At 37.2% G+C, this 72,089-nt stretch overlaps 1 long non-coding RNA gene across 1 annotated transcript; it reads right to left on the bottom strand.

Moving 5' to 3' along the window:
* Positions 1-39,057: 39,057 nt before the first annotated feature.
* Positions 39,058-51,804, bottom strand: LOC119254755 (uncharacterized). Its single transcript, XR_005127346.2, has 3 exons — positions 51,622-51,804; positions 43,462-43,613; positions 39,058-39,742 (listed from the first exon to the last, which is right to left on the bottom strand). It is a non-coding gene; the product is annotated as an uncharacterized LOC119254755 (long non-coding RNA).
* Positions 51,805-72,089: the final 20,285 nt, after the last annotated feature.

Raw genomic sequence — 72,089 nt, 5'->3', positions numbered from 1 at the left:
GCGAAACTAGCAAACTGCCTCTGCTATGGACATCCAAGATTGCCATGCCAAGACCTGCACAAAGGGCATTACCACAGTCACCATCAAACTCTGTGATGCCTCTGCCAATCACAGGCACCAAAAATTTATGCAACACTCTCAAAACCTCAGTCACAACCCTCATACTGCATCCCTGCATCCCATCCTTAGTGTGAGTGCTTAGAGCAGGGCAGCAGGACATCAGGGTGACAGACACAGGGCTAGCAACAGTATGGACATGTCTTATTTTGCCTCCCTGAAATGTCTGTCTTTCCCATATATCCAAAACCTAAGACCGATTGAAAGTCACCCATCTTGTTTCCTAGTCACTTTTAGAAGGACCACTGAAATGATCCTACAATCCTAAGTGAAGATATTCTGTCCTTTAGTTATCCTTAAAACTTCCATTTTTCATTCTTTGGCAACATAAGCAAAAAGTTCAGAAATAATAGGGAAAAAAATTGTGTTTCTTAGGGTATTAAAGTGCAAATGCTTTTAAGGGGTTCTAGTGGAGCTGGTTAAATTGGTTATTTGAGATTCTGATCAATCTTACTTAACCTAATACTCAGCTTCACTCCCTCCAAACCCCTAGTTTCCAGTTCTCAAAGCCCTTCACCATCTGCCTGCCTCCACAGCCCAGACTTATTTCTCTGCTACAGACCAGTCGTGCATATAAACATTAAACAGCCTGTATTGATGACCTCTCAGTGTAATCAGGCACTGGACTCCTAGAGTGAATAAGACAGTTCCTGCTTTCAAGGAGCCTTTATAGCCAGTTCCCTTCTGTCACATGACTTGTTGGGGATTTACTGAGCACATTATGCAACTCTTCCTCTATACTTTTTTTTTTTATTCCCTTCTCTGAACATACACTGTCTTTGTTATTATAATTTAAACATTGCTTATAAAAAGTACAGCTAAAGCTGCCAGATCAAATTTACTAGTATCCAATTGGGACATAGTATTCAGAATATTGCATGGAACATACTTATGTAAAAGTGTAAGTATATATGGGAAGAGGGTATATATCCTTCTACTCTAAGAATTTATTATATGAGGAAACCAATCACAGAGATCAATGGAAAGATATTTGCAGAAATAAAATAATGGGTTCAAAACTGGGTTCTTTAACATATGTGTGCTACTATTTTTAACAACTCACATCTCTTCATTATGTTTCAGCTTTCTAATTTAAAAATTAGAAATGGTGTGTCCTGGAGGAATGGTGTATCCTTCCCTCTACTCCATGTTCAGTCACAAAGTTTAAGTTGGTAGCTTAAATTAAGCTGTAATGAAAATGAATGCTGAAAGTCAGGGGTTCTATTTTTCTCCAAAAACACACTGTTAAATATTTACTAATATACAACTGGTAGGTAGCAAAATGCTTCTTTTTGTGTCTGAGTTGTTGATATGAAAAAAATAGACTGAAGTGTGTGGTTCAGATCTCAATGTGCTAATTGCCACCTGGGTAGAGAAGTTTCACTTATGATTCAAACCAATCACATGTAATTACCATATCATTTATTTGGGTAATTCACATTTTAAGCATATAGCTCTGTTGGCAGTACAAGGGGGGAGTTATGAACCACTGAAATGAGATTTGGGAAAGCAGCACCATCTGTGGTGCAAAACTCAGCTCATGGGGTGGGGGTGCGGGGGGCTGACTAGAGTTGGAGAGGGTGCTTCTTCAGGAAGAGACTCAGATGGGGACCTCATGCTGAGACCCCATGGATGCAAACAGTCCATAGCACTTCAGATTGGTTAATTTCAGCTCCTGTATTTATACTACTTCAGAGTTGTTTATCAGAAGCCAACTGTTATGTTATAAATACATAAACATACACACATATTAGATAGTATTATGTCAGTTAAGTTGTGTGTCTGTCCCTCAGTTTTTTAAATGAAGGAAAACATTTATCTACTTAAGGTCAAATAGAAAGTGAGCAAAGATGACATTTATTGTCAGTCTAGCATGAAATAATGAGACTGATAATCCTACAAGAGCCAAAAACTGCACATATTTAAGGAGAGTAATTCCTTGTTTCTTCCCAAACAATTTTCCCAATTACAGTTGTTTCAGAGTCCCCATATTGGCACAACAGGCTTCACTGAGCAGCACTAAGTAGAAATTCATTTCCACAGACAGCTGACAGAATGCTGTAATTACATCTGCTATTGTCTCTGGTCTGATAAGAAGGGAAGGCTTTCCTAGTTGCCACTCAGTGCAGCTTCTGTGACAGGAGTTAGAGCATATGCTCATTAGCTGGGAAATCCAAAAGCATGGTTTTGCGGAATCTGGAGGGTTGTTTTTTTTTGTTTTAAACTCACCTCTTTTTTTTTTTTTTTTTTAGGTTCCTTGAACTTTGAATTGAAGCATCATTTGGGCTATTAAGGATCTAATGTGAGAACCCACCTGATCTTTTCAAATGATTTCTTCCCAATTTCCACTTACTGTTTACATTATTAATTATGGTTGTACTAAATGGAGTTAAAAGGGGTTACACCATGGTAATGTTGCCTTTCTTAATACCTTATTTCATACAAAATAGCCATTAATTTACCAAAGATGTTTTCTCATCCTATAGTCATAATTATTGAGAAAACTGTGCTACTTTCAACTTCTTTCACAATTATGTGATGCTCACTCCTAGTTACTCCTACAATTTTATTTTATTTTATATTTTTTACATCATTTTTAAACAATGTTTCCCCCCCCCCCAGGTGTAGTCCCCACAGAATTTCCTTCACCAATGCACCCGTGCACCATCACCTCAGTCCCCTATGCTCCTTCCTCCCTCTTCCTCCCCTGCAATGTCTCTGATTTTTAACTGTCTGTTTTTGTTTTTTTGTGTTTTGTATTGTTATTATTTTTCCCCTGATGTTTTATTTGGTTCCCCTATATCTCTCCTATAAGTAAAACCATCCAATATTTTTCTTTTTCCTTCTGACTTATTTCACTGTGCATAATTCCTTCTAGCTCCATCCATGTTGCTGCAAATTACTCCTACAACATTAACTCCAGAATTGCTGCATATTGAGTGGGAAAATACTAACAAAATAATGAATCAAGTGTTCAGTATCTATTAAACACCTACTGATAACATATGTTAAACTAAACATTAAAAGAAAACTAAGAAACAAGAACCTCTAACTTAGAGGTATTGACATATGACATAAGCAAAGAATATAAAACATTGAACATTATGCCAAATGTATCCATATCTTTGAATGGTACAGTAGTTCATATGAAGTAAAATAATAAAATATTCAAATTTTTTGTTTTTTAAACAGAAAAAAATAAACCCAACCAAACCATACAAATCTGACTACAGAATTGAGGATGCCAGAGGGGGAGACTAAGCGTAGGAGGCAAGAGAGGGAGAGAGTCCAGGGGTCTCTCTGTGAAGAATAATGTGTGCTTTAGTTATAGGCATGGTGTGTTAACATACATCAGAAGTGTGAATCTGTGCCCCTAAATGATATACATTATTATAAACCAAAGTTACCGTAATTAAAAAGTACAGAGAATTAAATTTCTTTAAAATTATTGCCCTTTACGCATAATTTCAATAATCCTTATAAAGTCTTTCTAAAATGTATTTGTCTGCCTTTACAAATAGAATGTACAATACCAAATCAACCTTTCTCTTAATGATTGTTTATGATAATACCAGTACTACAGACATTCATAACACTCAAATTCTAGAGTTCATTTAAGCTATGCATTAGCTTAAGCTCCTGCATGAATGAATGTGTAAGATTTTTCACCTGACAATCATGTTTCAATTTTGGAAGAACACTAAAGTGAAAGAAAGATCAGAATTCATACCAACCTTTTGACACTTAATAGCAATGGAATTTCAAATGCATCGTACTCAACTTATCAAAAACTTGTTTATAGCATGTTTAAATTGAACAATTTGAAAAGATCCTTTCTAAGTCTTCCAACTCTATAAGTCTACCCCGAAGATTCCAGGTAAAAATGTAAATTTCTATAACCATTCGAAAAAATCTTATTTTATCTAGTAAAGTAGAAATTATACATATACTAACATCAGAAATCCATTCTAGTCAAAACCACCCTGATGTGCAGGAATGTTTAAAATAGCATGACTTAAAATACCCGAATATTCAATATAATGGAAAATTATTGTGTATTCATTTTATAGAATAAAGATAATGAAAATGAATTAAAGTGACACTGGACAATATGGATGAATTTCACAATTGTAACATTAAGAAAAAGTCAGAAGACTACCTACTACATAGTTTTATTTCTGTAAATTCTTAAATAACAGAACTAAAATGTATATAGGAATGTATACTCAGGTGGTAGGACTATAAAATTAAGGCAGTAAATAGTTACCAAAATCACACGCTGGTGATTAAGAATGAATGCAATTAGGAATTCAGGTGTTTGCTTTGTTGAATTTATTAAGCTGAGAGTCAAGAATTTTATATCCCAATAAGCTGAACTTTAAGTACAAAGACAAGTTGTAATGAATAAGCTAAAGTTTAGGCAATACTATTCCCAAGAGCAATTCATGAAAGAGAAGAAAAACAAAATAACCATGCAAATGCAGACTGGTGGTGAGCATAAACATATCTGAAAGACTAAGAAGTAAAACTAAATGATGGCTATAAAGGAGACTGTACACTAAGTAATGGCTCTCCAACCTGCCAATATAAAGAGCATTCCACTACAAAAAATTAAGAGGGAGGTTATATGAAAAGCAGGATGAACTTATTAACTATCTGAAAGAAATTAGCTGGGAGTTAAAGTTTTTTGTAATACACCTAATTGTTAGCAGAATTTAAACCTTTATATAAGAAGAGAGATAAAGTGGAATATACCTAATAAAAGGAAAAACACCATATAGTAGAGTATTTCAGATATGTATATGTGAGTGTGCACAAGTGGAAAATAATATGGAATTGAGACTGTTTGTTCACCTGAATACTCTTAACACTTTATATGAGAAACATACCCAGAATTATAAAAGAGTGGGCAATGAATATCAGAAAAATGCAAGTAAAATGTAGTGGTCACAATGAGGCTATTTTCTTTTCAAGGGTGAAAATAACATTTATGAACATTGCCTTATCTTAGGCTATAAGAACAGATCAATAACTCCAAAATTATAACTGAGCATTCTATAACCAAAATGTTCATGAAAACGAAGGACTTTTCCCTTAAAATTAAAAACACGCTATTAAACAACTCTGATCAAAGGGGAAACATAAAAAGAAGTTACTGAATTGTCTAAATCACAATATGTCAAACTAAGAGAGAACAAAAGCAATTAGCAGAGGAAATTATAGCATAACTATACATTTATCAATACAATGGAAAATAAACATCCAACTCAAATAGCAAAAACAGAATGATGAATTACCCCCTGAGAGGACATAATAGGGATAAAATTTTAAATTAACTTTTTTATGTAAATTTTAAATTAACTTTTCAAGAAAAAGAAATAATGCAAGAACATAAAAACTGGCTCTTTGAAAAATAACAAACCAAAAAGATCAAATCTAAAAATACAAAGCTTAACTAATTCAACAAAAGGGGGTGGGGAAAAAAAATCAAAACAATGGACAATGACAAACACTGTTTTTTTTGGATTTTTTTTTAAGATTTATTTTTATACAAAACTGGGGTACAGGCCAGATGCACAGGAGGGTGAGAGGATTCACCAGAGACAGAGTGGGGAACAGAACAGGCAGACTGACAAAATATACTGCTGAGGGGAGCAGCGGGCGCAACAGGAGAGGTCTGCTGTGCCATGTGGGACCCTCACGGGTCAGCTGGATAGAACCGGCACTGCGGAGGCTGCGGACAGCTTCACAGCGCTGCGCGCCACCACCTGTGCCACCAGGGGAGGTCCACTCAAACACTATTATGCACAATTCTTTGCAAATGAATTTCAAAAGCCAGGTTAAACTTCTATTTCCACATATACAATTTATCATATGTATTAACCTTGTATTTTAATTACATTCTGATGCCTTGACTTTTAGGACCTTTCTAATCTTTTTTTCTAAAATGTTATTATTTAATATTTTAAAATTTTTAAAAGGCTAACAAAAGGTTTATTTACAATGGAGGGGGAACGCGCAAGTCAGGGAGAAAAGAAGGAGATAAATTCTTAAATGTGTCCTACCCATTCCACCGACCTGGAATCCCAAATGACCTGCCCAGACCAAACATGCCTGGCCAAGAGCACAAGCCAAGTGTGCCCGACCCCACTTACATGGCTGGTTTTATTTACAAACAGAGAAAATGGCTGCTTGACTCCACCCTTAGGTCCTCACCACTTCCCTCTGGGGATCCTGTCAACCCGGAAAAAGAAAAAACCCTGGTACCCTCAAGAAGAGGAAGCCCAGGTGGAGTCTGATGAGACCAACTTTGTTCTTGAAGCCTACGGGGACTGGATGCCAAGAGTTTGCTCTGATCCTTTATGGAGTATTCCAACAAAGCAGCTAAAGTTGCTGGTTAGTTATTCTGCCTGTGATTTTATGCAAAAATAGGTAATATGGTTTAAAGGTAGATTTGGCTGGTAAAGTTTTGCTACACTGTTGAAACAATTTGGGATCAAGGTTGAGAGAACATGTTTTTGCATAAATTGAATCAATTTTAATATTTTTCCTGTGATTTGATATCTTTGCTGTTTTGTTTTGGCTAATGCCTCCAGATGTTTTTGTTTGTTTGTTTGCTTGTTTTTTGGGGGGCTTGGACTGATAAACTATACCCCAGGAATGGAGGGAGGACTTTTGCTTTCCATAATGAACAATACACTGGAGAGACTGGTTTGCTTTCCAGTGGGAACCCTGAGAAAAATTTTCATCTGAGACTGTACCCCAGCATCCTATACCCCAGCATCTGAGACTGTACCCTGTACATTTGATCTTCAACACCATGGAACTGGCAAAAAGTGAAGCAAATTCCATACAGGCTTTGTGGATGCCACCCCCACTCCATCTAGACACTGGGAAATACAAATCCCAGGATCCCCAAAGGGACCTTTCTAATCCTAATGAGACTGCAGCTCCCAGAGTTAGCCAATTCTCCAGTAAATGCTTGTCCATGAGCACAATGTGCCTCTTAAATGCAAAGCAGACAATCTAGAACTCACACTCCAACCACCTCCTCTATATGGTTCTCATAGTCAGGACTACTACCCATCGACCCTCGTTACATGGCCACACACCAGGAATGGTCCCACTGACCTAAGTCTGAAATTATTTAAGCAAATGTAACGCTGTTTTGCCCAGTACTTCTGAAACCCAACAAAGACCATCATCACAGTTTCCCCCTCTACCTCCTGACCAACCCTGGCTTTTTCCTATGTAGCCTGCATGTTATGGTGTGCCCTGTCCTTTTGAGATCTGATAATACTTTTTCTTTTTAGCAGAGTATCTACTTTTAAGCACCATCATATTATTTATCTATGTTTTTTCTCATTTGTACTACAAATATGTGCTGTTTAACCTCTGTCATACCCTGCACTACACAAGGAATGTATATGCACAATGGAAAAATACACAGCTATTAAAAAAAGAAAAGAACTCTTGCCATTTGTGACAATGTGGGTAGAACTGAGGGAATAATGCTGAGGGAACAATGCTAAGTAAAATAAGGCAGAAGGAGAAAGAGAAATACCAGGTAGTTTCACTTACATGTGAAATAAATTAAAAAAAAAAAACATAGGGTCAGACAGAAATAAACTAATAACAAACCCTAGAAGTCTGACCATAGAATTGAGGCTGCCAGAGGGAGAGAGGGAGGATGGAGAGCTGGGTATAATGGTGGCCCAAAGGACAATGGCGAAGGACTCTGTGTGCCTTGGTGATGGGAGAGGTATAGAAACATCTGAAGCAGTGTGAACCTGTATCTCTGAAACATACACATTGTTGAAAACCAATGTTAATTCAAATTTAAAAATATAAACAAAATTAAAATACAGACAGACAAACTATTAGAATATTTGGTATTTTCTTATAAAGGAGGGGGGAAAAAGGGTGGAGGATACAGGGCTAGAAGCTAGATTTTCCATCTTGGTTTTACATAGTTGACATGGAATCACATAAAAATTGCATCTATAAGTAAAATCAATTTTATAATAAAAACAATTCCTTAAAATTTGAAACATGAATCTAACACTTGAGCTATATAACTCTTTTTTTTTCTTTTTTCTTTTTTTTAATAATAAATTTTATTTTTATATTCCCCATACAATTGCAGCCCCCCTATTCTGAACCCAATCCCTCCCCTCCCACCCCCGCCCCCCTAAAAGTGTCTCTGGTTCGTAGTTTTTTGTTGATTTTGATTTTCACTATCTTATAGTTATTCGTTTTCCTGGTCCCCTATTTAAGTTTTCTAGATTCCTGCTATGAGTGAGACCATCCGGTATTTTTCTTTTTCTTTTTGGCTTATTTCGCTGAGCATGATCCCTTCCAGTGCCATCCATGTTGCTGCAAATTGCATGTGTTTATCTTTTTTGAATGCTGAGTAATATTCCATGGTGTATATGTACCACATCTTCTTGATCCAGTCATGTATTTTTGGGCATTTGGGTTGTTTCCAAAGCTTAGCTATTGTAAACAGTGCTGCTATAAACATAGGGGTGCAGGTGTTCTTTGGAATTGATGTTTCTGTGTCCTTTGGGTAAATACCTAGGAGTGGAATTGCTGGATCATATGGAAGCTCTATGTTTAGTAGGTCCAGAAATCTCCACACAGCTCTCCACAGTGGTTGGACCAGTTTGCACTCCCACCAACAGTGCAGAAGAGTTCCTTTTTCTCCACACCCTCTCCAACATTTGTTGTTGCTAGTTTTTTTAATATGTGCCATTCTCACTGGTATAAGATGGTATCTCATGGTAGTTTTGATTTGCATTTCCCTGATGACAAGTGATGTTGAACATTTTTTCATATGCCTGTTGGCCATTTGCATTTCCTCTTCAGAGAAGTTTCTTTTTAGCTCTTCTGCCCATTTTTTGACTGGATTATTTTCTTTGTTGTTGTTGAGTCTCATCAGCTCTTTGCAGATTTTTGTGATCAGTCCTTTATCATTAGTGTTGGGTGCAAAGATGTTCTCCCAGTTGGTGGGGTTTCTATTTGTTTTTGTTATTGTCTCTTTTGCTGTGCAGAAGCTCTTTAATTTGATGTAGTCCAAGCTGTTTATCTTTGCCTTCACTATCACTGCTTTGGGTGATGTGTCTGTAAAGATGTCTTTGATGTGCAAATCACGTAGTGTTTCGCCTATATTTCCTTCTATATATTTTATGGTTTCAGGTCTTATGTCTAGTTCTTTAATCCATTTTGAGTTGATTTTTGTGTATGGTGTGAGGTAGTGGTCAAGCTTCATTCTTTTGCATGTAGCGACCCAGTTTTCCCAGCACCATTTATTGAACAAACTTTCTTTGCTCCAATGCATAGTCTTTGCTCCTTTGTCAAAGATTAGTTGACCATAAATCTGTGGGTTTATTTCTGGATTTTCTATTCGATTCCATTGGTCTGTATGTCTGTTCTTGTTCCAATACCATGCAGTTTTGATGATTATGGCTTTGTAGTAGAGTTTGAAGTCTGGGAGTGTGATGCCTCCATTCCCTTCCTTTTTTTTCAGGAGAGCTTTGGCTATTCGGGGTTTTTTGTGATTCCATATGAATTTCAACAATAATAGTTCTATTTCTTTGAAGAATGACATTGAAATTTTGATTGGAATAGCATAGAATCGGTATATTGCTCTTGGTAGGATGGCCATTTTAATAATGTTTATTCTTCCAATCCATAAGCAGGGGATGTCTTTCCATTTCTTTGTGTCTTCTTCTATTTCTTTTAACAGTGTTTTATAGTTTTCTTTGTATAGGTCCTTTACCTCTTTTGTTAGATTTATTCCCAAATATTTGATTTTTTTTGTTTCAATAAAAAAAGGGATGGTTTTTTTTATTTCTTCTTCTTCAGATTTATTGTTTGTGTATAGGAAGGCTACTGACTTTTGCGTGTTGATTTTGTATCCTGCCACTTTACTGAACTGATTGATGAGTTGAATTAGTTTTTCTGTGGAGTTTTTGGGGTTCTCAATGTATATTATCATATCATCTGCAAATAGTGATAGTTTGACTTCTTCTTTTCCTATTTGGATTCCTTGTATGTCTTTCTCTTGTCTTATTGCTCTGGCTAGGACTTCCAGTATTATATTGAAAAGCAGTGGTGAGAGTGGACATCCTCGTCTTGTTTCAGATCTTAATGGAATTGCTTTCAGCTTTTCACCATTGAGAATGATACTGGCTGTTGGCTTGTCATAGATGGCCTTTATGATGTTGAGCTATGTTTCTTGTATCGCAAGAATTTCAAGGGCTTTTATCATGAATGGGTGTTGCACTTTGTCGAAAGCTTTCTCAGCATCTATTGATATTATCATATGGTTTTTATATTTCTTTTTGTTGATGTGTTGGATAACATTGATTGATTTTTGGATGTTGAACCATCCTTGTGTCCCTGGAATGAATTCTACTTGGTCGTGGTGAATTATCTTATGGATGCATTGTTGGATTCTGATAGCTAAAATTTTATTGAGGATTTTTGCATCAGTGTTCATTAGGGAGATTGGCCTGTAGTTTTCTTTTTTGTGTTGTCCTTGTTCGGTTTTGGTATTAGTGTAATGTTGGCTTCATAGAACGTGTTTGGTATTCTCCCTTCCTTCTCAATTTTTTGGAAGAGTTTGTGAAGGATAGGCACTAAATCGTCTCTGAATGTTTGGTAGAATTCATTTGTAAATCCATCAGGTCCTGGGCTTTTGTTTTTAGGGAGGTTTTTGATTACCATTTCAATTTCGCTGCTTGTAATTGGTCTGTTTAGGTGTTCTATTTCTTCTTTATCTAGCTTTGGGTGATTGTAGAGTTGTAGGAATTTGTCCATCTCCTCTAGATTGTTGTACTTGTTTCCATATAACTGTTCATAGTAGTTACTGATTATTCTTTTGATTTCTGCTGTGTCCGTTGTGATTTCTCCTCTTTCATTGATGATCCTGTTTATTTGTGCTTTCTCCCTTTTTTCCTTTGTGAGCCTGGCTAGAGGTTTGTCTATTTTATTGATTTTTTCAAAGAACCAGCTCTTGGTTTCATTGATCTTTTGGATTGTTTTTTTAGTTTCAATTTCATTTATTTCTGCTTTGGTTTTTATTATTTCTTTTCTTCTACTGGTTTTGGGGTTTTTTTGTTGTTCTTTTTCTAGATCTTTGAGCTTCGAGATTAGGTTGTTTCTTTGAGTTCTTTTTTGTTTCTTGATGTGAGCTTCTATTGCTATATATTTTCCTCTTATTACTGCTTTTGCTGCATCCCATACATTTAGGATATTGGTGTCCTCCTTGTCGTTCAATTCAAAGAATTTTTTAATTTCTTCTTTGATCTCCTCATTAGTCCAGTGGTCTTCCAGTAGTGTGGTTTTTAATCTCCATGAGGTAGGAAACTTCCTTGCCTTCTTTTTATGGTTTAGTTCTAGTTTGATGCCTTCATGGTCAGAAAAGATGGTTGATATGATTTCAATCTTGGTGTATCTGTTGATGTTTGTCTTGTGCCCCAGTATGTGATCGATCCTGGAGAATGATCCGTGTGCGCTTGAGAAAAATGTGTACTCCGTTTTTTTGGGGTTTAGTGTTCTATAGATGTCTGTTAAGCCCAATTGCTCTAGGTCCTTATTTACAGCTTTGGTTTCTTTACTTATTTTTTGTCTTGTTGATCTATCCATTGTTGATAGTGGTGTGTTGAAGTCTCCCACTACGTATGTGTTTTCTCTGATGTCTGTTTTCAGAGAGGACAACAGTTGTCTGATATATTTTGGTGCTCCTTCGTTTGGTGAGTATATGTTAATGAGTGTTATTTCTTCTTGAAGTATTGTCCCCTTGATCATAATGTAGTGACCATTGGGGTCTCTTTTTATCTTTTTGAGTTTGAAATCTGTTTTATCTGATATAAGTATAGCTGTTCCTGCTTTCTTTTTTGGTCCATTTGCTTGTAGGATTGTTTTCCATCCTTTAACTTTGAGCCTATTTTTATCTTTTGTAGCTAAATGTGTTTCCTGGAGACAGCAAAAGGTTGGGTTTTGTTTCTTAATCCAGGCTGCAACTCTGTGTCTTTTTATTGAAGAGTTTAGTCCATTTACATTTAGAGTTAATATTGATATGTTAGCATCTGTATTTGCCATTGTGTTTGTCTTTCCTTTGATTTTATTTATTTATTCTTTTAATAACTTTTTTTTTTTTGGTCTTCTTTCGTTGTTATTCATCCCTCTGAGGTTCTGGCTTTAGGATTCCTTGTAGTATTTTTTGGAGTGGGGGTTTAGTTGTAATGAAATTCCGGAGTTTCTGTTTGTCTGGGAAGGTCCATATTCTCTCTTCAAAGAGGAAGGAGAGCTTTGCGGGATAGAGAATTCTTGGTTGGCATCTGTTTTCTTGGAGTCTGTTGACTATGTCCCTCCACTCTCTCCTTGCCCGTAGTGTTTCTTCGGAGAAGTCTGATGTCAGCCTGATTGGTTTTCCTTTGAATGTTATCTGTTTCTTCCCTCTTGCCAGCTTCATTATTTTTTCCTTGTCCTGGATTCTTGGGAGCTTTACTATTATGTGTCTTGATGTATTTTTCCTTTCGTCGTGGAAGTTTGGTGTTCTTCTTGCTTCTTGTGTATCAATTTTCAGCTCCTTCTTCACATTTGGGAAGTTCTCTTCAATTATCTCTTTGAATATTTTCTCTGTTCCTACATCTCTCTCCTCTCCTTCTGGTATTCCTATAACTCTTATATTTCCTTTCCTCATGGAGTCAGATAGTTCCCGAAGTCTTTCTTCGTTCTTTTTCCTTCGTACTTCTCTTTCCTTTTCTGTTTTGGTTCTTTTTATTTCTGTGTCTTCAAGAGTACTTATTCGTTCTTCCATTTCATCTATTCTGCTTTCATTGCTTTTCCCAGAATTCTTTAGTTCTTCCATTAATTCTTTGATCTCGGGCCTCCCCGGTGGCGCAGCGGTTGAGCGCTGGGTTGCGAAGCTGCCCGCGGCCTCTGAGGTGCCAGTTCGATCCCCGGCTGCTCCCCGGCCACCGGAGGAGGGTCCCACATGGCGCGCAGACCTCTCCTGCCGCCTGCTGCTCCCCTCAGCAGTGTACTTTGGTCCTTCTGCCTGCTCTGCTCCCCGCTCTGGCTCTGGTGAATTCTCTCACCCTCCCGCGCTTCTGACTGTACCAAGTGCTTGTATAAATAAATAAATAAATAAATAAATCTTAAAAAAAAAAGAGTAAATACGCTTAAAAAAAAAAAATTCTTTGATCTCCTGCATTTCTTTTACTTCCCTCTTTAGGGACTCAATTTCATTCTTCTGACCACTGTTTTCCCTCTTTAGGGACTCAGTTGCATTCTTCTGATCGTTGATTATTTTTCCCTTATCATTGTTTTCCTTTATGACTTCTGTCAGTTTTTTAATCACGGCAATTTTAAATTCTCTTTCTGGAAGGCTCAGAAGTTCTTCCAAGTTACTGTCGTTGCAATCTGGGGGCTGGTTTTCTTTTTGTGGTGTGCTTTTTCCCTGGGGAGTTGCTAGGTTGCGTGTGGTTCTTCTCCTCCCTACTGTCTGTTTTCTAATTTGCCGTATGCGTTGGGACACTGTGTAGTTGGGACTGGCCGGCATCTTGGGTGAACTTCTCTGCTCCCCTCTGGTTCCTCCAGGAGTCATCTGTCAGTTTCAAGCAGTCTTTACTGGAGAAAGGTCCCTGTTCTAAAATGCCGATGTGGGGACACACTCCCCTGTGCACCTGGTCTGCCCCGGCGGTGGGTTCCTGCTCCCCCTCTGGGCTTGGACTGCAGGCCAGAGGGGGTCTGGCGTGGGCGTACTTCCCCCGCTCACCTCTGGCTCCTGAGGAAGCCTTCTGCAGGTAGTCTTTACTGAAGAAATGTCCCTGTTCTAAAATGGTGATGTGGGACACACTCCCTGCGCGTCCGGTCTCAGGCACACTCTTCTGCGCACCTGGTCTGCCCCGGCTGTGGGTCCTCGCTCCCCCTGTGGGCTCAGACTACTGGTCGGAAGGGGCCCGGCGTGGGCTAACTCCCCAGCTGGCCACTGGCTCCTCTAGGAGCCTCTGCTGGCTTCAAGTTGTTAGGTGGCTCCAGAGATCTCTCCTAGAGCCCTTGGGGAGCTGATTTTCCACCCCGTGGGACAGGGAACAGAGCGGGAATGGTAGTGTAAACCTCAACGGCATTGGGGTGCTGTGTCTGCCTTGTGCCCCACCGTCGTGGGGAACCCACGCCCCTAATTTCGTGCCCTGGGTCTCAGTTCCAAAGCCCTCAGTTCCAGGACGCGGGCTGTAGCCCAGTTCAGTGGCGCAGGAATGGCACCTTTTGAATCCCGCTCCTGTGCCTGGGCGCCTGGTTCCTGCTCACTCAGTGAGGGCCTCCGCGCGTCTCCCCGCAAGCCTAGGTCGCAGGCGCAGGGACCTGGGCAGCTGCGATCTGGATCCGCGTTTGCTTTTCAACTGCACTGCTTTTCCACGCGTGATCCCGATCCGCACTTGGTTTTCCAGCGCGCTGCTTTTCCCTGCAATCCCGATCCCGATCCGTGTCTGCTTTTCCAGCGCGCCACTTTTCCGCAGGCTTACTGGGGCGGCCGGGGCTGTGTGCTGGTGCTGGTCTCCTCCCCGGGGGCGGGGTCTCTCTTTAATGGCGCCTGGAGCTCACCTCCGGGGCGGATCCTGCAGGGTTCTCCACAGCTCCCGTTCACGGGGTGTGGTGGCTGAAATAGTTCCTTTCCACTCACAGTCCCGCTTGCTACGTAGTTTGTTCTTGTTGGTCGTTTTAGTTTGTTGTTTTCCTCCTCTCTGCCGGTCGGAGAGTGCCGACTCTGTGGGCAGGGGAGGGGCGCAGGGTTCTGCGCTTCCCTCCCTTCTAGTCCTCTTTTATGGCAACTTTCTTCTTCGGGCAGTTTGCTGGCGTCACCCGTTTATCTTCCGTGTCCCAGTTCTCACTGGGACCTGCCGCTTTTCCTCGCTATTAACTTTTTTTAATCTTGAGCTATATAACTCTTGAGGCATAACTACACAGAAAGGAATTATTTATTTATATATTCCTAGAGAGATTTGCTTTAAGGACAAAAAATTGCTTTTAAAAAAACCAAAAACCTTAAATTGTCTACAGTAATCATAGTATAGGTGGTAGTGCTGATATTATTATAAAACTGCTGTGAATTGCTAAGAAATGAGTATGCTAGTGTTTTATAGAGTGAGGTTTTGGACATGGGTGATAAAGATTAAGTTCAATGAGGGGCCTCCCGGTGGCGCAGCGGTTGAGCGCCGGGTTGTGAAGCTGCCCGCAGCCTCTGCGGCTCCGGTTCGATCCCCGGCTGCTCCCCGGCCACCGGAGGAGGGTCCCACATGGCGCGCAGACCTCTCCTGCTGCCCGCTGCTCCCCTCAGCAGTGTACTTCGGTCCTTCTGCCTGCTCTGCTCCCCGCTCTGGCTCTGGTGGATTCTCTCACCCTCCGTGCTTCTGACTGTGCCCAGTGCTTGTATAAATAAATAAATAAAAATTAAAAAAAAAAAAAAAAAAGATTAAGTTCAATGAGGTAACATAAAACTCCAGTCCTGTGTTTGAATTGGAAGTTATCAGTACACCGAGAGACATTTTTTTAGCTTTCAAAAAAATAAATTTCCTAAGTTGACTATCTGAATAAGTCTACACACAATGATGGATCCTGTAGTAGTTAACATCTCAAGACATCATCTTCTCTTAATATTACTTTTCATGAAAAGTAAGTAGGGTTTTCGGATAGAAGACTGATTCCAGGTGTTGGCAAGAAAACACTCAAGATTAGTCTAGGATATCTTATTTTATTCTAGAAAGCAAGAAAGCTATCAAAATTGCTAAAAGGACTCAGGAAACAACTTGAAATTCCCATTAGCCAAAGATAGGAAAATTGCAACAAGCTGAGACATATTTAAATTTACAAGTTTATTATGATTCCCAAAAAATCTTGTTGGTTATATCTGAAGGATGTTAGAGAAGTGATTCATTATTTTTGAAAAATGGGATGCATTATTTACCTCAGAGTAGATAAATGCATTTCATTACAGTGCTATTTCTGTTTACAGAAGGATACCAGAAGTTAAATTAAGGAATGGTAAATTAGACTACCACCAGTTTACAATTTCTAATACATTAATGGATTTAGGCAATGATTCCAAATAGTTGCTGACATCACAAAAGTGGAACAAAAATTTTTAATAGAAGCACTTAGTACCAAAGTGTTATGAAATATTTGAAACTGAATCTTATTAAGTCTTATTATCAATTTACAGGAATACAAGGGACAATGAAACATGGGATGGCACTAGCAATGAAATCAGTCAAGTCCACACTATGACTCCAGCTCCTTTTAAAAAACAATTGCAAGGAAGTGGAGGAAGATAAGTAATCCCTTGGATCAAGAGATTTAAGCAACAAGTCAGCCGATTACACTGTACTGGCTTTAGACTCTGAACAACACTAACTTTAAAATAAATTTTGTGCAACTGGAGAAATTTGATCATTAATTGCTTATTTTATATGAGAGAATTATTGGTAAATTATTGGACAGTAATACAATTGTTACTTGTTTTTAAAATGAGTCCTTATCTTTCGCAAACATACTGAAAACAGCACAGAAACTAATGATGCCTGAAAATTTTCTTCAAAAATTCATCTGGAGTGTGTGGGATATAGATAAAATAAAATTGATCCTGAGTTGCTAATAGTTGAAGCTAATGGCAAATTATGAGGAATCATTTTAGTCTATATTTAGATATGTTTGATATGTTTGACATTTTGCATATTAACAAACTAAGAAGAAAAATCTACACAGTCACCACCGATTTTTTTTTTTACCACTGATTTTAAGTCTTTATTCCTTTCCTCTGCTACACCATTAACCTCCAGCTGGTTTGTAGACTGTATTAAAAATATTATTTTATTTTTATTCTGTTTATTATTAATTTTATGTTGAAGATATTCAATATATTTTACTTTTCTTCAAAGCTAGAGCTGAAACACAGTGGAGCCACTACCCCTCTCCTCGAGAATCTTGATATTTATTGTTGAAGAAAAATCTATATAAGCATCTTAGGAAACTGATCTTGACCTTGTTGGGAAAAAACAGTCCTTATTTTTACAAAGCATATTGTATTTTAAAATATGTGACATACTTGTAATCTATTTCACTGGGACTACTGTGAAGATTAAACGAGAGAATGTTTGAATAGCATTCACGATTGTTCCTCGAATACAAGTGTTCCAGAAACACTTATATTGATGGTTTAAAAACCATTAATCCTTAGTCCATATGTCTCATTACTAAAACATGCTATCAAATTAAGATGAAAATTTAAGATGTGAAAGTCTGCACAATAGTAAACAAAGGATAGGGCAGATTATAATGCAATAAAAATAGCCAAGAATCCTTGGAAGAAGTTAATTTTGAACTGAGTTATTTTGCAAAGGATGAATTGGATTATGGGATAAGACATAATTAAATGGGGATATTGCCAAAAGCCCACGTACAGAGACCAGCCCTAGGAAGTTTTAGTCATTACAGTTAAAAATTGAACTAAAGGAGAGAGATGAGAGGAGAAACTAGAGAGTGGCAGTAGGCGCATCTGGAAGAGAGAAAACCTGCCTTTGCAGGCCAAGACTGGAAGAGGAGGGCCTCCCCTGGTGGCGCAGCAGTTGAGTGCTGGGCTGTGAACCTGCCCGCAGCCTCTGCAGCACCTGTTAGATCCAGGCCACCGGCAAGGATCCCACATGGCCCGACAGACCTCTCCTGTCTCGCCTGCTGCTCCCCTCAGCAATGTATTTCATCAGTCTGCCTGTTCTGTTCCCCACTCTGGCTCTGGTGGATTCTCTCACCCTTCCGTGCTTCTGACTGTATCCAGTGCTTGTATAAATAAATTAATTAATTAAAAAAAAAAAAAAAGACTGTAAGAGGAATATTTTAAGTAAAAGTTTTTCCCTACTGCTGAGTTCTTCTTCAGAGTGAATCAAGCACAGATGGTATTTGACCCCTGGTTTTCCTTTAAACATATGCTTATATCCTCTTTTTGGAGCAAGATTGATATGTGTGGTCCCTAAATTTAAGAATTAAATCACAATGGTTGCTTCAACTTCACCTTTTTATTTTCCCTCCCTTAAAGAAGCTGCTGTCTAAGGGGTTGGGCCCCCACCATTTTGTACTTCTCACACAAGAGTCCTGCCCCAGCACCTCTGCTTAGGGGCACAATGGGTCCATTTTGGCTATCACAGCCTTTAGCAGTGAAGAAGCTAATGTTTGGCCTTCACTTACCGCCCCATCGTTTTTAATATTTTAGTGAAGACTTGGGTTGAGAAGAGGGAGCTAATTGTTGGACAATTCAAAGACTTCATTAATAATAAAGCAATAGGAACATACTAAAGCTTCGTCAATCGAGATTAAAACGCTTTAATTATGCCAGTTCTTCTTTTGTGGAAAAGGAAGAGATAAGAGTTAATTAAATTAATCTAGTTATAAGAAACAAGGTTTGAACTTACAAATTCAAAGAAAGAGGTTGGGAAACTTTTCTGGAAAGGCCCAGATAAAAAAAATTGTAGGCTTTCTGAGGCACAGATGGCCTTTGTTGCAGTTTTTAAAACTTTTTAAAAATGTAAAAAATATTGGGCCTCCCCAGTGGCGCTGCGGCTCAGGTGCCATCCCAGACCACTGGCGAGGGTCCCACATGGCACGCAGACCTCTCCTGCCATGCCCACTGCTTCCCTCAGCAGTGTACTTCGTCGGTCTGCCTGTTGTTTCCTGCTCTAGCTCTGGTGAATTCTCTCATCCTCCTGCGCTTCTGGCTGTACCCAGTGCTCATATAAATAAATAAATAAATCTTTTTTTAAAAAAAAGTAAAAAATATTAACTCGTAGGCCGAACAAAAAAGGGCAAAAGCTGAAAACAGGCTGTAGCCCAGAACTGGCCCATAAACTACAATTTGTTCAGCCTCTGACAAGGAATATTCCTTTGAACAAGGGATTATGTACCTGTAAAAATTACAAAACAAATTCTAATAAGGATTAGCCCATTTCTGTCAGTAAATGAAGTTGTTTACTTAAAACTACTATGGGGCTCTGGTTCTTGCTTGGTAATAGAGTCTGTCCCTCCAAAGCTAAGTCTCCACACTGGATACTAAGCAACATTAGCAGTCCTTTCAGAGGCTGCAAAGCCTTGCTAAGATCAAGTCACTCTTCTCATTGCTGATTAATGTTAACCATCACTTCATGTAGCTTTATGCTGCTGGAGAATTTCATTGTACTTGATGATTTAAATGCAAAGTAAAAAAGACTAAGTAGTACATAAGAAATTTATAGTATCGATCATTTTCTTGCTAACAATGTTCTGCTAACAGATAACATTTATATCAAGTTGGATATAAAACATTCCATTCCTTATACTTTCATTCACATAAATTTACTATTTAAGAAGTAGTCTTTTCATGCATAGCTATATTTACTACATCTGTAAGAAATTTTTAGAGACCAAAGAACTAAACAAAACCTGTCCCACAGGGAGAATTTTACTGCAGTCTTTCCAAAGGATTTGTACCCTGAAAAATAGGATGTTTAACTGCAGTTATTTGTGATTTATGAGTGATAAAATGCCTCTGGGCTAAATGCAAGAAAATAATTTCAGTGTTTTTATTTTCAGACTCATAATTCATAGTTGAAGAAATTGAATTTCACAATACTAGAGGTGTTTCAGATTGAAGAAAAGGAAACTATTCACAAGATTGAGAGGGATGAACAAAGATTTCTGACAAACTTTTGCAACCTTAATAAATATGTAGAGATGTATGTGTGTACTTTCTCTCTGCAAGGGATGCAAAGCCTTTGCAGAGACGCAACCCTTAGAATTTCTGGCATCTTCCTATGTATTATAGTGTACAAGGAACATGACTTATTTTTTAATTAATAAACTTATTTAGAGCAGTTTTAGGCTTATAGAAGACTGAGAAAGTACAAAGAATTCCCATATACCTCTTCTTCTCCCCCCACAAAGTTTCCTCTATTAACATTTTACTTTAATGTGGGATACTGATTATAATTGATGACCAATAGTGACATGTAATTATTAACCAAAATTCATAGTTTGTTCAGGCTAACTTTTTCTATTGTATATCCTATGTATTTTGAGGAAGCAATATTACTTATGCAACTATCATATAGAAAGTTTCACTGCCCTAAAAATGCCCTGCACACACCTATTCATCTCTCCTGTTCATTCCAATGAACACTTGGCCTTCTTGACATTTTTACTGTCTCTATACTTTGGCCTTTTCAGGCTGCTATATAGTTGTAATCATACAATAAGGAGCTTTTTCAAACTGACTTTTTTTTTTTTTTAGATTTCTGTATTTATTTATATATACAAGCACTGGGTACAGTCAGAAGCGCGGGAGGGTGAGAGAATTCACCAGAACCAGAGCGGGGAGCAGAGCAGGCAGAAGGACTGAAGTACACTGCCTAGGGGAGCAGCGGGCTGCAGGAGAGGTCTGCGCGCCATGTGGGACCCTCCTCCTGTGGCCGGGGAGAAGCTGGGGATGGAACCGGCACTGCAGAGACTGCGGGCAGCTTCACAACCCAGCGCTCAACCGCTGCGCCACCGGGGAGGCCCTCAAACTGACTTCTTTCACTAATATGCACTTAAGTTTCATCCATGTCTTTCCATGACTTGATAGCTCATTTCTTTTCATCACCAGCTCTTTAAGAGGGAAAAAGTAATTCCAAAAAAAAATTAAGATCTCATCAAAATGTATTTATTGAGGAATGTTAAATAATTCTGGGTGGACCTATAGGGTATTCACCTGCTAAAATTGTTTTCATAGGTTCTTCATGCAAAAAAATTGTCACACAATTTTGTTATACAGTATTTCCAAATACAGACATATTTTAACTTATTGTACTTCATTCTATTGCTCTTTGCAGAACCACTTTTTTTTTTTTTTAACTAATGGAAGGTTTGTGGCAACTGTGTGTTAAACAGGTATATAGACAACCATTTCCCCCATTTTCCAACAGCATGTGCTTACATTTTGTCTATCCTGGTTTAATAATTTTCACAATATTTCTAATATTATTTTTATAGGTTTATTTTTTTAAAGATTTTATTTATTTATACAAGAATTGGGGTACAGGCCAGATGTGCAGGGGGGTGAGCGGATTCGCCAGAGATAGAGTGGGGAACAGAACAGGCAGACTAACAGAAATACACTGCTGAGGGGAGCAGCGGGCGGGACCTCTCCTGTCCCGCACAGCCTCACAGTGCGGCGCTCAACGGCCTGCGCCACCAGGGAGGCCCTCAAATGTTATCATTATTATGCCTGTTAGGGTGATCTTTAATCAGTGATCTTTGGCGTTACTGTTGTTTTAGGGCACCACAAGCCGCACCCATGTAAAACTGCAAACTTAATTGACAAATATGTGTTCTGACTGCTCTCCTCCTTTCCCCTTCTCCCACCCCTGCTCCACCTCCCCGGATAAAACAATATTGAAAATAGGCCAGTTAATAACCCTATGATGGCCTCTAAACATTCAAGTGAAGGGGAAAGCCACATGTCTCTCACTTTAAGCTATAAATTATTAGGCTTAGTGAGTAAGGCACATTGAAAACAGATAGCTTTCAACCTAAGTCTCTTGCTTGTTAGCAAATCTGTGAAGGCAAATGATAAACTGATGGAAATGTGCCGAGGACATGAATGATAAGAAAACCAAACAGCCTTATAGCAGATATGGAAGTTCTAGTGCTTGGATAGATCAGACCAGTCACAACATTTCCTTATGCCAATCTAAGAGTATGGCCAAATTCTCCAATTCTAATAGAGCTGAGAAAGGTGAAGAAGGTGCAGAAGAAAAGTCTGATGTCAACAGAGGTTGGTTATGAGGTTTAAGGAAAGAAGTTCTCTAAAACATGAAAATAGAAGGTAAGGCTGTAAGTGCTAATATAAAATCTGCAAGTTATCCAGAAGATCCACCATGAAATAATTGATGAAGATGGCTACATTAAATGAAGAACAATGTAGATTTTCAATGTAGTTTAATATTGGATTTTCTAATACTGGAAGTCTAATAGCCTAATTTTAGAAGAAGATGCCATCTAGGATTTGCATATCTAGAGAGGAAAAGTCAATGCCTGACTTCAAAGCTTTAAAAGATAGGCTGACTCTCTTAATAGGGACTAATGCAGCAAGTGACCAATTTGAAGCCAATGCTCATTTGCCATTTCTAAAATCCTAGGGTACTTAAGAGCAGTACTAAATCCAATTTACTCTGTGCTCTCTAAATAGAACCACAAAGCCTGTTGAAAGCACACCTGTTTAAAACAGAGTTCACTCAATATTTAGAGTCCACTATTGATACCTACTGCCCAGAAAAAAAAAAATCCTTTCAATATATTGCTGTTTATAATGTAATGTATACATGTTAATATATGCCTATATACCTGTAGCCTACATAATAACCCAATGTTACTTTAATTAAAAAATATTACATATTTCACTGCTCATTGACAATGCATCTGGTCACCCAAGAGCTTTGATAGAGATGCGCCAGGATATTAATGTTGTTAATGTGTGCTAACAACACCTCATGTTGTGCTAACAACACCTATTTTGTAGCCTACAGATCAAGGAGTAATTTCAACTGCAAGTTGAAATTTATTACTTAAGAAATGCAATGCTAAAATTATAGCTGCTGTAGATATGGATTCCTCTGATAGGTCTGAACAAAGTGAACTGAAAACCTTCTGGAAAGAATTGTTCTACATGCCACTAAAATCATGTAGGATACATAAAAAGAAGTAACAAAAATTAGCATTAACAAGAGTTTGGAAGAAGCTGGTTCCAACCCTCAGGCATGACTTCCAAAAATTAAAGACTTCAATGGAGGAAGTAACTGCAAATATAGTGTAATTTGAATTAAGATTGGAGTCTGAAAATATGGTTGAATTACTACAATATCATGATAAAACTTGAATGGATAAGGAGATACAATCTACTCTTTGTGAGAATCTACTCCCTTTGAAAATACTGTGAACACTGTTGAAATGACAAGAAGGGATTTACAATATTCCATAAAACAGTGGCAGGGTTTGAGAGGGAAATTCTATGGGTAAAATGCTAACACACAGTATCATGCTGAAGAGAAAGTATCTGTGAAAGGAAGAGTCAATCAACACAGCAAATTTCATTGTTGTCTTATTTTAAGAAATTGTCACAGCTACCCCAATCATCAGCATCCACCATTCTCATCACTCAGAAGACATCAACATTGAGGCAAGACCTTCCACCAGTGAAAAGATTACTACTAGCTGAAGGATTATATGTGGATTAACAGTTTTTAGCAATAAAGTATTGTTAATTGATGCATGTATATTGCTTTAGACATAATGTAGTGTATACATAATAGACTACAGTATAGAAAATACATAACTTTTCTACATACAGGAAACTAAGGAGAATTGTGTGACTCATTTTCTTGTGATATTTGCTTTGCTGCCATGGTCTGGAACTAACTCACAATATCTCTGAGATGTGCCTGTAAAGTAACATCCAAAAAAATAATGAAAAGCAGCAGATGTATGCACATGGTCTCTTACTCCAGGTTATGGTTATGATCAAAGTCAAGCAGCACCAGAGCAGAGAAAAATCAGGGAGATAAATGCATCTGCCTATTTTCAGAGATACATCAATTTGCTAATAGTATTAATAAGTTCATGAAATGGGGAAATGACTCACTTTCAATTATGTCTGTGCTATTGTAGGACCCCACTTTCTTATAAAGGAGGTTCATACCATGTAGCTTACCTCTCAGCTAATGTTACTGAATGAGCACAGAACGCTAGCCTCTTCTCTGACACTTTATAGTCCTGTGATTTCAACAAGTTATTTTTCTCTGTGAGCTTCAAGCCTGTCATCTGTAGCCCAGTGAAAATACTGCTGCCTCTCCTGACTCAGGGCTATTGTGAGGATCCAAGGAGGTTAAGATGAACAGAGGAGATAAAGATGGTGTATGTGGAAGCACTGCCAAACCTCTAAAGGGTTTGCTCTGTTGCTGTTATAATAATATTAATGATGTCATTTGATGCCAGCCCCTTTATCATCCCTCTTTCACCCCACCCCTCATCTCAGACAAGAGTGGTGGCCTGGGAGACATCATAAAAGAACCTGCATAGATAGAACACAAGAGTCCCAATAACCCAAGAAGTAAATAAGCCCCAAAGGAAAAGTCAGTAAGTTATGCCTCAAAAAAAAAAAAAAAAAAGGTATAAAAATCTTCCTAAAAGAAAAAGTGTTGTGGTTGCAATGTGTAAATCAAGGGTGAATAATGAGGCTTATGAGATAGCAGACCAGTCTAAAGGCAGAGCAGACCTCCCAGGGGCTGAAGGTCAAAGTTGAAGCACAACCTAAATATCTTCTACTGGACACTGTTCTACAGCAGCAAGAAAAAGAAGGCATCCTGGCTGAATGCTGAGGGGCAGTTAAACATGATTTCTTCCTATCACTCTGGCTACAGGTTGTTGGACTCTAATTGGAGACACAAACAACCATTGGAAGAATAACTCACCCTAAATGAACATGACTCAGATAAACCAAGATGATCATGCTCACTAAACCAAAGCCACAAAGGAACAGAAAATTGTTCAAGTCCCCTCCACCTCTAAAATTTCACTGTTAGACCAGAAGGAAGATTTATTTTACTGGTCTACATCTATGATATTTAGGAGTGGACAAATCAAGATATTAATAAATCCAGGAGAGGGCCATGCAGACACCAAGAACACCAGGGTAAAGTAATACGCTAATCTTGCATGCTATGCCAGCATCAAAAATATTTCACTTTACTTTCAAATGCATATATAACTGGATACTGAGGGTAAACACCGGTAGTTTAAAAATGGATTCTAAAGCTAAGAGTTCTGGTCAAAATGATATGCATTCACACTTGAACAAGCTGTCTGTATTCTTAACACAGAAACAGAGTACTAAAACAAATAGGCAAAAAGACATAGACAAAAAACCTAGATAAACACCTCTTTTTAGGAAATAGAACAAAACACAAAGCCCTGAAGCTTAGGACCTGCTGAATGTTGGAAGGCAGTGGCTGCTACAAATCTAGCCCCTATCATTTAAGAGATTAAAAGTACTCCCTGTGAAAAGGGGGCACTCTAGCTTGATTCATTGTTTGAAGACAGGAGTTGGAGGTGCCATATAAACAGTCTTCTGAAATGTAGCTAAATGAAAATGGTTACCAGCTACCACATGTGGCTATAGTGTTGAGGAGGCTGTGAGGCTAAGAAGGAGAGAGGTCACAGACAGAATCTAAAGATCAAAAAATGAATCAAACCACCCACCAAGTCTGTGACTAGATCTGAAATATCATTTCACCATGGGACTGGAGTCCAAAAAGGACAATGAAACTGATTTTAGGCTAGAGACTCACAGAATAGAAAAACGAAGGGGTAGGACAAAACTTTCCACATAAAACCATACACAACATTAAAACACAAGAACATGAACTCACTATGCAATTGATGAAATATTCTTACAATGTCTTTAAACTTAATATCCTCAGGATGCTTGAAAAGATAAAAGAATAACTTCCATTCAGGAAAGAGCAAAACAATATGTTAAAATAGAGGAAAACAAAGCAAGTGCAGAAGAAAATAAAAACACAAAGATATTTTTGAAAAGTATGGTCAGTGAAAAAAATTTAATAGACATAGATAACGAAGGCTATAGTGAAAGATGAAACAGACATCCAGAGAATTAGAAGATAGGAGTAATTTACCAGAACACAGTATGAAAGCACTCAAAAGATACCAAAAGTGACTTCAAAAATAGAAGTTTCAGGAAAGGAAAATGAACACTATAGTAGAAAAATATTCAAAGAGAGAGGAAAGGATAAATTGCCAGAATCAGCATCTTCCATTCAAAATTGTGTTTCAAGAACCTACCAGGGAAGAGTAAAGTCACATCGAGACATACCATAATAGTAATGCAAAATGTCAAGGAAAAAGATACTTACAGTAAGTGCAGGGGAATACATTTTACCGATAAAAGAAGTACCCATGATTAAATAAGCCATTATAAACTACATGAAATACTGAAATTACCCTTCAGCCCTAGAATCCTAATGACTAACCTGAGGCCAGCTCCATGACAGAGGATCGATCTGAGACTATCCCATTAGCCCGAGGATATGGTAAACAGACTAAAGTCCTAGGTTGGTTGTGGCACTTGTATCCCAGCACGAGGAACACACAACCTCTCTTCAGAAAAGCATTCTCTAGACTCTCAAGATGCGCACATATAATGTTAAGCTAACATGAACTTGCAATTAAAGTTCATACCAACAAAAAGACACATCATGGGCACGTACCAACAAAATTAAGAAACAATTCCCAGAAACGTTATATATTACATGATTAGGATAAAAATCATGAAGTTATATGTATGAAATGCTTCTAAGACAAAACATGCAATCCCAAATGAGCTATCAGTGTTGCTAAGTGACAAAGCTGATTTTAAAAAGAACCCAGTGAAGTTTTTAGAAACTCATTTTACTTTCTTGTTTAAATCAAAAATAAATGAATGGTTTAAACATCCAAACTCATGAACTGACAGTAAATTAAAAGGTATTTTACTTCATGAAGTCAGACAAAAACAAACCATGACTTGACGCATATGTTGTAGATTAAAAAATGAACTAAGTATAATGAAAATAAGCTTTTGTTACTAAATGACCCAATTGGAGGGTACCAGAAAGGAAGGGGGAAGAAAGGCAGGCATATTGGGTCAAAGCAGTCAACAGTATGGCAGGTAGAAGTGGACTAATAGAGGCAAATTTAGTGTAGTATGTAAGATGTTGACTTTTAATGATGCACACTTAAAACTTGTAATTCAACTTTATGTCAATCAATCAATAAAATTACCCATATGTGGTTTAGAAATACAGTGGGTGATATAAAAGAAGGAAAGTTAAGATATAAGTTGGATAAATGAGAAGTTCTAATTGAAATTCAGAAGTATATTTCTTGATTCATTTGTGAAACTTTAAGCCACTTTCTACTGAGCCCTTCAATGAACAGCTTAAATTACTTCCCCTGATGAAGCCTTCATTGCCCACCCATCTCAGCTGTCTCTTATTAAACTAATTACAGAAACCCACTAATTACATTATTTGTTGCACATTCTCTGCTTTTCCATGTTACCTCTTAGATAGAAAATTGGCCCAAGACTATTTCTTGAATTCATCTTAATGGAAAATATTACAGCTGAATTGTTCTCTTGTTTTCAAGTTCCATGTAGGCAACAGGGAAAATAGAAGAGGAGTGGAGTTAATGGAAAAATGGCTCAAAAAAATGTGCAGCAACATCATTCTAATGAGTGAAAGAAATGCAAGCCTTTAACATGACTTACCAAAAGATCCAGAAAGAAAAAAGAGATTAAGTTGGGGGACAAGACTATGGAATAGAGGTTTTTAAGAAATGGTGCAGAATAAAGGATGAAATATGGACATCTTACAAAGAAATATAAAAATGTAACAGCTAAAAATAATTGGCTCCGTGGAAAATAAAAGTAGAAATGTGGAAGTCAATACTGAGAAACCCTCTTGGAATGTGGAAGATAAAAAGGGTAACAACAGAAAGATTTCAAAAATACCCAGACAGCAGAAATGAACATAGCTAAGTGAATGTAACTAAGTGAAGGGGCACTAATGATGGGAACAGAGGATCACGAAACACAAACTTTCTTGGTTGGAAAAAAATCAAATATGGAAATTAAAAGGACTCACCTCTTTCCAGACAAAATCAGTATGGGCAGTGACGAGGCGAAAATCATGGTGTTGGCAGGCAGGGTTCCACTCTGGAGGCTCTCCTCTGGAGGCTCTAGGGAGAACCTGTCTCCCCATGCTCTTCAGTTTCTAGGGGCCTTAACACTCCTTGGCCTGTGCCCTCCTCACTTGTTCTAGTGTCCAAGCCAACAGTAGGGACTGTCCTTCTCACTTCAGAGCCCATCACTCTGACTGCTCTCCTCCGTGGACTTCCGCTTATAAGAACGCTTGTGATGACATTGGGCCCACCTGGGTCTTCAGACTAACTCCCTATTTAAAAGTCAGCTAATGAGCACCCTCTTGCTGCAACCTACACTGCTTTTTGCCATGTAAGGAAACATATTCACAGGTTCCAGGGTCTAGAAAGAGAACCTCTTTGGGGAGAGGGTATTATTCTGCCTATCACAGTCGCCTAATAGAGTTTGCAAATTGTGTTTCAGAATCTATATTCATGTTGCCCCTGTGCTCTAATTTAATGATCCTCTCCTAAACATCTAAGCTATTTTTTACTCAGTCCTTCAACATCCAGTTTAAAATTTTTCTCCACTATGAATCCTTCCCCACTACCTACACAGTTTTATCTCCCCCTTAAACTAATGATCTAAACCAAATGTTCACATAATTTTAAACAATAACTCTTTTTATTTTATTTTTTAACTTCTTTATTGAAGTAACATTGTACTATAACATTATATAGGTTTCATGTGGGGATCATTATAAATGAATGTGTATATACTACATTAAGTTCACCACTAAAATTCTAATTCTATCCTTCACCATATAATTAAACACTTCTGCCCAATTTACTCATTCCCCAACCCACTTCCCTTCATGGTAATCACTAATTTGGCCTTAGAGTCTAAAAATTCATTTTGTTTTATTTAGTTCATTTGTTTGTTTTGTTATTTAATGTACCACCTATAAGTGAAAGCATACTGTTTTTAAGCAGTAGTTCTAGAATTTACTGTAACTTTTATAATTCTGCTTCATGCATATTTAACCCCAAATAAACTTTACCCCAATAGGAAAAAATTGTGCTCACAAGGACTTGTAATAATATGTGTAGGGTAAGGTAGAAAGTATCAGGCTTTTCTGCCCTCCCACCATTAGGACAAATGACGGAACCCTGGGGTCCAGAATGCATGCCTGATGGCAGGCACCTGGAGTAGGGTGTGGGCATAGGTAGATGGGATTCACCTGGGCTAAGACTGGGCTTTTAAGGGCAGCGTCATGGGGATGCCAGCAGAAGCAGAGCAGAGAGAAGAAGCGAGAAGCAGAAGCAGAAGCACAAGAGAAGATCGGAGAGCCCAGAAAGAGTGAAGACTTGCTGGGGGCTGGGAGGCCTGGCAGCCTCCAGGCCCCCTAGCACCCCTGCCTGCCGTGTACCTGGTAAATCCCAATAAAAGCCTGAAAAGCCACTGAGGGCTCCAGGACTCTCTCCTCCTTTACCCTGTCTGCATAGAAAACCTGCTCTGTGCCCTATTCCTGCCCCTACAATATGGATAAAAAATTATTAAATGGGGGCATCCCTGGTGGCGCGAGGGGTTAAGCATGCCACTATGAAGCAATCTGCAGCCTCTGCAGCACGAGTTCGATCCCTGGCCGGCCAGGGAGCAACCCACATGGCGCAGCAGACCTCTCCTGTCTCACCCGCCGCTCCCCTCAGCAGTGTATTTCAGTTGGTCTGCCTGTTCTGTTTCCCGCTCTGTCTCTGGTGGATCCTCTCACCCCCCACATCTCGGGCCTGTACTCCAGCTCTTGTATGCATAAATAAATAAATCTTTTAAAAAATTATTAAATAGGGTTAAAAAAACAGAAAGCATAACTAAATATATTGTATCATCTAATCACTGAAGAAAATGCAAAGAAATATGACTGGAATGTTTTAAAAATTAACACATCATAATAAAATTAAGGTGTTCATCTCTTATAATATTTGGTTTTACTTAGTTTTCTGCATCATGGCTTCCTTTCTGTTTTCCTCTGACTTATGCAGCTGCGAGGGCAGTTCCCAAACTCCTGGCAGTTCTCAACTGCAAAGTCAAGACAAGACTGTCTCTTGATTTCTCTGCCTAACGGTTTTCTGTCTTTGGAGTATGCTTTACCCACATGCACAAGTTCCTGGGATGGTCAAGGAATCAATGTTGGCAACTCACAAGCAACAAGGGATGAGCATCTTAGTCCCATAGCATACCTATACAATTCCTCGGAGGGCCACTACTAAGATTGAACGATAGTTGCAATCCATTAATTCACTCATACTTCATTGGTTTTTTTCATACTTCCCAGATTCTTTTTCCCTCTTTCATCACTTTGGTTTCCTAGGGCTACTTATACATAAACCACCTGCTGCAGGACAAAAAAAGTGACAACTTTTGATCTTATAAATATTCAAATGATTGAATTGCAACTTAGAGTCTTGGTAGAATGTTCTGTGTACCATGTGGAAAACAGAGGATGGGAGGTCTGTTAGGAGTAGAAATGAGAACATTTCCCATTTCCCTCCCATTATAGGACAACTTCTCATCACCTCCTATATTCTGATATTGTGTGGAATCTTCTCCCTAGTCACCTGAGAACAGAGCTGCAGAACAGAAGACTACTAGAAGCAGTGTAGATTTGATCTACAACTTGTGCTGTAATCTTCCTGGTCTTTCTGCTTCAGTGTGTGAAACAAAGATCAATGGGGCCTGGCCCCTTTGGTTTGTTCTTCATTTGGTGATCTACGGAAGGAATGAACTGTATAAATCAAAAGTGGCTCATTGTAGCTCAACCATTTGAATAGCCAGGGCTTCTTTGCCCTCTTTTGTTTGGGTAAGCCAGTCCTTGTCCTAGGGTCTACATTTGAAGGAAATGAAACTTATATAAGCAAATGCCATTTTCATAATTGGTTACAATAGAATCATTAAAAATTTGGATATAAATATATTTGAGTTTGTAAATAAAGAGTACTTGTGGATGTATGAAAGCAAAGAAAGGCCAGAAGGAAAAATTCCCAAAATATAAATAAAGATATTTCTAGATGAGGGATTATTGTTACTTTTATTTTGACCTATCTACTTTTCATCATTTCTAAACATTCCATCATGAGCATTATTACTTCTATTATTTAAAAAAATGATAAAACTTGAATTGGACAGAATAATATTGAAATATATAAGGCAAGAGTTTTTAGCCTTTACATAAAGATGTTTTTATATATCACCATGTAAAATGTAAACATTCTAAAATAAAAGTAGACAAAGAACATGAAAAAGTAATGACAAAAAATATGCTAATGAGCAGATGCATGGCAGTGCAACCTTTATCAAAGCATCAGTAATCAAATAGACAAAGGCAAATTGAAACAATGAAGTGCCATTGTTTGCTTTTAAATTTGCAAATTAAATAACAATATTCAATGTTAGCACAGGTACAGTGAAATAGGCACTCTCATATACAGTGGAATAGGCACTCTCATAATGTAAACTGGTCCAAATTCCTGGAGGCATTTTATAAAACCTTACAAATGTTAATGCTCTTAAAATGGTAATGTCAATCAAAAGAATTAAAAGTAGAAGATATTCACAAAAAGTGTTTCTCATGATGGGATCATAATGTATGGTTTTTAATATTCATTTTTATACTTTCTGTAATCTTCCAATATGTTTTTTAGATATGTAGAGCCATTAAACAGAGGAACAATATAAAGTAAAATTATTTTCTATTTTGAGAGAGAAAACAAGAACCAACAATTAAACTCCACACACACAAAAAATCACCACCCTTTTGCTTTTCCTGCTTTCATTCCATTAATGTGTACAAGGATGATATGAGTGAAATAATTTGCCACAGCACACCATGTGCAAAGAGAAAATAGAACTCCCTATTTGTTTCTCTGCCTTGACATGAAATTAACATGGTTTTTTTCTAAAATCAGAAGATGGAATGACTAGGCAACAGAATTGAACTGAAGGCAATTTTCTATCTCTCTGGGTCTTAATACTTGGTTATGTTTCAGATGTCACCTACAGGCTTTTTCTGCATTAACAACCCCTTATTTACCATCACTAAATGGATATAGTCAATTACTACAAGCAACAGATTAGTACATGTTTCATTCTTCACACAATGGATGTTAATGTTGAAGCTATGATGAAGAGAAAAATAATGATGTTTTCTTTTCAAAACATGATAGTTTTGACTTTAAGAATTAGAACATTTTAATGTCAACTCCCTTCATTTGATAGACTGGGCTTTTTATTCTTGCTAACACAGTTCTAAGATTTTTTGAATTAATCTTAAGAGACTCAACTCCTAGAAAATGAAGGAACTTTCTTACATTTGCCAATAAGGAAAAATAATCTGAAAATGTCTAGTCAAATCAACAATCATCTCATATTTTAAAATGTCACATTTCATTAAATGCGTCACATTTCATTAAAGTATCATAACTTGTTAAGATGCACTATTTTTTAGGAACCAGAGAAAAACATTACAAAGTAAACTTAGAAAGTGCATATTTCATAGTAACAAGATACATACCAATTTTAGAGATATTCTAATGTGGCATGGGGGGAAGGAAAGCATCTAAGAATCAAAGTATGCAGGGTTTGGGTGTTTCAGTCACAGACTTTGGCCAGCTCTTATTCATTTTCTTAATTATCTGCATTCTAATTTCTGAAAGGAACTAACAAGTTTACAATCATACTCAAAGCCAAACCACTGAAATGCTAGCAGTAGAAAATGACATTCAAACTCCATAGCATGTTTTCTTGCCTGCAATCAGCAGGCTCAGACCAGGTTATGCAAGGAGATTGCTAGATTGCCAGGACTCTTATGACCCAGTTGTTAACATCAACTATTGAAAATTAAATTTTGGAGTCAAGCAAGATAGTAGCAGATTGAAGATGAGTGTGAGAGGTGAAGATACTAGGCTACCTCCTCCAGGCACACACAACAAAAGTGATACAAAACAAAGTCAAAAATAAAAACAAAAACACTATATGATCCAGCAATCCCAGTGTTGGGCATATATCCACAGATTATGAAACCTCCTCTAGGCACCTCCTCCAGGCACCTCCTCCAGGCACACACAACAAAACTGATACAAAACAAAGTCAAAAATAAAAATAAAAACACTGTATGATCCAGCAATCCCATTCTTGGGCATATATCCACAGATTATGAAACCATCAACAACAACAAAAAAATCCATATGTTCCACTATATTCACAGCAGCATTATTAACCACAGCTAGGACATGGAAACTGCCTAAATCTTCAACAGGTGAGTGGATAAAAAAGATATGATGCATACACACCAAGGAATATTACATAGCCAACAAGAAGGATGAAATGCAGCCATTTTCAACAAAATGGAGGGAATTTGAAATAATTATGTGCAGCAAGCAAGTCAGAAAGATGAAAACAAATATTGGCCATTCATGTAACAGACAATTAATAGATATAAAACACCTTTAACAATTACTGGATATCACAGACATCCTGAGGGCTCTAAGATTAAGAGGGAGGAGGGGAGAAAAAGGGACAAAGGGGCATAGGAATGGTTGTGGGGAAAAATTAAAATAAAATTCAAAACAAAATTATTTGCTATTTAAAAATAATAGGAATGTGCTCTGAAGCACTGTAACATTTCTGATCTACTGAATTAATCAAATCTAAAAACACATACTTGGAACAATTTCATTAAAAAATTAAAGTACTTGAAATAAAATAAATTTCTGTTAAAAGCAAAAGTAATAAACATTCATATTTATTACACATATTACACATCCACTTATATGCATACAGATCATAGAAAGAATAAAGGAGGGAAGTTCAAAAAGAAAAAAAAAATCTAAACACTGACCTTAAAACTAACTGAAAAGTTTTATATTTTTTCCCATAAGATTAACATTATCCAATTTATCCAGGGAGAAAGGTTACTATGGTTTTTAGCATTCAAATTTTAGTATTCAAAGACTTGACTGAACTTACCTGGACTACTAAATAAAATGCAAAATGCTACATAATGTAATCTTTTACTATATGGAACCTCTAATTGAGTAGGATTACAATATATCTATCGTTTTCCACTAAATGAAAGACAATATTACTATCATTTTTCAATGACAACATCTTGGCAAGAATTTGACTATCTAATGTTACCTAAGAATGACCCTCCTCATCTACAAACCAGCAAAATTCAGCTAGTCAAATAAAATTTGTATGCTAAACACCAACGGCTGAAGCAAAAACCTTTTTAAGTTTTCAATCATTTTATGAATAATGATATTAAGGGACATCTGTATAAAATAATCCAAAAAAAACACTAACCATGATCTCATGAGATGTCAAAGACTGTAGTTCACAGTCCTTCACCTCTAATCTGAGGACTTGGATAACCTGAGGAGGTTTATTTATGAGAATTTGTGTAAATTCTATTAGGCTCCTCTTAACACCTGATGGCACTTTAGAGTGAATATATTTTATTTTATTTGCATTTACATAATACAACTTGATAGTCTCATATTGTATAATCTCATTTCACTCAGTTCATTTTTTAAGGAAAATGAATTGCTTGCAGCTTTCCACAAAAGAGACCCTATGTGAACTACACCAAAATAACTTGCAGAGAACTGGTTGCCATGGCTATAGAGAAAAAGTAATACAGTATTGCTAATAGGAAGGCTGAAAACTCTGATTTCCAACCTGGATTTATGAGATTAGTTTTTATATCACATGAATTAATGAAACCAATACAGCATCCAACTCTTATCCAAGGATCTGGGAGCAAATGCTCCTCTTTATAATTTAAAAAATAAAGAGCATGTGAACATTCCTAACTAAACTGCTAAAAAAAAAAAGAGAGAGAGATATTAATGTCACCTGTTAGATTCTGTGTTCATTTCCTAAAACAATTTTGCTTTCTCCTTCATGAACTCAGGTTTTCACTTGGTATTTTTTCTGACCCTACAATCTAATTAAACACTGGATTTGTCATTATGTGACTAGGGGAATACCAGTGAGCCCTTCATTCCTGGGACACAAGGTTTATGGCAATGTTGGAGGAGAGAATGATGCACAACAAGCCCAGAAAATTACATGAGGGCATCATGAGAGGCTGTGTATCGATAAGAAGTTCAGCATTCTCTTGTGATGCAACCAAGAGTCACCAAATGTTATTTTGAAATAGGGCACTATTTTTTCTTATGTTTTAGAATCATCAGCTTAGAAGCTGAGTGAAAATGCCTTAAAAAGAAAACCCTGCTTGAATAAAGGGTACCAACTTCTCAAGATATAACTTAAGAAGTAATAATCTAAGTGCGAGAAAAAAATCTGCACGGTTAAGTAGACTTCAAGAATCTTTGTATGAAAAATACTGTTTTCCATTTGCAAGTATAGTCATCCTAGTGACAAAGTAGGAGCTTAGTGGTTTTACTGAGGCTTGAAGAGTTAAAGGTCTACTAAAGGGGGCCGAGGGTGGAGGTGGGAACAAGGGAGATGGAGGCCCAAGTCTGTGTTAAAAGAATATGGGTGCTTTGGTGGTGGGTATGGTGTGGCTACATACATCTAAGGAGGTGTGACCTTATTCCCCTAAATCACATACGATGTATAATATTTAAAATAATATTACTTCAAGTAGAAAAGGATTGGAGAAGGGAGAGAGGGAGGGAGGGAGGGAGGAAGGAAGGGAAGAAGGGCTAAAGGTCTCTATTTCACTGCCTCCTCACCTCATGCTACTCTAGAAACTTCTCCCTGCAGAAGTAGATGCCAGTGTTCTCTGGCCCATCTTTTTCCTTCCTCCTTCCTTCCTTCCTTCCTTCCTTCCTTCCTTCCTTCCTTCCTTCCTTCCTTCCTTCCTTCCTTCCTTCCTTCCTTCCTTCCTTCCTTCCTCCATCCCTCTTTCAATTTATTTATGCATACAAGAACTGGGGTACAGGCCAGAGGTGCAGGGGGTGAGAGGATTCACCAGAGACAGAGTGGGGAACAGAACAGGCAGACTGACTGAAATGCACTGCTGAGTGGAGCAGCAGGTGAGACAGGAGAGGTCTGCTGCGCCATGTGGGTCACCTCCCCGGCCAGGATCGGCATCAGTGGCTACTGAGAGCTTCACAGTGCTGAAATCTTAACCCCTTTGCACCACCAGGGAGGCCCTGATTATTTATTTCTTGGCAAACAAGCCAGTCTATCATTTCTAGTATCTGGAATTCTGGAGACTAACACTTTTTTTTTCATCTTATTACACATACACCTGTATTTCTATTCTGTGAGTAGAATTTTTAAAATCCTATTTTGAATCTTTTATTCAGTTTCTGGCAATTTTTTTGCCTTAAAATAGTATACATTATATATGTACATATAAATGTGTGTGTACACACACACACATATACGTCACTTGCATATACATGAAATATATCTGTACTATCTGAGAAAATAATAAAAAAATTTCTCTTCACCTGGAGGAGGGACATGAAGAGGCGTCCCTCTGTAGAGAAGTTCTTCAGATTTATGGTTTTGAAGTTTTCTAAAGAACTATATATGAAATAATGAGGAAACCAAAACATTGACTCAAGGGAAAGTAAATGGTGTTTTTTTACAAAATGAGATTAGATTTCCTTCTGATTCTTTATTGAAACTAGATATTGGAGTTAGAGAGAAAAGACTACTGTAAAAGAGTCAAAATCTTATTGTAGTAGATGACCTTCAAAGGGAATGATTTTCAATCTTGTTTACATTCCCATCACATCAAAGTAATACCAAATATTATCAGCAGTGGTGACAGTAGCTCATTATACAAATAATTCTTATTTGGGAAATCTAGCTTTGATTCAAGTGGTTCACATCACAGTCTAGGAGTAGGAGGAAAAAGGAATGTGTATTTTGAAAAAGCTTCCAGATGAATGAAATAACTTTCTACCAACCCTCCCCACCCTACCTCACCCAATACCACCCCTAGCATAAGTAGCTTCACCCTCCCATGCCCTGAGTTAGTTTAAGTTTGGTTTTAAGTTTGTTTTAAGTTTGGTTCACCAGAAGTTGATTTGACACTTGTATTCATATTTTCATCTTACTTCTCTGAGATGAACTGAATTCTTTATTTCTTGATTTAATGGAAAACTAAATTCAGCTACACAGTTCGTTTAAGCTCTCACAGTGATTTTTTTAAAATTATGTGATTGCTTGTCTTTAGGCAGAACACAGATTTCTGCAGTTTTCCATAATTTTCTCTACTTTCTCTTACACCAGGTATGATCCATTTATTTGCTCCGTAAATGGCTCCTAGAGGCATTTAGTGTGTGACTTCCTAGTTAGGATAAGATACTTTTTTAAAATATAACACACTTTACTTGAAAAACAAAGGTTTCCTAACCAAAAGTGTGTGATAAGGAACACAGAGAAAAAGTAGAAAATTTCTCAAGACAAGAGTAATTATTCTATTTCACTGTCTCTTCATAAAATGTTTTGCTCTTCCCAGGTTCATAGTTAGACTTCAGAGCTGAGGCATAAGTCTCTAGACTTCAGAGCTGAGGCATAAAGTCTCTAGCACCTGGATAATTGATATAAAAAAAAAAAGACCTTTTTTCTGGGTCTCATGGATTCTTATAAAACCTTGCCACCAGTCTGTGTCCCTGTCACTTTCTTCCCACTACAGGTTAGGACACACTGTTCCCAGTAGTATGTCAACATGACATTCTTTGACTAGCAAATTGCTATAGAATAAATACTTGTCCATCAACCCCAAATTTATATGTTAAATCCTAATGCCCTATATGATGGTATTTGAAGGTGGGACATTTAGGTGGTGATTAGGTCATGAGCGTGGAGCTCCCTTGAGTGAAATTTGTGATCTTATAAAGAAGAGAGCTCCCTTTCCTCATCCTCCTTGTCAGGGCACAGCAAAAAGACAGTTGTTTATAAACCAGAAAGCGGGTATTCGCCAGACACCAAATGTGCTAGCACCTTGATCTTGGAATTTTTAGCCTACAGAACTGTGAGAAATAAATGTCTATTGTTTATATGTAATAGTCTATGGTATTTTTGTCATATCAGCCCTAATGGACTAAGATAGAAATAAAGAATTCTTTCCACTTGCCTCAGGTCAATATTTCTGGATTCTTAAGAATCTTGTTTCTAGATCTACCATGTTTTGGGTTTGTTTGGTTTGTTTGTTTTAAGTTATAGATCAGCAAGACCAAGTGATTTAATGTTATTGAATGCCTACAATCTAATTTTGTTGGCTGAATTTGACTCTGTCTGCCAAGGGGTTATTATCACTGAGAATAACAGACAAGAATATTATAAATATAAGGAAAGAACACAAAAATGTTAAGGGGAGGGCCTCCCTGGTGGCACAGCGGTTGAGCGCTGGGATGCGAAGCTGCCCACAGCCTCTGCAGCACTGGTTCAATCCCCGACTGCTCCCTGGCCACTGGAGGAGGGTCCCAAATGGTGCGCAGACCTCTCCTGCCGCCCGCTGCTCCCCTCAGCAGTGTATTTCGGTCCTTCTGCCTGCTCTGCTCCCCGCTCTGGCTCTGGTGAAGTCTCTCACCCTCCTGCACTTTTGACTGTACCCAGTGCTTGTATAAATAAATAAATGAATGAATGAATAAATAAATAAATAAATAAAAATCTTTAAAAAAAATGTTAAGGGGAAAGACTGATTAATATGATATAGAACTCTACTGTACAGGTGAATATATTCCAGGCCTTATGAATCCTGGCAAAACGTTTTCTCTCTTATCATACCTTCAATGTGCATGAGAAAAAACATATATCACTCTGATTTAAAAGAATTTTAAAACATCACCTGCTTTGTCCTTGAGAAATGCTCAGTGCTCCAGGACAGCTTTGAATTAGTAAAGTTGATACTCCAGGAGGTTGATAGTGGTGATCCAGGTTGATAGTAGTATAACCCAAATTAGGCCAAATTGTCCAAAGAGCACATTGCTTATGAAAAGCAAAATATTAGCATTCTTTCTTTCCACTCAGTTTTGATTTTCAAATGTACTTTATTAAGTATAAGCACTGAATACTATTGTGGATACAGATTTCTTTTCCATATACCCAGTTATTTATGAAACATGACCATATTTGTATAATTTGAATCTCCACTTGGTCTCAATATCAATCAATTTGGAGGTCTCCACCCCTTCGTTTTTCTTCCATGGGCGAGGAAGGGGGTTAGAAAGTACCAATGTTTTACAAATATTGATTTCATTCTATGATATCAGTTTTGTTGATCAAACCAGACGCTTTCAAATGAAAGAATAAGAAAGAAAAGAAAACATAAACCCATATCACAAATGTTTCTTTTTGAATATTTTTTATGTCTTGAACCACACTGTAAAATGTCTTTCTTGTAGCTTGTGGGCCAAATTTTTTGGAAAGCACTGCAAAAGACATGAATGTGACTACTGAGTTTCTAGAGATGAGATCCAAACGTTGATGCCATCTTCCTTAAACTAACAAGGTCCCGGCAGTGCCAGGTTTTTCTCACTTTCAGGCCTCAGATGGGGATGAATAGGAAGATGTAGCCACTCCACCACAGCACTTGAGAACTTTGAGGGAGATGTTTTCTCTGTTTTTATGTAACATAGGCATTTCTACCAAAGTTCTTAGAAGTTCAGGAGGGCTTTTCTTTATGGGCTCCACCAAGGAGCAGTGATCTTTAGTCGCTGATCTGGAATACACAAGCCTATCTGGGGAGTTTAATTTCCATCCCCTTCCTCCCAACCCCCAGTGGCAGTGCATAGATAGGTCCACTGTGAGAGAGACACAGTTAGACTTCTTCAGACTCTCCACCTCTCTGTCCAGCACTTGAGATCTTTATCTAGTCTGAGAGAAGAAAAATATTGTTTAGGAATAATTTTTTATACCTGTTATTCATGGCATAACTTCATGCCTCAAGTACTTCAATGCTTTGGCTTTTTAAGTCAGAACAAAAGTTCAGGTTCTTCAAACTCTAAAGCATTATTTTCCTTAAAATTATTGTTTCTCCTCTGCAATGACAAGCTTATTTTTTAAACTGAAAGCCAGGAATTCCTGATTTTTCTATTCTACCGTTGCATTCAACCACAAAATAAAGCAATGGATACTGAGTCATGTTTTAGCTTCACCAGGAAACAAGCTGCAGGATAAAGAGGAATATCAGATATGAATACATTTCAATGAATATTTCAACAATATTTCTAATCATTAAATGTAAAAGAATAGTAGAGTTAATGTAAAATTCAAAGATGAACATTTGTGTATATGATATTTTTTGCATTGATATTTACAGTTACTAAATGCTATTTAATCAAATCCTATTTTTACTCAATGCCTGAATAGAAGAATTCTCTTAAACTTTCCTTTTAAAATTATATAATGATTAAAAAAACTTATGGGTACACGTATCCCCCTTGACTTCTTGTAGGTTATTACAGCATCAAAACTTTTTGCAGTGATTTGGGTTCTCATGTTATGTTAAATGAACTAAGAAAATATACAATGCAAAGATACAAAATTATATAAAAACTGAAAAAATGTTTAAACCTCCCAAATTGGTAAATAATCACCAGAATTTTATGATTTCAGAGTGGGCAAGTCTAGTTTATTATAAACTGTGTGTCTGATATCACCTAATAGATGACCCTTTCAAGAAAACTGTAAATACCCATAGTCTTGAATCCATAGCACATGAATCATGTTTTGTCTACTTGTATCAGAATTGTACGAGAAATTCCGCATCATTTTTAATTCACTATTTTCATACTTTAATTTTTTATATGTATAACATGTTGTATATCATTGATCAAGATATGGACTAGTGTCAGTGCAAGAATGCCAAAATCAATAATATGGAAAGAAGATGGGATTGAAAAAAAAACATGAAGGAAGTCAACAAGCAGTTATCACAGCTTTACTAATAAAACAGGTTGTAAGATTTTTCAGGTTTATGGAAAATTTAATCTGAATTATTTGAGTGTTGACTATTAGGTGGCCTTCAGGAAAGCATCCCCTGCATAAAATGCAAATACTTAACACTTGAGCTACTTATAACTGACAATACATACTTCAGAGTTGGGAATTGTACTGACGACTGCTATTTTCCTCAAACTACTATTAAAATGATTCAAATCACCAAAACTTTTACTCTATTCTTTTCAAAATTCATTTCAGCCAACATGATTTATTGGCAGTTGGGAAAGTGGTTGCAGCTATTTAATGTCTATACATTGTTTTTGAGATGCTGGTGACTATTTCTGGTACCATTTAGAAGGATAATGCATGACAGCTTGGCAAAGTTGCTTTCTCCACTTGAAAATGTGGTAAGCACCTATGAGTCTTGGCTCTATTTTCTTGATATATACTTATAGAGTCTTATTATAGCATTATAAGTTAGACAGTTATGTCAGCCAAGGTCCAACCAGGAAAACAGAAGCCTTTTGAAGTATTTAAAACCAACATCATTTGGTACAGCAATGAGGACTTTTTTTTTCCTTGAAAAAAACTTTTATTATTTTTTTAATTTTATATATTTTTTACATCATTTTTCATTTTTGCACAATGTATGGATTTTTATGGGGACCAGTGAGTCAACCAGAGAACAGAAACAGAAAAAAAATGTGACCATTCCAAAGTAGAGGGAGTAGGGAAAGGGGTGAATTACTGGAAACTTGGGTCTGAGCTGTCCTGGCAGAAGTGAGATTCAGGAGGTGTGGGGTCAGGGAAGAAACAAGTACTTCTAGATATGCCACCAAGGTAGAAAAAGAGAAGAAGAAATACCCTGACCTCCCCCTTTCTCCAGTGCTCCAATTCCCTACCAATGCTTTCCAGTGGCCTAATACAGGACAGAGGTTTGGGAAAAGCATCGTGCAGGAATCAACTTCCTTAGCAAAGAAAAGAAAGCCAAGATGGGGTTAAGAACCAGGAAGGAGTTATACAATAAACACCATCACATCATTGCCATCCCCCTCATCTCTGCAGATGGAGAAACTACTTCACTTCCAGTCAGCAGTTCAGCTATGAGCACGTGAAATAAAATTCTCACTTGTTCCCTCTTATAGTAATCAGAAGATAGCTTTCTAGAAGAGTTTAGAATTGCAAATCTCACCTATACTAGAATATAATCTTTAAAATAAATGTAAGCAGAATTTTTAATCTTTTTCTAGATACATAAAATTCTTCTAAAAGACTAATATCTGTAGTGTTCTAAAGTATAGTTTCAGGTGGGTAGCACCGCAGTATTATAAATTCAATATAATTGCTTCCTTTTGAATAAAAAGGATCTAATAAATCTTAACCACATTAACCTTTTTAAATTAGTTATATGTAAGTGACTGGTCTCAGATTTTCTGGATTGATTTTTATGGGAATTTATAAATATAAGTCTTAAACTGTATAAGATAATACAAATTCTGTTCCTGCTTTTATATTATCAATATTCTAGTTACAAGCATTTTTTCCTGACTTTTCCTCTGTGCTATTAACATGACCAAAACTGCTGGAATATAAGGAGCATGAGAATGACTTTCCTGAACTAATTGACAATCTCAGCAAATGTACAAATCAATTTCACTAATCTTCAGCAAACTATAAATTAAGAACAGAGGCTATGGCAAGTTTATTGATTGCTTGCCAACAGTTTTCTCTAATATGCTGCTTCTATTCCATAAATTAAAATGTTCCCACTGTGTCCTCTAAAACTCACATTCAATTATTAACATACTTGCTTATAACCTCAAATTCTCTACTAAATGTTTTCTGTCTCCTTAAAGAAAACTAGCCTTCCCCTGAGGACTCTATTATCCCTGTAGATTTTTTAAGGGAAGTCTGTGCATTCTCCATCACTCTTCCATTTCAAGGTCTGACTCAGGGTGTACTTTTTTTTTCACTGCTGCTCTAGTTCCACACTACTCCTCTACTCTCCTCCACTCTCTTCTGCAAGCCTTTCTTCCTTTGAGACTCACTCATGTCGTTGACGCTATTATTCCGTATTCTTTTTTACCAATGGAGACTACCAAATTCCTAGTTAGTGTTCCTCATTCATTGAAGGATTTTATACCACAGTTCACTGCCATCACTTTAACTTCTTCCACCATGATAGTTCTCTTCATCATTGATGGGAAGAACAATTTCTTTAATGTCAGCACCCTGACTCTTGATCTCCAATGACCTTCTTTACTCTAATCTGGTCAGCCACTCCCTTGGCCACCTGGAATTCATCATCCTTTACAACTGCATTATCCCTAACATCATAAATTAGCCTCTGATAGCTTGTTCATTCATTTAGCCACAATATGCCAATTTTCCCAATTCATTAGGCTCTGTAGTTTTAAACTTTTTCTTTGCTAGAATCTTTTTCTCTTTTTCCTCCCATTCCAGCTTATATATAAAACCCAATATTTCAGTTACTTTTCCTTTCCATCCTTTAGTAATGCTATTCCAGGAAGCCCTGGGTAAGCCCAAATGTCTGTTTCCTCTACACATGTATCAGAACAATTAAGTTTTGTTGTAAAAAAAATCACCAAGAAATGATAGATTTGTATCACAATAAATTTAAGATCACCAACCTCATCTGGAAGCTCAGCATCATCCCAAAATATAATTATGCATCCTTGAGTCTGTTCAGTTTAATACTCAGTGAATTTTAAACATTTGCTGTACTCAGACTTGTTGCTTTATTACTTCCCACCTCCTTCCTTAAACTTGATGGAAATGATGTCTTTAAAAAAAAAAAAAAGAAATGATGTCTTTAGGGATTTGTTTCCAGCAGCAAGGAAAACATAAGTGAACATAAACAACTGGGACTACATTAAACTAAGGAACTTCTGCACAGTGAGAGAAAAGGTAACTAAAATGAAAAGACATTGTACTGAATGGGAGTAAATATTGTACTATACACCTGACAAGGGAAGGATATCAAAGATCTACAAAGAACTCATATAACTCAACAAAAGAAAACATATAACCAAATCAAAACAAATAGGCAAAAGAGCTAAACAGGTATTCCCCCAAAGAAGACATACAGACAGCAAATAGGCACATGAAAAATGTTTCTCATCACTTGTCATCAGGGAAATGCAAATTAAGACCACGATGAGATACCACTTCACACACATGACAATGGCCCATATCCAGAAGACCAGAGACAACAAATGCTGGCAAGGATGTGGTGAAAAGAGAACCCTCCTACACTGTTCGTTGGAATGCAAACTGGTCCAGCCCTCATAAAAAGCAGTATGGAGAGGTCTCAAAAAAGTAAAAACGGGGCCTCCCTGGTGGCGCAGCGGTTGAGCGCTGGGTTGTGAAGCTGCCCGCAGACTCTGCAGCGCCGGTTCGATCCCTGGCTGCTCCCAGGCCACCAGAGGAGGGTCCCGCATGGTGCGTAGACCTCTCCTGCCGCCCGCTGCCCCCCTCAGCGGGGTACCTCGGTCCTTCTGCCTGCTCTGCTCCCCGCTCGGGCTCTGATGAAGTCTCTCACCCTCCCGCGCTTCTGACTGTACCCAGTGCTTGTATAAATAAATAAAATAAAAATCTTTTTTAAAAAAAAAAGTAAAAATGGATCTACCATATGACCCAGTAATTCTTTTCCTAGGCATCCATCCAAACAAATTTAAAAAACACTAATTTGAAAGAAAACTTACACTCTCATGTTTATTTACTATTTATTATAACTAAACTATGGAGACAACCTAAATGCCCCAGAACAGATGACTAGATCAAGAAGGTGGTATATATACACAACGGAATATTACTCAACAATCAAAAGAGACACTCATGCCATTTGCATGATATTTCATAGATGTTGCTACGTTTCCCTTGACAATTAAAAATATTTCATATACCCCTCTGAGTTTGTTAAGGTTTTCTGGGGCACCTTGGTATATGATTGGTAACTGCAGGACAAGGGCTTTAATTATAAAAAGTAATGGAAGGAGTTTTGGGGGAAAAAGAACATTTAACAGGAAGAATATTTTAAAAAGAAGTGAAAGTGAAGACCAAAACCACAATATAACATGTTTACTGAGGACAGTGTCAGATGCAGGTGTTATGCTAGGTACAAAGTATATTGTGCTAAGTGATTATGCTAAGTGAAATAAGTCAGATGGAGAAAGATAAATACAGGATGATGTCACTTATAGGAGGAATACAGAGAAACAAACTAAAGGTCAGATAGACAATCCTAAAAACTAACTTTTGAAAGCTGACTATAGAATTAAAGCATCCAGGGAGAAACGGTGGTGAGGGAGGTGTGAGAACAAAGAGGAAAGGGAGCACAATAGACTATGGTGGTTGACTGTGGATGATTTGATGGTGGACATGCAATGGTGGTAACACATGAGTGGGAAGGAGACCCTATACTTTCAAAATATCAGTAATAATGTAAACCAATGTCACTTCAATTTAAAAAAATTGATAAATTTTATTTTATTTTTTTAATCTCTCATTTTTATTTTTTTTTTACATCATTGTTCATTTTTAAACAATATTTGCTTCCTCCCACCCCACAGTTTCCTTCACCGTTGCACCCGTGCACCATCACCTCAGTTCCCTGTGCTCATTCATGCGATGCCCATTCCTGAGTACCCACAAGTTCCCTATTTATAATTTCTTCTACCCTACTTCTCTCCTTTCTCTTGTTACTACATATTTTAAGGCTGTGATTCTCAAGGTTTCCTTCCCAAATAAGCAAGATCAGGGAATTTGAAATGCAAATTCTCTTGCCCCATTTCAGACCTACTGAATCAGAAACTCTGGAGGTGGGATTCAAATATCTGTGTTTTAGCAAACCCTCTGGGTGATTCTAAAGCATGTTCAAGTTTATGAACAACTCTTCTAGGCTATTCTTTGTACACTGGATTCCATTCAATATCACATTCTCAGGGGGTTAGAGAAATAGCATCAACATTTGCACATGTACACACTCCACCACCACCGAGTCTAACACATGACTATTTAGCATTTTCCTAACTCATCTCTCTACTTCCATCTTGTTTCTCTACAATCAGTTCTTCCCTCTTGAAGCCAATGTGATCCTTTTGAGACATAAATTTGTTAGTGTCATTCTATTTTTAAGACCTGTCAGAGTCTTTCCTTCACCATTCATGTATTATCCAATCTATCAACTGTTTTACAAGTGTTTCAAGTTCTGGAGTCTATCTCTCCAAGTGTATCCTGTACAACCCATCTCCTTGAATTTTAATGCTAGGCATCCTGAAGTTCTTTCTGTGCCTTTCATGCCATGACCTTCTTAATATCTGGTTTTTCATAGATGTTGATTCCTTATCTTGGAACACTCTTCTTGCCCACTCTTCGTCTGCCTAAATCTATTTTCCCTTCCTGTCTCAAGTCAAAACACACTTCACTGAGGATGTATGGTCATCAAATTAGATTGAAGTTGACTCTTCTATGCTTTCTTACCTCCATGGTCATCATCTATCATAATTTCTACTTTTTTCTAATGCCTGTTGTCTCTACTAAACTAAAAATTAATGAGGGCAGAGACTGTTCTCACTTCATTCACACAATATACTTTGTACCTAGCATAACATCTGCATCTGACACTGTCCTCAATAAATATGTTATATTGTGGTTTTGGTCTTCACTTTCACTTCTTTTGAAAACATTCTTCCTGTTAAATGTTCTTTTTCACCCAAAACTCCTTCCATTACTTTTTAAAATTAAAGCCCTTGTCCTGCAGTTACCAATCATATACCAAGGTGCCCCAGAGAGCCTTAGCAAACTCAGAGGGGTACATGAAATATTTTTAATTGTCAAGGGAAACTTAGCAACATCTATGAAATGCCATGTAAACTCCTCACGGCAGGGAGTTCAGAGTTTCAACATTAGATAATCATATTTCTTTTTTTTAATAAATTTTTTAAAGATTCATTTATTTATTTATACAAGCACTGGGGTACAGTCAGAAGTGCGGGAGGGTGAGAGAATTCACCAGAGCTAGAGCGGAGAGCAGAACAGGCAGACTGACGAAGTGCCCTGCTGAGGGGAGCAGCAGGCGGCAGGAGAGGTCTGCGCGCCCATGTGGGACCCTCGGCCGGTGGCCGGAGATCGAACCAATGCTGCAGAGGCTGTGGGCAGCTTCGCAACCCAGCACTCAACCGCTGTGCCACCGGGGAGGCCCTAGATAATCCTATTTCTTGCAAAAATTTCCCATCTTTTTGAAGCTGGGTTTTCAGCAGTTGACCAATTTAATTCCTAATTTGAGAAGAGGTGCAGTGCCCAAAAAGCACTAAGTTGTTATGACATAAATACTTATTAAGTTGTTTGTACCCAACTTAAACAAAACTGTTAAGTGGCACGATGAAAAGAAAATACACAATCCAGGAACTGAGGAAGTTTTTGAACATCTGTCTTTACCAAATGTTAATTTTCCTTTATGGGAATTCCCCTGCCTTTCTGATTTATTTTTATTTTCTTACTCTAGTTGTTATTATGATTTCTTTTAGTTCTTTTAGCTAATCATAATACATCTATTTTCCGTCAATGATTCTGATTTTTTTTGAGTTCTATAATAATTTTTCTTTCTTTTCCTCTGTAATGATTTCTCAATTTCCCTATTATTATATATTTATTACACTGGCATATTACATTGTAAAGAAAGAAACTTTTTATGCACACACAAATTATGGATTTGCTCCATGTGTATATGAAAAGCTAATCATATGCCTCAGTCTTCCAAAAGGTAAGTATCATAGAGATTTGATCAAACAGTTGTAAAGGTAGATGGGCAATCTCTATAAGACCGTTATCTTGGCATCAGATGAAGAAGTTTGAAGTTCACGTTCACAGTCATGGAAGTAGGAAAGGAAAGGCATGTACAATGGGGGAAAGCAAAATAAGGCTGCAACTCACAAACATAAAATGAACTTGTATCTGTCAATTTTCTTGCTTCTGATCTTAGTGTTATAGGGTGGGTTTTTTTGCAAAAGTTGGTCCTTTTATCCTGGATTAAACTAACACAGGACCACATCTCAAGGAGGCTCTGGAGATGGTGGAGTAGTTGCATACCTAGCCAGCAATAGCAACAAGGTAAGGTAGCAGACAAGCTACTCCCTGTGTGAGCTACAAAATAACTGCTGCTTCAATTCTGCACACCAAGTTTTGCACAAGTATCTCTCTTGTGATTCATTCTAACTGGAAACATGCAGGAAAAGGAATTCTGGGAAATGTAGTTCAACCTGGCCAATTGGGTCCATTACAAGCCACTACAAGCATGGTATCTAGTTCTTTGACAAAGAAGGCTACTTTACAGTTATAGCCAAAATATGTGCTCATTAAAATATAGGTATCATAACTTCAATATGTAATAAATATTAAATGTGTGGTTCCTGAGGAAATAGAAGTACAGGCAGTGGTTAAAAGGATTGGCATAATAGATTTCAAGTAGATGAAGAAGCAGTGTTCCAGTGAGGGAAAGTGGCAATGTCCAAGAGGCAGGAATAATCGAACATTCCAAAATAATAACAGATCAATCTAACCAGGGAAAGGTCTGTGAAGCAAGGAGTAGATGAATAAGTCTAGAAAGAAAGAGTGGAACCCAAGCACAATATCTGAAGCCAAACCTGCTTCTGGTTTTATTCTGCAGGCAGACGAGAAATTCTCATGGCTTATCAGATCCACTATTATTGGTTCTAATTCTTTTTGACTGGTTATATCTTTATTTCTTTCCATCTCACTCAAATTCTCCCTGTATTAACATCATTTGTTGGTTATAATAAAATAAGCTATATAGAAAATGAAATTGATTTTGGACTTAGTGTGAGTCAGAAGAAGAATTGGGATATAGACAAGACTTTAAGATGATGACTTTGCTGACAGTGTGCAAAAGGAACTGAGAGAAGGCAAGAGGAAACTGAAGACACAATCTTCTCCCCTGGAGAAATAATAACACTCAAGTTTCTTCCCATACTCTATAGGACTATAGTCTGTCAAATTTCTCAATAAGTCATTGCTATCTTTTCTAGCCAAAAGATAGTTATCTTTATCCCCATGTCTCAAGATCTGAGACAAGAATGATTAACCTCAAAAGACTCATGCTGGGGTTCGGGGGGAGCACAATGACCAAGTATGTTTTTCCTTAGCTCCATGTCCTCTCCAGAGGAGCTTCTGGTACTAGGACAGCATTGGCCTTGGCATTCTCACAATAAAATAAAATAAAATAAAACCATCTCTAGGAAGCTGGGTCCATTAATTGCTCCTTCAGGCTACAATCAACAGCTAATAGTCTTTCATTGGATTAGAAACCTACTCTGTCCTCACAGTTCTGTGTTCTAGTTCCTCCAGAAGGAAAACTACAGTGGGCATCCCTGCTAAATTTGTTTTAGTGTGAAAGACCTGGGCTGAGATCCAGGCGAACTGGATTTTAATCCCTGTTCTGCAATTCACTAGCTTTGAAATCTTGGGTACAACCCAAGTTATAGCCTCTATGAGTTTTGTAAGATGAATTGGTTAAATTATATACTCTCTAGGGTTTCTTCCAAATTTAATTTTTTTATTTCAAGACATACTAATTAAAATGAGATCCAAATTTTATTTATCATGTTGGCAAAAATGAAAAGAAAACTGTCTCTTCAATGTTGGCAAGGCCTCTTGTACAGCAGATGAGAGATCAAATTAGAAAGAAAAAAAGGTGAACACTTGCCATCACACAGAAAAATGTATATACTATCACGAACACCCCTTTCCTAGAAAAATTGATTTCAAGGACATCCAGCTCACATGCAATGTTATAACTATGTCAATGTGCAGCACAACATTGCATATAACAACAAAATCTTAGAAATATACATATGTTCACTAAGCTATTGATTGAAGAAGTTACAGTAAATTCATGCACTGGTATGGCATAAAGCAACTTAAACAGTCACTGTAGAGAAACATTGAATTAAATTGAAAAGTTCTGTATATTAATATATAAAAATGTGATTTGCTTAATATTTCATTAAGTCATCCAGTATGATACCTCTCTCTTTCTCTCTGTTCTAATTCTCCATATCTGACCTGCCTGTCACTGCTAAAAAAAGTCACACTCTTTTTAAGAGTCATTTGATAACTCACCTTTGTCTCCTTTCCATATAAGTTCATGCATTGATCAGGTTACCCATTCAGAAATGTCTAGGACTCTCAAAAGAACCCTTCCTCCAATCCACTACCAGTCCAGAATGCTAAAGGTGGGTCTAAGCCACAGTGTAACTGACTTACAGAGTCTTCCCCTTTTCTAATAATGCAATTAGTTCCAAGTGCAAAATCTATAGAAATCTGAGAAGAGTGACTTTTTCAAAACCCAACTCACCTTTCCTTCTTAAAATTATGGTTTGTCATTACTCCAAGAGAAAATATGAAAGTCTTTAAGAAGCTTATAAACTTCGGCCTCCCTGGTGGCACAAGGGATTAAGTCTCAGCACTAGGAAGCAATAGGCAGCCACTGTAGCATGAGTTCAACCCCCAGCCAGGGAGCTAACCCATGTGGCACAGCAGAACTCTCCTGTTTTGCCTGCTGCTCTCCTCAGCAGTGTATTTCAGTCAATCCACTTGTTCTGCACCCCACTCTGTCTCTGGTGAATCCTCTCATCCTCCTGTACCTCTGGCCTATATCCCAGCTCTTGTATGCATAAACAATAAATTAAAAAAAAATCTTACAAACTTCTAAAATTTTTCCTGGTATTCCTCCTACATGCCTCCACATTCTCAACACTTCATTTCAGCCACATGGTCTTCTCTTCATCTTTTATATTCTTCATGCTTCCTTCTGCCATAGGAGCTTTACATTTAGTATTTAGTTCCCTTCCTCCAATGTTCTTATCTCACTATTTCATATAGTTACTTCTTTGTCACATTTTAGTTTCAATTCAATTGTCATTTTCTCAGAGAAATTCTCAAGACCCGGTAAACTATCCCTACTATACATTCACTAGCATCAGTTAACTTTCTGTTATAATATTTGACCACAGTTTCAATTTTATTTTTTAATCATAAGACTTGATTAATAAAGGGTGTTATGTCTATTTTCTCCTTCTTCTTTAAAATTTCATTTATACTTAGCAAAAGCCTGGTACATATTTTTTGAATGACTAATCAGAGTTTATTTCATACTTCTTCTTTGTGGAGTTGAGGGAGAGGGATCAGAGTGGCCCCCACAATTGAAAATTCCCACCCACTGCCACACCTTGAGCCCAGGATCTAACATTCCTTTCATTCTGCCTTAGATTAGGGCTGCTTGGTGGAGATGTCCAATTATCCACACAATGTGGCCTGAACTCCAAAGTTAAGACATCACAGTATTTTATAGTTTTCTCCCAAAGCTTCCATTGTTGAAGACTAAATATTTTTCTAGAAGAAATGCCACTAGTCAAAATCCAACTCATCACACAATCTTCTTTCCATTGTTGGTAAGGCCTCATTATCTCCTGGAAGAAGATCTGGGAATTAAAATAATATTTCCGGTCATAGGCCAGCCTACAACCAGATTTAGGGAAAACAAACTAATTCAACCACCAGCATTTGGACCACTTCTCTAGTATTATATGAGAATTTATCTAACATACCAACTCACAAAAAAGAAGTTTTCCATAGATACAAAACACAATTTCTATCATAGATGGTAGAAAGTGCTTATAATCCTTCAAAATGGCACTTTTCTAACTTGTTGAAGATTTACTTCCCCTGACATCTGTCTACGTACACAAAGACAAGCACAGACACATACTCACGGAGCATTGTTCCAGGGTAGGCATCCCCTCCTAATGGGTATTCCCAGGCTTGGTCCTGATTATAGTCCAAACAATGGTGGGGCAGACCCGGTGATCCTCCTTAACTGGTACATTCTGGTTCCTAGAGGTCAGTTCAGTGTGACCTCTTCTTAGTTTGGCTACATGACTGAGTGACTCTCCGACACCCTTGGGGAGAGAAATAAGCTAAAGCAACTATGTATTTGGAACATTCTAACATATTAATTGAATAGTAGGATGTTTCGGCTTCCCTAGGATATCTTCAGCTCATTATAGAAAAACAGTGAGGGCTTCTGGGTCAGTGGCAGAAATTGTATATTTAAAAAAACTTTAAAATAAGAAAACTTAAAATTTTTTAAGCAAAAGAGGAAAGTTCCTTAAAGAAAGTAGTGGAACTTGTAGCCCAAGGACTGAACTATCCATGGGTAATTAATGAGTATTTTTTTTTTAATTTGGTAGTTAGGCAAAATGTTGGCAAAATGTTGAAAAAATTAGGCTGCTCTCTCTCTCTCTCTCTCTCTCTCTCTCTCTCTCTCTCTCTCTCTCTCTCTCTCTCTCTCTCTCTCTCTCTCTCTATATATATATATATATATATATATGGAGGATCTTCAGAAAATATTTAAGGCTGTAGAGATGTTCATATTTCAATAACTTCAGCATCATATTTAAAATGCTTATAATACCATATTACTACATTTACAAGTATTTTCTGGAAAACACAATGCAATTATACAGGATCACCCAAAGAGCCCAGTGTTGGCAGGAAAGCCTCCTTTTCCCAAGTCCACAACTTGTACTTTTTCTACTTGTAGTATGATAAAAGTATTTGACTTGTTTCCAGAAAAACACCCACTCACAAGTCATGTTATGACGACACGGCCTATCATGGTAATCTATCCCAAAATGTAACAGATATCCCCCTACTTATACATCCCTTTTGTATATGTCACTCTTGGCTCTAGAGAGATTTGAGGATTTGTATAAAAACTTTAAATCTATACCTTAAGAACATAACTGTTTTTGTGCATGCAGTTTTCCCACTTATTGAAAATCATCAAAATTTCCCTCAGGAATACATGTATATTTCAAATCGTGAGCACAACAAATTCTAACAGGTAATTGCCTAAAGCATATATAAATAAGGGAGATATTATTTTGGAAATGAACTTTTGCTAACAAAAATTAAGAGATTCACTATGAATACAAGACTGAAGAAAATGAATTCTCATATGAACTTCAGAATATAACTGGAAGACTAGAGTTCAGGCCCCCTGTCATCACCAAATGCCATTAAAATGGAGACAGAAATTGAATCTTTAAAGTGTGCTTTAATCAGATAGCCAGGAATCTGGAAAGATTGGAGGTTAACACCCTAAAGAAAGCACCTTCACATTTCATTTCCAGCTGGCTTTTTATAGTAAGCTGAACAAAGACAGTTTAACAGTAAGCAGACCTTCACTGCTGCCAGGAGCTTGATGCCCAGCCTGGGAGCTCCTTATCACTCTCGTGGACACCTGGCCTCACGTTTGTCCCACTGTTTCAGGCTGGTCTTCAGATAGCACTGCCTCCCTGTGCTCCTCCAGAAGTGTCCTTGGGCTGGAAAATTAACTCAGAGCAGACAGACCATAAACAATTACTTGTGCAGATTTCCTACTATACCATGCATAGTGTCTTACCCAATGTCCTCAGCCTCCCTAGCCCTTATCAAGAATACAAAGAATAAAATGACTCTCTTTGAAAATATTTATCAGAACCAAAAAATGTGCTGCCAATTTAGCATTAATCTATGAAATTTATCCTACTAGACACACAATTGAACTCATCATTTATAAACTATATACACTCATATCCTATTGCAATAAAAAATACAGACAATTGTTTGAATCAAACTCTGTCTTCTTTCAAAACCTTAGCAGAAAAAAAAAAAAATTCTATAGTAACTATAGTCTTCAGACCATCTTAGAAAGTCCACTCAGTCACAATCATTTAGCACTTAGACATAGGTTATCAAATTGATATGTAGTTCCTACTATCCCCACACCTATAGAATGTTTTCTTTTGCATGTGGTATAAACAGCCAAAAGTATTCCCAGGTATCTTCTTATGGCAGTCAGATAGTCAAAGAACTAACCAGTAATTTATAATTGAGATTTCAAATCTGCCCACTTTGAAATAATTTGGGTCACCATTATCTTCAAAATACAATACTAAGAACATTAGGGTATAAAATATAAACCAAAGGCAGCCAATACCATGCATTCAATAATTTAAAACCTCTAATAAAAGAAAGTTGTAGGATTGTAGTTCTGTGATAATAGACAGCAAAAGAGATATATGGGGAGACAAGTGGGAAGGAAGGACTAGGTGAGAGAAATTCCCTAAAGAAGCTGCCCTTTGAGTCAGATTTGGAAGGATTGGTGGACTTTACACAGACTTTAGGGAAAGGGCATTCCAATTTGAGGCAATACATGGAAGAATGGCAGAAAAGCAGGACATATTAGGAGAAAAGTAATTTCTTTTATTTTATAGGAGATAAAGATGAAGGAGGAAGAGAAGTGAGGAGTAAAATAGCAGCATGAAGAGCTACACCACGACAAGGTCATGAAGGGACTTGAATATTAAGTCATAAACATTTAAGTTTATTAAACAAGTAGCTATGGATAGATTTTGAACAGAATAATATAAGATCTTTGCATTGGGAATAATTGGGAGAAATTGGAAAAAGAAGCAGTACCATAGTAAACGACTTTATAGGTATAAAGTAGGATAGGGCCTTTGCAGTGGGAATTCAAAAGAGACCATAATCCAAAATCGAGCAAGGAAAAGAAATTCAAATGGCCAATCAACATATAAAAAGACGCTGAGCTTTCCATATCATTAGAAGATTCAAACTAGAACATTTCTCAGCTCACCAAATAAGCAAAAATGAAAACTATTGATAATAGATAATACACAAGAACTAGCAGGAACATTACAAATGGGACCTCACCATGGTATAAGAGGGGAGTCCAAATTAATAAAAATATCTGAACTTACCATGTATATTCCCATAACCTACCAATTACTCAAGTGTTTAAACAAAAACATAAATACACACACACACACAAATATAATATAGCATTTGAAAACTTGGAGTCAACAAGAAGAAACTGAGAAAGAGAATACATAAAAATAAACTGATAAGACTAAAAAATGCAGATAATTCAACCAATATAGAAAGAGGGATTGGGAGAAAGAGAATCTGGAAGGGGAAAACTTTTATTTTTACTTCATACAATTTGGGACTTTTCAAACTTTTTTTTAACTTATTTTTTTAAATTTTATTTTATTTGGGCCTCCCTGGTGGCACAGTGGTTGAGCGCTGGGTTGCGAAGCTCCCCGCAGCCTCTGCAGCGCCGGTTCGATCCCCAGCTGCTCCTCGGCCACCGGGCGAGGGTCCCACATGGCGCGCAGACCTCTCCTGCCGCCCACTGCTCCCCTCAGCAGTGTACTTCGGTCCTTCTGCCTGCTCTGCTCCCCGCTCTGGCTCTGGTGAATTCTCTCACTCTCCCACGCTTCTGACTGTACCCAGTACTTGTATAAATAAATAAATAAATAAATAAATAAATAAATAAATAAATAAATAAATCTTTAAAAAATTTTTTAAATTTTATTTTATATATTTTTACATCATTTTTCATTTTTGCACAATGTCTGCATTTTCATTTTTGTTATATTTCCCATACAATTCCCACTCCCCTTATTTTGACCCTAATCCTTCCTCCTCTCTCCCCCCTCATAGTGTGTCTCTGATTTATAGTTGCTGGTTGATTTTGATTTTTATTTTATTATAATTAGTCTTTTTTCTGGTCCCTTATTTACGTTTTCTAAATTCCTGGTATGAGTGAGGCCATCCAGTATCTTTCTTTTTCTTTCTGGCTTATTTCACAGAGCATGGTCCCTTCTAGCTCCATCCATGTTTCTGCAAATTGCATGAGTTTATCTTTTTTGATTGCTGAGTAATATTCCATTGTGTATATGTACCACATTCTCTTGATCCAGTCATCTATTTTTGGGCATTTGGGTTGTTTCCATAGCTTAGCTATTGTGAATAGTGCTGCTATAAACATAGGGGTGCAGGTGCCCTTTTGAATTAATGATTCTGTGTCCTTTGGGTAAATACCTAGGAGTGGAATTGTTGGATCATATGGAAGCTCCATCTTTAGCAGGTTGAGGAATCTCCACACAGCTTTTCATAGTGGTTGGACCAGTTTGCACTCCTACCAGCAGTGCAGGAGAGTTCCTTTTTCTCCGCATCCTCGCCAACATTTGTTGTAGCTAGTTTTTTTTAGTATGTGCCATTCTCACTGGTGCAAGATGGTATCTCATTGTAGTTTTGATTTGTATTTCCCTGATTACAAGTGATGTTAAACATTTTCTCATATGCCTGTTGGCCATTTGCATTTCTTCTTTGGAGAAGTTCCTTTTTTAGCTCTTCTGCCCATTTTTTGACTGGATTATTTACTTTGTTTTTGTTGAGTCTCATCAGCTCTCTGTAGATTTTTGTGATCAGTTCTTTATCATTAGTGTTGTGAGCAAAAATTTTCTCCCAGTTGGTGGGGTGTCTCTTTGTTTTGGTCACTGTCTCTTTTGCTGTACAGAAGCTCTTTAATTTGGTGTGGGACTTTTCAAACTTTTTTATGAAAAAAAGTATGATCTTCACAATTTTAAAAACTTTTAAAGAAAAAATGATTATAGAGGACAATGAGGTACAAAAATATTTCAGAAGACTTTAAAAATGTGACAACATGACTAAGATTAGTAAGTGAAATTTGTGAGAACAAATTCCTTCTCTTTTCTTAAAAAGAAGATAGTAACAAATTGTACAATAATTTAACTGGGAATACCTATGATGGTTGAATGTTTGTTTACTTGTCTGTTTGCAATTTGGTGAGACTTCTATCCCTTGAAGAATCTTGCTACATAGAGGTGTCAAAGGGGCCAAGTCCACAGTCCTATCTTGTCAGCATTCTGTAATATTACATGACATTTGTGGGGAAGAATGGAAAGAAGGGAATTATCATTCTACTCTCTGTTTTTCATGTCCTGTTTGTTTTAGAGTCTACATGTAAGTGATATCAAACAGTATTTGTCTTTCTTTCACTTATTTCACTGAGCATACTGCTCACAAGATCCATTCATGCTGTTGCAAATGACAAGATGTCCTTTTCATGGCTGAAAAATATTGTAGTCACATAGGTGTTTGTGTATATATGTGTGTGTCTGTGTGTGTATGTATATTAATATATGTATACACATATACACACACCACATATCAGGGGCAAGAGGGTAGGAGAATTAAGGAGATTTTTTTTGTCCCGACCCGCGGGATTCGTAGGCACGAAAAGAGAAGGGCTGAGTATTGAAATGAGGGCCTTGAGACAACTTGACGCTAGCGGTTGCTTCTTTATTTTTTCTTTACCTTCTCTTACTTTTCCCTGTCTTTCTACCTTCCCTGACCTTCTCTCTGCTCCTCTCACAGTAACCCCTTGACCTTCTCGTGGTTCTCATCTTATATCCTGGTAGCTCCTCCCATCGTACCTCCCAGTCGCATTTGATTAACAGGAAAAACCTGTGGTTTCTCAGAAGGCGAAATGGTAAAGCGAAACTTAATTGATGGCACGTGTTGCGCAACATTGCGCATGCTGCGGACATTTTTTGAAAGTACAGACTTGCACCTAGTACATAGTAAGTCCAAGAGAGCTAATGCATAATGTAATAGTTATAGGCAAAAATACTGTATTATAAATTTCAAAGTTGCTAAGAAACTGGATCATAAATATTTCCACCACAGTAAAACAAATATTTATGTAACCCGATGGAGGTATTAGTTAATAAACAGTAGTAGCCATATTGCAATATTTCAATGTATCAAATCAATATACTGAATACCTTAAGTCTATACAATGTTAAACATAAATTATATCTCAATAAAAACACATCTAAAGAAATTAATAATAAAATAAATTTCCTCAGAAAACAATTATTCTCCAACATTTAACCACAATTCAACTCTTGCTTTATTTGAGATAAGAGTACTACTTAAAATCGAGAATTAGTTGTCATCTTAAGTATACTTCTACATACATTTGAAGTTAATTCTTGGCAGCATTACTGTTCACAATGTGTCACAAAAGATAAAGAGAAATTTTATCTTCTGTGCATCTGTAATGAAGAATGTACAACTAGAGCAAGTGGAAGAGAGGAAAGAAAATCAGTGATGAAAACCAAGTCAAAAGCAGTTACTGGCAAATATCATATTTCATATGTCTTGATATCACTGCTCCTGTTTTCAAACAGAAGATAATTACTTTCCACAAAGATAACTGAAAAAATTTAAGCTATATCATAAACCTTCAAAAATTCAGTCTTATCATATGTAAGACTAGTTTAAAACCAGCTAAAAATCAGAGAAGTAAATTAACATTATATTCATATTTAAAAGAAATTCAAAATATGTCAGTATTCTTGAACTTGTCAGATAAATTCAGTATTTTAAACAAAACTCAATTGGAAACTAAACCCCCAGAAAAAAGAAAGGATTTGGTGGGAAGATGGTTTTCAAAAGTTTTTAATCAAGTTAGATTTCTGAAAGATTTTAAACATAGGTTGATCCCTCATTGTCACTATCACTAAATACTGTCATTTTACTTTATGATTTTTGCTTATATCAAGATCATCAGAATATACAGGTACATAACCTGCCTTTAAGTTCAATGTAAAAATAGTGAGGCCATTGTCCTTTACCTTACTCAATATCAACTGTTTGTTTTTAATTCTTAGTATCAAGATACTAATCTATCACAAACAAAAGTCATTTAATAATAAATGTTTGCATTTATGAGGACAATATGAAATTATACTTGCAATATATACATATTTGTGAAATATTTTGATATAGTTTATATTTGCATATGAAATATATGAAGACAATATAAGTGCAAAATAAGTATACATGTTGCAATTTTGTTACACTGCGAATTTGTTGAGTATAATTCAAAGTTAAATGTCAAGAAAATCCCCAATGGATTACAAAAATATCTAAAGTTGTATTTCTGGTGATGTTGTTTTACATATGCACCACAAATTAAAGGGCAGATTCTCTCCTTTGAGTTATTGAATTTACAACTTAAAATAAGCACTAGCACATTATTCCATAATGAGTCAGTATAAAATATATATTAACTGACATAAACAAAGAAAAGCAGAATAAATTAAAACTATTGAAAAATATAAAACTATCATGGATTTCTAGTAGTATATGAAAGTTTTTACATAATTTTATTCCCAAGTCAAATACATACTCCAAAATATAGAATCATTCTCAATTATATCTATAATGGGTTTTGAAGCACTTAACTAAGATTGCTCATTCATTGCACAACTCTCATCCCTGCACATGTGTTGACTGTCACTTGCCTTCAATCTGGAATTAGATGTCCTAAAGCCTAAGAAGGATCCCTGTAAGCAGGAAGTGAACCCTGATAACTACTGAAATCAGAAATTGCCTGCATCTCTTACAGATAGTTATTAGCATAGCTGATGCAAACTAACCTTTACTAACCACTCATTGAATTCCAAGGCATGTGCCAATTTGCATGATTATTTCTCTGGGTCCTCCAGATATTCATGTGAAGTATTCCTATTATTTTAACTTTAAATGCAGTTGGGGATCACAGAGAAATACTCTATGTAAACTTACAAAACTAGGAATTGACAAAATAGTATTGAAACCCAGAATATTTGGCTCCAGAATACATGATCTTGGTGCTACCATCAACCAGCATTAGAAGTAATTATTTCCTCAACTCTTCAGAAAAATAGGATAGGCACAGTAAGACTGCATTTGTCTAAAAATTTCTAAATATGTTAAATAAAACAAGAACTGGCTAAAATATATTTCATCTTTTGATCTTGATATTTAGCTCATATCTGAGGATTTAGATTTTTAAGTCTTAGCCAAGGCAGACAATGTTAATTATGGGATTTCTAGAGATTTAATAAAAATTTCATCTTTACTGATTATTCTTGAGGTTGCTCCATTGTCCAGTTGTGATGAGGTAGAGAAAGCCACCTACATAAGAATTGCCTCAACTGTTCTAAAAATAATGAACATTTCTTATCTCCCTGATCTATTCTAAGCACTGAACTACAAAATAGGACAAATAAAGTTATATGCCTAATAATAGCCATTTAATACATAAACTAATGCTTTCACCATTCTTTGTCATATACCTCCTGATGTTGATTTGGAGGGGTGTTGTGTTCTGGGTCCTTGGGTTACCTCTCAGAACACCAGAGTTCTCCTTTCAGCAGCATATGACAAATTTCCCCAAAAGGCAGAGAAGTTAAGTAATGTCCAAAAGAGCAGGCAAGAGAGAGAGAGAGAGAGAGAGAGAGAGAGAAGGAATGAGAGGAAAGGGAGGAAGGGAGGGAGGGAGGGAGGGAGGGAGGGAGGGAGGGAGGGAGGGAGGGAGGGATACTTGCACAGACACAAACAGGCAAAAAGAGCCGCACCTGGAAGGGAGAGGTTTGATAAAAACCTACCCAGACATAGGCAGGCAGCTTGTGACAATGAGAGCTGTGCTCCTGTTTTGCTTAAAAGGTTGGTGAAAGGAAACACCTGCATGGTTAGAGGTGTGCAGGAGAACTGCATCCTGCAGTGCAAAAATTGTACTGCTATGGTCTTATTCTCTTTTGGAGGGTTTCATTCCTTTGTGGAATTGTTATCTCCTGTTAAATGAATTACTTCTAGGGTGTGACTAGGTTGATTTGTAAGGACTGGTGATTCTCTACAATGACACTCCATCTCCATATCCTCACTTCTGTTCTGCCTCTCCAGATACTTTCTACAACAGTCGAATACATGCTATAGCAGTTGGAGCTTAAGGATTTTTTATTTCTATAGCTGGTTCTATGATAATGTGAATCATTATTACCCCCTCCAGTTTCTGGTCTTGTGATATTTCCTTCCCAAAGTTTCTACTCTTCTCTATCTCCTCCTAGGTGTATCTTTAGTTTCAATGAGAAAATTACCTTACAGGATCTGACCAGTGAGTATCCAGCAGCAAGAAACTTGTTTTTGATAAACACTATGGAGATAAGAAATGAATAACACACAGTCAAGATAAGGAATATATAAAGCAAACATCTGTTGTTTTTGCTCTCTGAAGCTCCTCATATGTTTTTTTTTCCTAAAAATAACAAAAATAACAATAACAAAATAACAAAATACAAGGATCCATTCCTTGTACTTCAAACAGACTTGAACTTAATATATCCCAGTCCATAAAGGCTGAGTTCAGGATCATTAACAAAGCTCTATATTTACTTATTCACAACAATTGGATACATTATCTACAGAGTTAATCCTATCTTTCAGTGAAGTTTATTATATACAATTAGAGAGCCCATTGGGGTCTTCCTTTTGGATTGTAATCTCTAAGGATATAAGCTTGTGGTTACTGGCATGACTTCAGGAGACCCTGTCTGAGAATATAATCAACAAATAGAAGAAATCGAACTGAGTGATAGAACAACATTTGAAACTAGCACGTCTCTTGGTCTTTAGAGTACATGGGACTCCATACAACCTTTTTGTTTAAGCTAATTTGATCTGTGTTTCAATTGCAAGCAAAAAAATTTGAACAATACAATTCTCTCAGTTATTGTATTACTTAATTTCCTCTTGAATATGGGATCTGAAGATGAGTTATTTAAAATAATTAAATTTGGTGAGAAGAAAATTGGCACAGTCAATTAATAATGAAATTAATATGGTTACAATGCCTATACTTTTTACAGATGTAAAAAGACATATTTCCTTTTGTTTGTTTTTAAGTATGGCAAGTATCAAGTGTTTGTAACAAATTGGAAATTTGTGAGTAAACATGTTTATAGCTGATTCTCTGCATTATAGTCACCTCTATTTGGGGAGGATGAGTACCAAAAAAATGAATTCTTTCAAAAACTATCTCACTGCAATAATCAATGGTGTTTAAATTCTATCATTGGAGGTTTATTTATGTCAAAAATTGTCATTTTCCTTAAGTTCTCTTTTGAGAAATAGATGACATTGGGGTATTTAAATCTTAGTGTGAATCACTCAGACATATTTTCTTTCTGATAAGAGCACATGGCCAAAAGTTTCAGAAAGTAAGTAAAAGGATCAAGAGAATGAGAAGAAAATTTACACATTAAAAGAAAATATTTGCAGACATATCTAATAGAGGACTCTTAAAATTCAACAATAAAAAACTGATTAAAATGTGATCAAAAGATCTAAAAAGACCCTCATCAAAGAAAATATGCAGTTGTCAAATAGCTAATGAAAAGATGTCCAAAGTCATATATCGATAGGGAATATTTTGCAAATTAAAACAAGATACCACTGTACATCTTTTCACTATACATTTTAGTTTACACAAAATCCAATAACTGACAATACCAAATGCTGGCAAAGGATGTGGAGCAATGGGAATTCTCATTTACTGCTGGTGAAAATAAAATTGGCACAGTAGATACATAATGAAATTAATATTGTTACAATGTTTATGCTACCAAAAGCATTATAGATTCAATACAATCCTATCAAAAGTCTAATGGGAATTTTATAGAATCAAAAAAAAAACCACCTAATGATTATACAAAACCACAAAAGACCCAAATTAATAGCAATAAAGAAGAACAAAGTAAGATGTACCACACTTCCTGATTTCAAACTATGTTATAAAATTATAGTAGTCAAAATAATACGGTACTGGTATAAAAGCAGATACACAGATCAATGGGAATATAGTTGAGAAACCAGAAATAAACTCATGTGCTCTGTGGTGTCCTGCAGCCCAATTACATAAAAGTAATAGGCTATGAAAGTTCTCATCACAAAGAAAAAAGTTTTTTTTTTTGTTTCTTTATGAGATGATGGATATTAACTAAATTATTGTGACAATCATTTCACAATAGACACACATCAGGTCATTTTACTGTACACTTTAAACATGCATTATTGTATGTCAATTATATCTTGACAAAACTAAAAGAAAAAAAAGAGTAAGAAAAACAAAGCCTAACACTAGGAATATTACTTCCTAGATCTTTTCAGGTCTTTTGAACACTGAAAATTGTTCAGAATATATATAATTCCTGGGTCAGACTGTTTTTTTTTATAAGCCATTTTTAGGACCTCTAAAAACACATGGTAGCAAACCAATTTAATTGAAACTTATTTCTACCTAAAAGTCTTTCCAGAATGAAAAAAAAGACTTTTATAATATCACTATCTATGTTATCTTTATGTTTTTAATAAGCCTTTATTAGAGATGTATCACTACAAAAGGGGAAGGAAAGTCAATGGCAGCAGGAATGGGTGCCATTTTCTCTGTCCACTTCCAAGCTGCTGACATCTCAGCCACCTTGGACTATAATTCCCAGTATGCCATGAAACAGACTTCTGGAATGGTGGGGGGTGTTGGGGAAGGAGGAAGGAGGGAGGCAATTTTTGAAATGGAATGGAGAAAAAGGTGAGACATGTGGAGAGGCTGCTCCAGGTCCTTGATCTTGTTGACCTTAGCATTTTGACAAGCAGAGACAATGGCAGCCCATATTTTCACCTCCTAGTGGAGTCAACTTGCACAGTATATTTTGAGCCTCCTTTCCCAGCTTCTTTGGGACATCCTTAACCCCTTGTTTTTGTACTTCTTGCCCTGGCATTGCCTGATTGGGCATTTGCCCATGAGGGGACAGATGATTTTGGAGTATGATTGGGAGACTCTCCCCTACTTCTCTTTTCTGTCTATTCCCTTCAAACCACTTACTGGTTAATGATCTTTGAGCAAACTAGGGTGATTATTTCTTTTGTAAGCATTGATGGCTGGAACCTTAGAATGGGCAAAATGGGTTTTTCCCTTAACAGTTTAGGGCCCCAGAGTTCCCTTCAGTTTTGCCCAGTATCACCATTAGTAAACTCATTATGAAAATGCAATTAGATGAAATTGCTTTTATTTGAAGCCCAAACCAAATATGTGTTTCTGAATTTCCAGAGGTTTTGTATTCATTTGTTTTCTAAGTTATTTAAAATTCCACTAGGCTATACCGGATTCTCATGCTTTCATGTATATCAGAATCACCTATCTTAATGCCAGAGCATCTGATTCTTTAGGGCAAGGAATATGTATTTTTTACCAGCACCTCAGGTAATACTAGTGTGGATGGTCTTTAACCCTCATTTGAGGAACATTTGGGGCCTAGACAAAGGCACATTCCCTTTAGTAAAATTATTTGCTTTTATCATGTAGATAAATCTAAAGAAACATATCTATTTTCATATATAGACATACTCAATCCACTCTGTAGAAAAAGAAAAAAATGCTCCCTTAATTTGAATTTTTTTCATTTTGAGTGTTACCCTTTATGAGAACATATATTTTATACTGATTAATATGTTAGTTCTATAATATTTTTCATAATAAATACCCATATGATTCATATATTCATTTCATTAGAAATGTAATAGCTGTTCATATCATCACTTGCTAGTACAATAGCATTACCTTTACATTTTCTTTGACTATAAAATATTCACTTTTGGGGGCTTCCCTGGTGGCACAGGGGTTAAAGTCTCAGTGTTATCAAGCTATTACCAGTCACCATGGCATGAATTCCATCCCAGCCAGGGAGACAACCCACATAGTGTAGCAGACATCTCCTGCCTCATCCACTGCTCCCCTCAGCAGTATATTTCAGTAGATCCACCTGTTCTGCTCCCCACTCTGTCTCTCGTGAATCCTCTCATATACACCCCACACACACACCTCTGTACCCCAGGTCTTGTATGCATAAGTAAATAAAAATAAACCTGAAAAAAATTTCACTTTGAAGTCCCAACAATTATCAAATATTTCCTATCCCTAGAATGTCTATACAAAAAAAGAAATTTCGTACAGTTTTCTTGGAAATTTCCCCCAAGAATATTTACTATGTACATCTTGTCTAATCATTTTCATTACTCCTATAAGAAGTCATATTTCTTTACACACACAAATAGAGAAATACAAACTTGCAAACTCACATAAAATTCAAGCCAGATAAACTTGGAAAACAACTATATGTTTTTCAGAGAATTGCTTTCAATAACATTGAAAATGCATAGTTCAGATACCAAATAACAGATAAATTTAATGCTTTCCAAGATGGAACATAAGGTCTCAGTCTATTTTAAGATGAAGAAAAGATTGGAAAATATCCCAGAAATGTCATTGTGGTAGCAGGTTGAACAACCCACTAGTATAAAAAGAATTTCTTTTCTTTTTTTTTAAAGCAATCATATCACACATTTATTAAATTTAGGAGAGACAGTAGAATAAAAAGTGTTATATTTCCTTAGGGAAAATATTCAAGTGAAACCAAGTTAGTTCTGAACTATAAATGAATATTACAGTTTAGTAGGCACTGTTCAGAACGAGGGCACCAGAAGAGACCAAAGACATTTAGCTGGTCATTTGCTGCCTTCAGTCCAGTTCAACCACTAGGTCACCAAGATTAGTAAATTATCTTATGAAATTTTATAAATCCCTCATAAACTTATTTGATAACAAATTGAATCTATTTCATTCTTCCTTCTATTCAATCAAAATAATGTTGGTTAAGAACCCATTATACATGTAAAATATATCACTGCCAAAACCCCCAAATAGAAATCATGTTATACCCCAAATGACAAACGCAAGCAAGATTTATGGCATTTGGAGCTCCTTTCCTGCTTATCAGCAGAATTCAAATTCCTATATTTCCCTCAACTCTACCTTCTCTAACATAATTCTGGAATAAAAACATGAGGTTCTCCAAACACATATTTACCTGACCCTCATTCTATTCACACACTGTCGAATTATATGTATTTGTCATGTTTCCCAGTGCAAAAAATAATTCACTGCATGCATTTTTCATTCAGAATCTTATCTACAAAAATGTCCAAGGTAAAAAGTAGCTATTTGATCATAATTGATGGTAGTATATTATTAAGAAATTTTTTAATGTCATAAAAACCAGGGTTTTGGTTTTTTGTTTTCACTTGCTATTATGCAGTCCAACAGATCCTTTTGGCTGCATGAGACTCTTATTGCACTCACCAGAGAAGCAAGTGCTTCATGGAGTCTGACTAGCTTCACATAATTCCTCCTCCCAACTACACTGTTCTTCCTTCTTTTGTCTAGTCCCAAGTTTTGAAGGAATTCTCCATGGGGCAAAAGTTGGCCAATGGAGAAAAAATATAATAAATCAATGTTTCTCCCTTTCTTCCCCATAAACGGATGGTCCTGAGATACATTTTATATGACTTCTTAGCTAAGCACTCATCAACTCAAATTCTTTTTTTTTTTTTTTTTTTTTTTTTTAATAGAGGCATGCTTTTTTATTTATTTGTTTGCTGGTTTGTTTTTGTTTGTTTTGTTTATACATGCACTGGGTACAGTCAGAAGCGCGGGAGGGTGAGAGAATTCACCAGAGCCAGAGCGGGGAGCAGAGCAGGCAGAAGGACCGAAGTACACTGCTGAGGGGAGCAGCGGGCGGCAGGAGAGGTCTGCGCGCCATGCGGGACCCTCCTCCGGTGTCCGGGGAGCAGCTGGGGATCGAACCGGCGCCACAGAGGCCGCGCGCAGCTTCGCAACCCAGCGCTCAACCGCTGCGCCACCGGGGAGGCCCAACTCAAATTCTTCTATTGGTTCTCTTTTCTTCTTTTCTGATTCTTAAGAATTACCCAATACAGTTCTTATACGTAACCTCTCATCTTTGGCTCTGCTCTCTGGAAGAACCCAAGTAAAATAGGTTATACTTTCTGTTTTTGAGTTGGTTTCCTAGAAATAATCTTCCCAATCTGTATTCATCATAGGTCACTCAGAAGAAGAGGAGAACACCAGTAGCAAGTATATTCCAGGTGGTCTTTTCAACTAACCCCCAGATAGAAACATACAGGTTGTGTATATAGGACTAGTTCCAGATATTATTCAGTGTGTTACTTCTTAAGATTATAGTCTTTCATCTATTTCAGCAGAAAATTCCTCAAAAATAGCAATTTACATCAAAATATTAACTCACATGTTTAAAGTCACTTAAATAAATAATATATGTATTTTTAAAGTATGCTCCTCACTGCCATTTCTGAAAGCCCTGATGATATTTTCTTTACTTACTGAACATTAGCTATAACATTTTACTTTTAAAATGAGCAATCTTAAATTTCTCATCACAAGAGAAAAATTGTAACTGTATATGGTGATGGATGTTAAATAGACTTATTGTGGTGATCATTTCACAGCATATATGACTATCAAATCATTGTCATACACCTGCTACTACTCAGTGTTTTATGTTGCTCACACCTAATTAAAAATAACAATTTTTAAAAAGTGAAATAAACTTAAATGTTGGATAAAAAATAGGAATTTGGCTGCTTTTTAAAAGTACAGTACTGATCAAAAGAATAGTCACTCTTAAGCCTACTAACACTGCATAGAGAAATCTGTGCCTTTTCCATTTTATTTATCTAAAAAATTAAAGGGGAATTAATACTCTTCCAACAACATAGAAGATTGAAATATATAAAACTCTATCTCACTATAAATACAGAGTAAGTATTGAAAAACTTTATTTCCCATTTTTATATATAATGATGAACTCAAAAATGAAAATTTCTAGTTAACAGCAAAAATGGTAAGGAAACTCATAACCATAATGGTAAATGCAAGAGCCAGTGTATCAGGTGCCCAAATAATTCCCAGATATAAGACCTAAGGAATAAGGAGCAGGGCTTCAAATACCTTAAGCAGGTGAGGAGCTGTGTCTTAGATTTATATCTAAAGCAAAGAGGTGGAATTGAGTTTCTTATAAAGCAGTCAAGTTTAAATTTATATATCGCTCCATGAAAATGGGAATAAAATTGTTTTACCAAGCAACTCAGGAAGCAGCAAAGAGACTTACTGTGTTTAGAACTTAGTGGAAATAAAAAGGATCATATAAAAAATGAAAATCCAAGGTTAAACCTATTCATAACTAAGGAGTCCAAGTTTATACCACTCACATAGTATTGAAATGGAAAGCTTGGAATATAACACAAAAATTGATGAAATTTTGGGATTTTTGCAGAAACAAGCCTAAAATTACTTTATCCTGATACTGTCTCTATTTGAGGTGTAGGGGATTCCCACAGAATAAACACATGCATTAAAAATGAACTGATCACCAAAATTTCTACAGTATACAAAGATATAATGCGCATGATATATATAATCATTAGAATGAACAAGAGAATTCATATGCATAAAAATAATCCATATTGGAGCGGAGCAACATGGCGACGAGGAGACGCTGCGAGTAAGATCTCCCATTAAAAAAAGTTAATAGGGAGGAAAAGCGGCAGGTCCCAGTGAGAACCGGGACACGGAAGATAAACGGGTGACTCCAGCAAACTGCCCGAAGAAGAAAGTTGCCATAAAAGAGGACTAGAAGGGAGGAAAGCGCAGAACCCTGCTCCCCTCCCCCGCCCACAGAGTCGGCACACTCCGAACGGCAGAGAGGAGGAAAAAAACAAACCAAAACGGCCAACAAGAACAAAGGACGCAGCAAGCGGGACTGTGAGTGGAAAGGAACTATTTCAGCCACCACACCCCGTGAACGGGAGCTGTGGAGAACCCTGCAGGATCCGCCCCGGAGGTGAGCTCCGGGCGCCATTAAAGAGAGACCCCGCCCAGGAGGAGACCAGCACCAGCACACAGCCCCGGCCGCCCAGTAAGCTTGCGCGGAAAGCGGCGCGCTGGAAAAGCAGGCGCGGAGCGGGATTGCGCGGGAAAGTGGTGTGGATCACGCTGAAAAGCAGTGCAGTTGAAAAGCAAACGCAGATCCGGATCGGATCTCAGCTGCCCAGGTCCCCGCGCCTGCGACCTAGGCTTGCGGGGAGACGCGCGGAGGCCCTCCCTGAGTGAGCAGGAACCAGGCGCCCAGGCAGGGGAGCGGGATTCAAAAGGCGCCATTCCCGCGCCACTGATCTGGGCTACAGCTTGCGTCCTGGAACTGAGGGCTTTGGAACTGAGACCCAGGGCACGAAATTAGGGGCGTGGGTTCCCCACGACGGTGGGGCACAAGGCAGACACAGCACCCCAAAGACGTTGAGGTGTACCCTACCATCCCCGCTCTGCTCCCTGTCCCATGGGGTGGAAAATCAGCTCCCCAAGGGCTCTAGGAGAGATCTCTGGCGCCACCTAGCGACTTGAAGCCAGCACAGGCTCCTGAAGGAGCTAGTGGCCAGCTGGGGAGTTAGCCCACGCCAGGCCCCTTCCGAACAAGTAGTCTGAGCCCACAGGGAGAGTGAGCACCCACAGCCGGGGCAGACCAAGCGCGCAGAAGAGTGTGCCTGAGACCGGACATGCAGGGAGTGTGTCCCACATCACCATTATAGAATAGGGACATTTCTTCAGTAAAGACTACCTGCAGAAGGCTTCCTCAGGAGCCAGAGGTGAGCGGGGGAAGTTCGCCCACGCCAGACCCCCTCTGGCCTACAGTCCAAGCCCAGAGGGGGAGCAGGAACCCACCGCCGGGGCAGACCAGGCGCACAGGGGAGTGTGTCCCCACATCGGCATTTTAGAACAGGGACCTTTCTCCAGTAAAGACTGCTTGAAACTGACAGATGACTCCTGGAGGAACCAGAGGGGAGCAGAGAAGCCCACCCAAGATGCCGGTCAGTCCCAACAACACAGTGTCCCAACGCATACGGCAAATTAGAAAACAGACAGTAGGGAGGAGAAGAACCACACGCAACCTAGCAACCCTCCAGAGAAAAAGCACACCACAAAAAGAAAACCAGCCCCCAGATTGCAACGACAGTAACTTGGAAGAACTTCTGAGCCTTCCAGAAAGAGAATTTAAAATTGCCGTGATTAAAAAACTGACAGAAGTCATAAAGGAAAACAATGATAAGGGAAAAATAATCAACGATCAGAAGAATGAAATTGAGTCCCTAAAGAGGGAAGTAAAAGAAATGCAGAAGATCAAAGAATTAATGGAAGAACTAAAGAATTCTGGGAAAAGCAATGAAAGCAGAATTGATGAAATGGAAGAACGAATAAGTACTCTTGAAGACACAGAAATAAAAAGAACCAAAACAGAAAAGGAAAGAGAAGTACGAAGGAAAAAGAATGAAGAAAGACTTCGGGAACTATCTGACTCCATGAGGAAAGGAAATATAAGAGTTATAGGAATACCAGAAGGAGAGGAGAGAGAAGTAGGAACAGAGAAAATATTCAAAGAGATAATTGAAGAGAACTTCCCAAATGTGAAGGAGGAGCTGAAAATTGATATACAAGAAGCAAGAAGAACACCAAACTTCCACGATGAAAGGAAAAATACAGCAAGACACATAATAGTAAAGCTCCCAAGAATCCAGGACAAGGAAAAATAATGAAGCTGGCAAGAGGGAAGAAACAGAAAACATTCAAAGGAAAGCCAATCAGGCTGACATCAGACTTCTCCGAAGAAACACTACGGGCAAGGAGAGAGTGGAGGGACATAGTCAACAGACTCCAAGAAAACAGATGCCAACCAAGAATACTCTATCCCGCAAAGCTCTCCTTCCTCTTTGAAGAAAGAATATGGACTTTCCCAGACAAACAGAAACTCCGGAATTTCATTGCAACTAAACCCCCACTCCAAAAAATACTACAAGGAGTCCTAAAGCCAGAACCTCAGAGGGACGAATAACAATGAAAGAAGGCCAAAAAAAAAAAAAAACTTATTAAAAGAATAAATAAATAAAATCAAAGGAAAGACAAACACAATGGCAAATACAGATGCTAACATATCAATATTAACTCTAAATGTAAATGGACTAAACTCTTCAATAAAAAGACACAGAGTTGCAGCCTGGATTAAGAAACAAAACCCAACCTTTTGCTGTCTCCAGGAAACACATTTAGCTACAAAAGATAAAAATAGGCTCAAAGTTAAAGGATGGAAAACAATCCTACAAGCAAATGCACCAAAAAAGAAAGCAGGAACAGCTATACTTATATCAGATAAAACAGATTTCAAACTCAAAAAGATAAAAAGAGACCCCAATGGTCACTACATTATGATCAAGGGGACAATACTTCAAGAAGAAATAACACTCATTAACATATACTCACCAAACGAAGGAGCACCAAAATATATCAGACAACTGTTGTCCTCTCTGAAAACAGACATCAGAGAAAACACATACATAGTGGGAGACTTCAACACACCACTATCAACAATGGATAGATCAACAAGACAAAAAATAAGTAAAGAAACCAAAGCTCTAAATAAGGACCTAGAGCATTTGGGCTTAACAGACATCTATTGAACACTAAACCCCAAAAAAACGGAGTACACATTTTTCTCAAGCGCACACGGATCATTCTCCAGGATCGATCACATATTGGGGCACAAGACAAACATCAACAGATACACCAAGATTGAAATCATATCAACCATCTTTTCTGAACATGAAGGCATCAAACTAGAAATAAACCATAAAAAGAAGGCAAGGAAATTTCCTACCTCATGGAGATTAAAAACCACACTACTGGAAGACCACTGGACTAATGAGGAGATCAAAGAAGAAATTAAAAAATTTTTTTAATTGAACGACAAGGAGGACACCAATATCCTAAATGTATGGGATGCAGCAAAAGCAGTAATAAGAGGAAAATATATAGCAATAGAAGCTCACATCAAGAAACAAGAAAGAACTCAAAGAAACAACCTAATCTTGAAGCTCAGAGATCTAGAAAAAGAACAACAAAAAAAAACCCAAAACCAGTAGAAGAAAAGAAATAATAAAAACCAAAGCAGAAATAAATGAAATTGAAACTAAAAAAACAATCCAAAAGATCAATGAAACCAAGAGCTGGTTCTTTGAAAAAATCAATAAAATAGACAAACCCCTAGCCAGGCTCACAAAGGAAAAAAGGGAGAAAGCACAAATAAACAGGATCATCAATGAAAGAGGAGAAATCACAACGGACACAGCAGAAATCAAAAGAATAATCAGTAACTACTATGAACAGTTATATGGAAACAAGTTTAACAATCTAGAGGAGATGGACAAATTCCTACAACTCTACAATCATCCAAAGCTAGATAAAGAAGAAATAGAACACCTAAACAGACCAATTACAATTAGCGAAATTGAAATGGTAATCAAAAACCTCCCTAAAAACAAAAGCCCATGACCTGATGGATTTACAAATGAATTCTACCAAACATTCAGAGATGAATTAGTGCCTATCCTTCACAAACTCTTCCAAAAATTGAGAAGGAAGGGACAATACCAAACACGTTCTATGAAGCCAACATTACACTAATACCAAAACCGAATAAGGACAACACAAAAAAGGAAAACT

This window comes from Talpa occidentalis, unplaced genomic scaffold, assembly GCF_014898055.3.
Source record: "Talpa occidentalis isolate TD23 unplaced genomic scaffold, MPIMG_talOcc4v2.1 talOcc4.3, whole genome shotgun sequence".
NCBI classification, from domain to species: domain Eukaryota; kingdom Metazoa; phylum Chordata; class Mammalia; order Eulipotyphla; family Talpidae; genus Talpa; species Talpa occidentalis.
This window is presented reverse-complemented; position numbering and strand designations above follow the sequence as displayed.